Below are 72089 nucleotides of genomic sequence, written 5' to 3' on the forward strand. Positions count from 1 at the left end.
GCTCCCCCTGCTTCCTGGAGGAGGCGGGGACTCCTGCGCACACGTGACGCATCACGTGACTGGTATCGGATACAAATTGCCGGCCCAACCGCCCGAGCGGCGTGTTCTGAAATTATCTGAAGGAGCGCTTTGTGGACAGAACGTGTTGACGTTCCAACGTGCGGGCACTGTGTTTGTTTCCCTGCAGCACTGCGAGCTCTGCTCTTGCTGCTCCCCCTGCTTCCTGGAGGAGGCGGGGACTCCTGCGCACACGTGACGCATCACGTGACTGGTACTGGATACAAATTGCCGGCCCAACCGCCCGAGCGGCGTGTTCTGAAATTATGTGAAGGAGCGCTTTGTGGACAGAACGTGTTGACGTTCCAACGTGCGGGCACTGTGTTTGTTTCCCTGCAGCACTGCGAGCTCTGCTCTTGCTGCTCCCCCTGCTTCCTGGAGGAGGCGGGGACTCCTGCGCACACGTGACGCATCACGTGACTGGTACCGGATACAAATTGCCGGCCCAACCGCCCGAGCGGCGTGTTCTGAAATTATCTGAAGGAGCGCTTTGTGGACAGAACGTGTTGACGTTCCAACGTGCGGGCACTGTGTTTGTTTCCCTGCAGCACTGCGAGCTCTGCTCTTGCTGCTCCCCCTGCTTCCTGGAGGAGGCGGGGACTCCTGCGCACACGTGACGCATCACGTGACTGGTACCGGATACAAATTGCCGACCCAACCACCCTTGCGGCGTTAAGCCCTGGAGGCAGTAAGGGCTGGAGCCGCTGTTGTGCTGTTTGGCTGTGACCTGTGAGTAACCTGAACTTGGATCCCGTTGCACAGTACATAACACTTTATCAGCGCTAAGGGTCTGGGGTGGAGAGTCGGACTCTGGCAGCTCCACAAGCTGTCGGGCGTTCCCTACCCTGAGACTGAGCGCTCCTCTTGGCTCCTCTGATAATTGTGGCTTTCTGCTAAAATTATTATTTTTTTAATTACGTATGGAATAAGATCATCTCATCCCTAGCTCACAATACAGCTGTGTTTATAATTTTGCTTTGGGGTGGGGGGTTGCATAGATCCATTTCTTTCTGTATTTTTATCCAAAAGTGTTTTTTGGGAAAACTGGTTTCTTTTTTTATAATTTTTTTTTTTGGGGGCTGAGGTTGCCTTGGTTTTTATTGTAACAATTATTAGATTGCTGTGCTCACATTTTATTGACTGTGGTGTATAAAATAGGCATCATTGCAACTTCAGTCTACTTTTAGCCTAATCCTCTTCTGTTAGATTCTTAAGTCCTCTGTTTTTTATTACTGGGTTCTAGTTCTCTCTGAATGACACGCAAGGGACTGCGAAGTCAGACAGCTATGGAGGCCTCACTGGCCTCGATTCCGTCTGCTACTGGTAATTTACCCTCTGTTTCATCAGTTACTACTCTGTTAGAAGTTCCCTCCACAACTATAATGGGGAATTTGCAGCATGCTCCAGCAGCTGCCCCTTATAACCCTTTACTCTTAAAAACCCTAGCCCAGGCTCAAATTCATGTTAGCGATAGGTCTGAGGTACTCAATGCTATGGGTAGTCTACCCCGCAATGCAGTCTACAATAGCTGCATCTTTAATGGAACTCATGATATCTCGATAGACACACAGGAAGAACGCCTAGCAGCTACCTTAACCTCTAATCTTGCGAAAGGGGCTTCCCCTCAAAAGGATAGGGGCCATTTGGATTACTCCAATAACAATAGGGTCAATTCTGTTCTCTCAACATCTGCCAACTCCCACCCCACGATGCCTATCTTATCTGTTAGGGCAGCTGACTCTGTAGCTAATGCCTCTGCATTACCAATGACAACGGTTAATGGGAACACTGCTCTTCTTTCCACTGAACCTCCATTCGAGGTTAACTCGGCAACTAGGGTCATTAATCATACTTCGACTCTCCATGTTAATCTGTCTACTAATGTGGCTGGTACTCCATACACGCCTAAAGGGAAATCGATTCCTCCCTTGTTTAAAACTCCATTTAATAAATCCCAGAATCCCACCCTCAAAACAAAATCCAATCTGGGTACCCAAGGGAAACCAATTCAAGGGAAAAACATTTCATACTTTTTTGGAAAGAGGTCCACATCTAGCACCCTTGTTAAATCTTTACACTCACTTCCTACAGTGTCTTCATCAGATCATACTAACCTAGTTGATGTAGTTAAGAAATTGGAGATTGAAGATCCTTCAGCTCAGGATATTGACGACATCAGCATTATAGAATGTGCAGACAAGGCAATTGCTGATAGCCACCTGGGCCCCAACTATAATAATACAAATAATGTCACCCAGCAAATCTGTGATGATTCCTTTGCAGGCTCTCCTTCTGATCTCATCAATTTTATCGATGAATACACAGAGAAACATAATTGGCTGAAAGAAAGGGGTCTACTCCCAGACTCAAAAAGGGATCAGGGTAGTGAATCGATTTTACACCACACTCTCAAGGAGGCAGATGAAAGAATTAAACTTTCCCAACCCACTATTTCGGCTCTGAATATGGTTCTGAGTTCCTTTGTGAGTCTGTATGACAATATATGGTCTGAGGTCAGATCTCACTCTCTCCTCTTATCTGAAATTTATTCTAGGTTAGAGGGCCTTGACAGATTTGAAGAGCTAGTTAAAATTATAAAGGAAGAACATCCACTTCTGCCTACACACGGTCATGACCCTACTCCTCTTAATCAACTACCCTCTGAAGCCCATACCGTACATAAAGGATTTACCATGATCACGCCAAGTATGCAAGAGGTAGTTCTAGTTAAGGGCCAGAGTCCTACAGTCCCTAAAGGTCCAGCTTTGAATTCATGTAGCCTACCCGCTAAGATGCCAATAACTACCTCCGAGGGTCTGTGAAAGCTCACTGGATCGAAGCCAGTACTAACTACCCCTCACACTAAACTCACGATGGTATCAATGGAGGAGAAAGTCCAAGAGGAAGCGGCTGGTCCGCTTGCTAACCCTATTGTACAAGGCCTTCCCCTTATGGGAGGGTCTTTAGAATTGGCAGATCTCCCCAAGGGTCCCCAGACCGCCTCTTCTCTGGAGTTCATATCTATTTCATCTTCAGAGAATTCATCTATCTCCATTGAACCCATCAAAGAAATCATACAGCAAAAAGTTGCGCCGTGTATAGGAAGGAAAAGGAAAATCGCTCAGCAAATGAAGAAAACAAAAAATCAGAAAAACGTGAAACATTTAAATTCTTATACGAACCAATTTTTTAAAAATCTCTTCTTGGCGAATACTGTGGCTTCCTCATCTACTACTCTCGTACCGAAGGGGACTGGGAATCATGCTGATCCAGTGGCTTCTCGGACCCCTAACCCTATTACGGTGGTTACTGCAGCCACCGCTGACCTACTTCCCACTACAGCAGTTCCATCTCCCTTACCAGATGATGTGGTTGATGGTCTCTCGACTAACAACATTTCTTCACTAGTAAAGGGACCCAATATTGATGGGGTTGTGGACTCTGTGGCTTTTGGTACCCTGACAATTACTTCAACTTTACCAAAGCCTACCTCCGTTAATGCCTCGACTGTGTTTACTACTAATGCTATTGTCAAAGCAAAGGACTCCTCCTCTGATGCAGTATCCCCGACTGTCTTATCTAACTGTATAACAGGGTCAGTTCAGAGTCACTTAGAGACTTCTCGGCCAATGCCTACAGCAAATTTGGTTAACATTGATATGGTCAAACACCTTTTCCGAGAGATACTGGCTCCTAAAAGTGTATGTGGGGCAGTGCCTAAATCTAACTTATGCCTGCCCCTAGATGGGGCTTCTTCTACCTCGCCTCTACCTCTGGAGCCAACGTTCACTGTTGTCACTGAGGGTCTCCCAGTGAGTACTGAGCTTATAACAAGGGAAGGGGATTTGGGAGCCCTAGCAGAGAGGGGTTTTTCTGCCCCTCTCCCTTCTAATTCAGTTTTTCCTAGTCTGCCTATTGCCGCCCCGACTATGGACCGTGAAGGTGCCCCCTCTGGGCTCGATTCTGTTGGCTACAATACTTCTCTTAATTTCTGTGAAAGATTTCCTGTAGGTCCAAATGTTATTCAAAACAGGACTATACTAAGAGGGGCTAGGGGTCCCGACTTGGCGGTTGATTCTTTAGCTCAGTTTACTAAAAAGATCTCTGACTCCCTTCCTAATATGTCAGAACCAAAAGTTCCTCGGGATATTATACAATTTACCAGCCTCTGGGGCCAAGATACGCCAATCTGCTTAAACCGTGGTAATATTTTAAAGATCTTCCATCAACTTCCCTCGCTCTCACTTATCTCTAGCTATGACTTGGATAGCATTATCTTCCCCATTCATGACCGGGTAGATGTAAGTAATATCATTCTTAAATCAAGAGTGGTTTTGGATTTAATCATGGGACATAAGGAAGGGCTAAAGCAACTTGGCTTTGAAGCAAATTTACTGAAATCCACTCAGCTTTCCAGTAACAATGGAGGGGATGCAAAATATAGGGATAATCTCACTATGGTATATTATCCGGATAGAGCCCCACAGCCCCACGGGAGGCAATTTATGCCCAAATCAAATGGACGCTTTCGCAATTGGACACAGGTCACTGCAGGTCTGTGGAAATGAGTACCTCCTGACTAATCCAGAACTACCTCCAGATGCTCTTTCTGTGAATAGCTTTGGGTTTCTCTCCTGGAATTCTAGAGGTAACTCTCACCTCTTTACGAACTTAGACACTGTTACTTTGATCAGGGCTTCACACTGTTTCTTTCTTCAAGAAACCTGGATGCTCTCAACTCCCATTTTAGATGGGTTTAATATTTTTTCTCAAAATGCTAGACCCAGCCGGGGAGGTAGGCCATCGGGGGGTCTTCTCATTGGATTAAGAACTTCTTTGGGTTATAGGACTAAGATGTTTTTGGATACGCCTTTTGGTATCCAGGCCCTGGAGGTGTTCTCCGTTGATCATACGGTTATTCTACTTCTGGTAAATGTATATTGGCACAAGGGAATCTCTCCTCTTGAGCCGTTTTTGCAAAAGTTAACGGACATGCTTCTTTCCTGGAGATCTGTGCATCCCAGGGGTAAACTGATCCTGGCAGGTGATCTTAATTCGGATTGTTCTATTTCTTCCGAATCCAAATATGACGACTTGGGACTAGTGTTGGAGGACGACTCCCGCCTAGGTATGAAATTCGCACGTGGTCGTTGTTGGAACTTCGCCATGGATTCAGTGGGTCTTACTTGTCTTAATGGTTATTACGACGCTACCAATTTATCTCGACCCACATGGCGTAGATCTTCATCAATATCTACCTTAGACTACGTGTTTGTAGATCACTCTCTCATTCCTTTCTCGTCTAATGTCGAGGTCTCTTTCAACTCATGGAGTGACCATGGTATTCTCCGGGTCTCATTTCTCTGTCTCCTTCCAACTAAGTCTCTGCCCGCGGGGGGACCTACCCATCTCCAAACTGTGGGACAAGGGACAGGGGTTCGTTGGTCTCCTCTCAATATCAGCCTACTGAATCGTAAACTGATCTCTTCTTTTAACCATACCTCTTTCTGTTGGAAATTGGCAGTTTTCAATACAGTCCATTTCGATAGCTTTCTCACGGCTCTACAGCGCAGTATTCACGGTCAGCTTAGGAAAGGTGTTTTTAAAATATCTCACCTTCATAGATTTGACCAAGAATTGGCTAATGTAAAGAGTCTCACTAAGAAACTCATTAGAGATGTACAATCCCTAGATATGGAATGGGCCGATAAAATCATAAAAATTAAAACCATCCGCCAAAAATATAAAAACTATTGTAAGTCCAGAAAAGCTTCTATGCTACAAAATGATGCAGATCATATGCTTGCGGTGCTTATAAAACGAGACCTGAGGGCATTTTGGGTTACAGTATCTAGCTTAGATAATGCGGCGGTCACCGACCAGCTAAATCCCATCCCTGAGGTTCAATGGGTTGAGCACTACACTAAACTCTTTGACATTGGGGGTGAGAGATCAGTTTCCTGTCTACTGGGGAACGACCGCTCTAAGGACTTATGGAAGCCTCCGACTGACTCCGAGACAATACTAGGACTCATCTCCAAAGCCAAGAAATCTAGGGCTCCTGGGCCTAACGGCCTTACTAACAACACATTCAAAGCTGAGCCAGCTCTCTGGGCTAACCTCCTCTCTCTGCTCTTTGAAGATGTCGTCAATTCCAGGAAGGTACCCACTAGTTGGCAAACAGCTCACATTGTTCCAATCTTCAAAAGAGGCTTCGTAACGAGGTCAAAAATTATAGACCTATCTCGCTTATTGATGCGGATTGTAAGCTTTTTGCCTCTCTGTTGCTCTCGCACCTTAATGTTTGGATCAGGGAAAATAATATTCTCCCCAAACAACAAACAGGCTTTAGGGCAGGCCACTCAACTAATCTCAATGGTCTTATTCTCAGCGCCCTACAGACCTCTTCCTGGGGTAAACATGATGGTCCTCTCTATGTTGCATCTATCGACCTGTCAAACGCTTTTGACCTGGTTATCAGGTCAAGACTATGGTAAAAACTAACCAAATGGGGCATTCCGGCAGGGCTTCTATCTCTTATCATGGCCATGTATGAAAATTCAGGGGTTCACATCAGGCTCGACTTGGCAGGAACCCTCTCTAGAAGGATTAGGACACGTATTGGGGTGAGACAAGGTTGCTCGTTAGCTCCCTGTCTCTTTATCCTTTATATGGCTGATGTTGATGACTTCCTGAGAAATGCAGGCATGGTGAGTGCTAAACTAGGGGATCTGAGGCTCTCATGGTTGGCTTATGCCGACGACTTTCTTCTTTTTGATAAAACTAAAGTGGGCCTGCAGAGGCTCATATGCAAATTTGAAGAATACGGTAGTCTTAATGGCCTTAAGATTAACCCGAGCAAAACCCGTACTATGGTCTTTTCAAAGGGGGAAAATGGGGAATAACAAAGTATGGAAAATAGGTGGCGAAAATATAATTAGAGCAAATAAAATCGTCTATCTTGGTTATTTGATTTTGGCTAGACCCTCGGCGATCGAACTTAGACGATTCTTCAGAAACAAACTGCTCCCTCTCATCTCCCAATCCCTCAAACTTGACAATAAATATGGTATGTTCTCCCTTAAGCCTGTAGTAGACTTTTTTAAGGGTAAGGTTACTCCAAAACTTTTGTATGGAATGGAATTCCACTTCACGGCACTTTTGACTTTCTGGGACTCTCTCAAGGGTATCTATTGGAGGAAAATCTTAAAATTGCCAAATTCCATTCCAATAGTAGCTATCAGGTATGAATTAGGATTAGTCTCATTTCGAGCCAGGATTCTCTGGAGGATTCTCTCACTTTTCTCAGCCTTGTTTTCTCCAAAACCTGACACTCTCTATGCTGATGTGGGCCACATGATTTCTTCTCAGGGACATTTAGTCAAGAATTTATATCTCAATGCTTTTAGTGATCTCTGTGACAAGACCCTGTTGGATATTTCCTCCGAAAGGGACACCCTACTAAAGAATCCGAATATGGTCAAGGAGCGTCTCTTTTGTCACGACTGGAGTAATACTATTGAAAAATTACATTCGTACCCCTCTTTGAGAGATTTACAATTTGATCATAAGAAAAGAGGCCTGTTGTCTTTTATTTTGAACCAATTCCCCAACAGATATTATCGCTCCCTTCTCATTAAACTCAGATGGAATCTCCTCCCCACTCGGGAAGTCTTACATAAAAGGAAGGAGTTCTCTGATTTAGATCCTAGCTGCCGCTTCTGCAAAACTTTGGGGGTGATTGAAACTGCTCGGCATCTCTTTTTAGACTGCACTGCTTTGACAGCTCTAAGGGACAAATATCTAGGTCGTTTTAATGCAATGGGGCAAATGGGGGTGGCAGATTTGATCTGGTCTCAGTGTGTCACTATTACAAACATTAAGGATGGACTTGCTGTGGCTGGATTTATCAAAGCTTTAGATTTATACGCCCCGCTGTTATGATTATGATAATGATTATGCCTGTTATGACTATGCTTGACTCTATGAAATTTCTCTTATTCTCTGTAGGTTTATTTTCTTTTTTAGAATTTTGTAAATTTTAAATTTTACTGTCGGTATATCCTTTATTGCTGCAGGGTACTCTGCACTGTACTTTTTAAAATTTAAATCTAAATTTGTCCCACATTCTCTGGAAATTTTAACTGGAAATTGGATCTATGTTTTAACACTTGTTTGTATAATTTGAAATTTAAATGTAATGAATGTTTTTCTACCTTTTAAAGATACATTTTTTTTTGTAAAGGTTTCTTGTAAACCATATACAATAAAGTTAAAAAAAAAAAAAATTCCATTGTGAACACTGCTTACCATACGTGCATGGTAAGCAGTGTTCACACTTACATTTAAACCCTGCCTGACATGCAAGCATCGCACACAGTTCCACTGATGCACTGAATTAATCCAAAGTGAACCAATACAACCTGTTCCAATGCCCAAACATACACACACACACACAACCACAAAGTGCCACAAGGCGAAACAAACCCTTTTCCCCTACATGGAACAGAAACGACTAAAGCAGGACTCTGAAGTCCTAATGTCATTCCTGAGCAGCAGGCCACGTTCTGCTTCCATGCTGGGACTTGTAGTTCTAAATGTCTAATAGAAAAATGTCTAAGTAGACTTGCTTTAATGATTTTAAAGTTAACTGATCCTTTGCAGTTAGAGCTTATTGATTTGGCGTCCAGCATAGAGTCCTTGACCAGTGGTCGATTGGCCTACAGGGAAATTTTGAGATTGCCCAGTTGACCTTTGCACCATGGTCTTCTTTTCTGAGAGCACTGCGAATTTTTAAATTGCTGCATGCTACACTCACAATTGCGATGCGATGTTCGCTTGCACATTGTCATATGTGGCCATTTTGGAAAATATCCAGCACCTCTTTTGGTTCCCAGTCAACTCCTGGTCTTGCCTCTTGGCAACACCACATGTCTCTATGTGAATTCCATGGCTTGTGCTGCAGCATTAAGGATGGGCCACTCATACCTTCACACAAAGAAGCCAGTGGTGTTGCAAGTTACTTAAATCTTACAAAAACCACGTGAACAAAGGACACACATCACAGTGGAACACATATGACCCACGCCATTAGGCTTAACGAAGACTAGGCGCAGGAGCAGTATTCTATTATTCACATATATGTTTTCTTTGCCAGGGCACTTCCCCTGAAAAAGCACCGGATGGTGTGCCCTGTTGGGGAATGTTAATTATTGAACCATAGCATTACTAGAGCCTTAAAAACTGCTTTACCGTTTTTCAAGCACCAGAATACATGACTTGACTTACTCAGTTGTGCTAAACTGACAAACCGTGACTGGAGTACCTTCACTGTCATCATCCCAGAGACTGTGGTTCACAGTGACTGATCCCAACAAATCAACCTCAAGGCTGGTGGGAAGTATTCCAACCACTAGGATCAAGACTAAACTCGGACTACAACAACCACATTCACCAGGTGACCATGCCTCTGCCACAAGCTGCAAGTCTAGTGAACAGCAAGCGAGCACTACTGCTGTAATGTCATGTAATTTAATGTACGCGGTCTTGGGTTGATGCATCTCCAGCATCCAGGGGCACCCTCCACCAGGCCCCCCCACATGTCTCCCACCACCCCCACCCCCCAGCAGTGCAGGGGCAGCCTCCACCAGGCCCCCACTCATGTCTCCCATCGCCCCCACCCCCCAGCAGTGCAGGGCACCCTCCACCAGGCCCCCACTCATGTCTCCCATCACCCCCACCCCCCAGCAGTGCAGGGGCAGCCTCCACCAGGTCCCCACTCATGTCTCCTATCACCCCCACCCCCCAGCAGTGTAGGGGCAGCCTCCACCAGGCCCCCACTCATGTCTCCCACCACCCCCACCCCCCAGCATCCAGGGGCACCCTCCACAAGGCCCCCACTCATGTCCCCCTGCACCCCCACCCCCTAGCATCCAGGGGCACCCTCCACCAGGCCCCCACTCATGTCTCCCATCACCCCCACCACCCAGCAGTGCAGGGGCAGCCTCCACCAGGTCCCCACTCATGTCTCCCACCACCCCCACCCCCAACATCCAGGGGCACCCTCCACCAGGCCCCCACTCATGTCTCCCATCACCCCCACACCACAGCATCCAGGGGCAGCCTCCGCCAGGCCCCCACTCATGTCTCCCACCACCCCCACCCCCAAGCATCCAGGGTCACCCTCCACCATGCCCCCACTCATGTCCAACTCATGTCTCCCACCACCCCCACCCCCTAGCAGTGCAGGGCACCCTCCACCAGGCCCCCACACATGTCCAACTCATGTCTCCCATCACCCCCACCCCCCAGCAGTGCAGGGCACCCTCCACCAGGCCCCCACTCATGTCTCCCACCACCCCCACCCTCCAGCAATGCAGGGCACCCTCCACCAGGCCCCCACTCATGTCCCCTGACCCACACCCCAGCAGTGCAGGGGCAGCCTCCACCAGGCCCCCACTCATGTCTCCCATCACCCCCACCCCCAGCAGTGCAGGGCACCCTCCACCAGGCCCCCACACATGTCTCCCACCATCCCCACCCCCCAGCAGTGCAGGGGCAGCCTCCACCAGGCCCTCACTCATGTCTCCCATCACCCCGACCCCCCAGCAGTGCAGGGCACCCTCCACCAGGCCCCCACACATGTCTCCCACCACCCCCACCCACCAGCATCCAGGGGCAGCCTCCACCAGGCCCCCACTCATGTCTCCCATCACCCACAACCCCCAGCAGTGCAGGGGCAGCCACCACCAGGCCCCCACTCATGTCCAACTCATGTCTCCCACCACCCCCACCCCCCAGCAGTGCAGGGCACCCTCCACCAGGCCCCCACATATGTCTCCCACCACCCCCACCCCCCAGCATCCAGGGGCACCCTCCACCAGGCCCCCACTCATGTCTCCTATCACCCCCACCCCCCAGCAGTGCAGGGGCAGCCTCCACCAGGCCCCCACTCATGTCTCCCACCACCCCCACCCCCCAGCATCCAGGGGCACCCTCCACCAGGCCCCCACTCATGTCCCCCACCACCTCCACCCCCCAGCAGTGCAGGGCACCCTCCACCAGGCCCCCACTCATAGCCAACTCACGTCTCCCACCAACCCCCACCCCCAGCAGTGCAGGGCACCCTCCACCAGGCCCCCACTCATGTCCCCCTGCACCCCCACCCCCCAGCATCCAGGGGCACCCTCCACCAGTCCCCCACTCATGTCTCCCATCACCCCCACCCCCCAGCAGTGCAGGGGCAGCCTCCACCAGGCCCCCACTCATGTCTCCCATCACCCCCACCCCCCAGCAGTGCAGGGCACCCTCCACCAGGCCCCCGCACATGTCTCCCACCACCCCACCCCCCAGCATCCAGGGGCAGCCTCCACCAGGCCCCCACTCATGTCTCCCATCGCCCCCACCCCCAGGCAGTGCAGGGGCAGCCTCCATCAGGCCCCCACTCATGTCTCCCACCACCCCCGACCCCTAGCATCCAGGGGCACCCTCCACCAGGCCCCCACTCATGTCCAACTCATGTCTCCCACCACCCCCACCCCCCAGCAGTGCAGGGCACCCTCCACCAGGCCCCCACTCATGTCCCCCTGCACCCCCACCCCCCAGCATCCAGGGGCACCCTCCACAAGGCCCCCACTCATGTCTCCCATCACCCCACCCCCCAGCAGTGCAAGGGCAGCCTCCACCAGGCCCCAACTCATGACTCCATCACCCCCACCCCCAGCAGTGCAGGGGCAGCCTCCACCAGGCCCCCACTCATGTCTCCCATCACCCCCAACCCCCAGCAGTGCAGGGCTCCCTCCATCAGGCCCCCACTCATGTCCCCCTGCACCCCCACCCCCCAGCAGTGCAGGGCACCCTCCACCAGGCCCTCACACATGTCTCCCACCACCCCCACCCCCCAGCATCCAGGGGCACCCTCCACCAGGCCCCCACTCATGTAGCCAATCACCCCCACCCCACAGCATCCAGGGGCAGCCTCCACCAGGCCCCCACTCATGTCTCCCACCACCCCACCCCCAGCATCCAGGGGCACCCTCCACCAGGTCCCCACTCTTGTCCAACTCATGTTTCCCACCACCCCCACCCCGCAGCAGTGCAGGGCACCCTCCACCCGGCCCCCACACATGTCTCCCACCACCCCCACCCCCCAGCACCCAGGGGCACCCTCCACCAGGCCCCCACTCATGTCCAACACATGTCTCCCATCACCCCCACCCCCCAGCAGTGCAGGGCACCCTCCACCAGGCCCCCACTCATGTCTCCCACCACCCCCACCCCCCAGCAGTGCAGGGCACCCTCCACCAGGCCCCACTGATGTCCCCCTTCACCCCCACCCCCCAGCAGTGCAGGGGTGTTAGGGAGAATTCTCTGTTTAGGCTGAATTTCCTAACCTAGTGAGTCCCCCAGCAGCTTTGCTGGATTTCTGGAGTTTGTTTTTTTCCATCCTGCCAAGAGTGAGACTCTTTTTCTCCCACTCTTGGACATGAATGTGTGTAATTCCTTTGAATGTCAATGTGTTCTATGGGCTATGGGGTCTTTTACTCCATAGGGTCTCATATGTTTTGCTATGTGTGTTACAACGCACCCTCCGTGCCATAACACTGGGGCGTCCTAGCGGACCTCCAGCATAGACTCCATACCCGGGGACTGACTACTGTCTCCCCGGGCATGTAAAGTCACCATTGGCTTTACTAGACCTAAATTTACTAACAGAACTAGTACAAACCATCCTAGTGTGGACGTACTAGTAGGGGTAATTCGATTACTCCTAGGTCTGTTATTCGAGGGGGGCACTGTCCCGTCCCCCCTCGTCGAGTTTTGGCTGGTGGCAGTGGAAACTACTTGTTATGTTCGACCCCAAACATAACCCTATGGGATTCTTTCCATTGTTGGAGATTGATACTTTTCCTCATTAATCTCTAACATACCATTAGTTTACTTATCTTAAATAAGTTTACCGGATGGTATTTTCTGCCAGAACTCGGTTTTTAAAATGGCGTCTGTGTTCGTCTCTGTGACTCCTAAACCAAAGGTTGAGCCCTTTGTTCCACTTTTGGCGGGCTTCTGTACAGAGACCCTCCAAAGTGGTGCCATTCTGTCTGGGTTACCACAGGGGTGTGGGAGGGGGTTTAGGCACCCTGGACCGAGTTGCCTTGCCAACTCCGGTCGCACTCTGGTGTGATTGGCCCAAGTGGTGAGCCTCCCCGCTCACCACTTAGCATGTGTTGATTGACAGCTAGGCTGAATGAATGGGGGTTTTCTGCATAAAAGCAGGGCTTTTGGGACTGGATCTTCAGAAGTCGCCACAGGACCTAAGAATCCGACGAGGGTAACGCTGAGCCGACCTGCACGACGACACCTCCAGTGGAGCCCTGCGGAACCGACTCACCACTTCCCGACGACAGAGGAGATCTCCCTGCCGGAGGGTCTCTTCCCCTGACTGGTGGGAACAACCAGTCCCCTTTGCTTTTTCTTCGCTCCAGGATGCAGTGGTCGAATTGCCCGTGCAGAGCACCTCGGCAACCGGATAGCCACTACCCTTGTACTGCAAACAAAAGGTGGTGCCTTGTGACGGAGCACTCCGCGGCTGGACTCTTCCCTGGTGGTGCACCGGACTTCACTTTTCTTCGACGACGAGATCATCTCTACTCTTGGCAAAGACCCGACGTGCATCCACCACCAGGAACAACTGCCCCCGCCGGAGCTGTCTCTCCACAAACAAGGTACCGTGTCCGCCTGGCTTCCCTTCCTGCCGGATCGAGTGAGGTGTCTTAATCCTCGCCTTTCCTTTGGGTCGCCTCCAAGCTTTCTTTAGCGTGTTGTTCTGAACTGGTCCAATCTTCCGATAACAATTTGCTACAAAGACTCGAACGCATTTCCACTAAGAGACTTTTTGGGACATATCGCCTTGCCTCTCTCCGAGTGGGCCTGGCCTCTGAACTTTATGATCTATTGTGGTTCTTGTCTTCTTGCCTTGCATTTTTCCGTAAAGTATTGAACTGTGTTGATTTCGTAACCTGCTTATTTTTCTCTCCCGTCCTAACAAATACTAGAGTGCCATCTAGGTTGAAGCATACACCTCTGTCTGCAAATAAGTGATGCTGGTAGAACCTAGACTTGTCAAACTATTGTTAGGGGGATTGATCTGTTTCCTTCGTAGAGTAATTGTAATTGAAGTGTTTGCCGGGATAGTGCCAGAGTGTTTTCTATAGATGTGTCGTTATAAATAAATACCTTTATATCTTTACACCGAAGCCTTGTTGCGTGTTTGCTTGTCTTACTGTGTAGAATTGCCCTATATTGTATACTCCACATACTGCCTAACTCTTTTTGAGGGAAGTCTGACTGCTCAGCCACAGCTACCAAGTGAATCTGTGTGGTACAGACTGCTACCAAGTGGGTTTACTGCCAAACACCTGTAGTCCTAAATCTTTTGCAGTGGTCCCAGAGGGAACTGCACAGGTTTCCGTCTAACACTGGTGTACAGCGGTGGGATTTGTATCGAGTATACAGTTTAGAGTCCTTTTCGACACTTTAGGATAACTAACCACAAAGCTTAGCACTATAAAGCAACTTTCAAAAACATGTCTACTATGGAAGCTTACAGTCAAGAGTCCTTGTCCCGTGAAAATACTGACAGGGTAATTCATAGAATTTCGCAGAAAAGTGTCGCAAGCGGCTGGCGCAGAGTGTCCGCGTGCGATTGTCTGCGCCAGGCACGTGCGCTAAAACCGATTTCCGCGCACAGCGTATTCATGGATTTTAGGCTCCCAAACCAGCCGTGGCGCAGAGAATCGCAGCGACCCTGCAGCAGCGCCAGTAACGCCCCGAAGAACGCCCTCGCGCAAGGAAAAGCCATCAAAATCGCTAAATCATCGCAAAGGGCTGCGCTAACCCTGGACCAGTTCACCGGGCTGGCAAACAGCAAACGCCAAGCGGGGAACGTGTATTTCAGGGGTGCGCGGGAAGTTCCACACGCGATTGGCCCAGTGCGAGCAAGGTATGTGTATTTCAGGGGTGAGCGGGAAGTTCCACACGCGATCGGGCCTGGGGGATTGGGCTACGTGTATAACAGGGGTTCGTGTGAACTTCCTCACGCGATCGGGCCTGGGGGAGCGGGCTACGTGTATTTCAGGGGTTCGCGTGAAGTTCCTCACGCGATCGGGCCTGGGGGAGCGGGCTATGTGTATTTCAGGGGTTCTTGTGAAGTTTCTCACGCGATCGGGCCTGGGGGAGCGTTCTACGTGTATTACAGGGGTTCGCGTGAACTTACTCACGCGATCGGGCCTGGGGGAGCGGGCTACGTGTATTTCAGGGGTTCGCGTGAAGTCTCTCACGCGATTGGCCCCGTGCAAGCAGGGTACGTGTATTCCAGGGGTGCGCGGGAAGTTCCACACGCGATTGGCCCCGTGCAAGCAGGGTACGTGTATTCCAGGGGTGCGCGGGAAGTTCCACACGCGATTTCAGCAGGGTACGTGTATTCCAGGGGTGCGCGGGAAGTTCCACACGCGATTTCAGCAGGGTATGTGTATCCCAGGGGTGCGCGGGAAGTTCCACATGCGATTCCAGCAGGGTACGTGTATTTCAGGGGTGCGCGGGAAGTTCCACACGCGATTGACCCCGTGCAAGCAGGGTACGTGTATTCCAGGGGTGCGCGGGAAGTTCCACACGCAATTTCAGCAGGGTACGTGTCTTCCAGGGGTGCGCGGGAAGTTCCACACGCGATTTCAGCAGGGTATGTGTATTTCAGGGGTTCTGGGGAGTACTACACGTGAATTGGCCGTGTGGGTCCTCCCAGGTGTACGCTCCACAACCTCCACGGACCCTGCAGCCAGCCCACACCACGGGGGACTACCCTGCACCCCTGCTCATGTCCCGCAGGCAGCCCATCCACCATGGGCATGCCCCCCAGCCAACCCACATGTCACCTTGCACTACTGATCAACAATGCATGTCTCCCACCACCCCCACCCCCCAGCAGTGCGGGGCATCCTCCACCAGGCCCCCACTCATGTCTCCCACCACCCCCACCCCCCAGCCACCAGGGGCAGCCTCCACCAGGCCCCCACTCATGTCTCCCACCACCCCCACCCCCCAGCCATCATGGGCAGCCCCCACCAGGCCCCCACTCATGTCCCCCTGCACCCCCACCCCCCAGCAGTGCATGGGCACCCTCCACCAGGCCCCCCACTCATGTCTCCCACCACCCCCACCCCCAAGCAGTGCAGGTGCACCCTCCACCAGGCCCCCACTCATGTCTCCCACCACCCCCACCCCCAAGCAGTGCAGGGGCACCCTCCACCAGGCCCCCACTCATGTCCCCCTGCACCCCCACCCCCCAGCAGTGCAGGGGCACCCTCCACCAGGCCCCCACTCATGTCCCCCTGCACCCCCACCCCCCAGCAGTGCAGGGGCACCCTCCACCAGGCCCCCACTCATGTCCCCCTGCACCCCCACCCCCCAGCAGTGCATGGGCACCCTCCACCAGGCCCCCACTCATGTCTCCCACCACCCCCACCCCCAAGCAGTGCAGGGGCACCCTCCACCAGGCCCCCACTAATGTCTCCCACCACCCCCACCCCCCAGCCATCATGGGCAGCCCCCACCAGGCCCCCACTCATGTCCCCCTGCACCCCCACCCCCCAGCAGTGCATGGGCACCCTCCACCAGGCCCCCACTCATGTCTCCCACCACCCCCACCCCCAAGCAGTGCAGGGGCACCCTCCACCAGGCCCCCACTCATGTCCCCCTGCACCCCCACCCCCCAGCAGTGCAGGGGCACCCTCCACCAGGCCCCCACTCATGTCTCCCACCACCCCCACCCCCCAGCAGTGCATGGGCAGCCTCCACCAGGCCCCCACTCATGTCCCCCTGCACCCCCACCCCCCAGCAGTGCAGGGGCACCCTCCACCAGGCCCCCACTCATGTCTCCCACCACCCCCACCCCCCAGCCACCAGGGGCAGCCTCCACCAGGCCCCCACTCATGTCCCCCTGCACCCCCACCCCCCAGCAGTGCAGGGGCATCCTCCACCAGGCCCCCACTCATGTCTCCCACCACCCCCACCCCCAGCCACCAGGGGCAGCCTCCACCAGGCCCCCACTAATGTCTCCCACCACCCCCACCCCCCAGCCACCATGGGTAGCCCCCACCAGGCCCCCACTCATGTCCCCCTGCAGCCCCACCCCCCAGCAGTGCATGGGCACCCTCCACCAGGCCCCCACTCATGTCTCCCACCACCCCCACCCCCAAGCAGTGCAGGTGCACCCTCCTCCAGGCCCCCACTCATGTCTCCCACCACCCCCACCCCCAAGCAGTGCAGGGGCACCCTCCAACAGGCCCCCACTTATGTCCCCCTGCACCCCCACCCCCCAGCAGTGCAGGGGCACCCTCCACCAGGCCCCCACTCATGTCCCCCTGCACCCCCACCCCCCAGCAGTGCATGGGCACCCTCCACCAGGCCCCCACTCATGTCTCCCACCACCCCCACCCCCAAGCAGTGCAGGGACACCCTCCACCAGGCCCCCACTAATGTCTCCCACCACCCCCACCCCCCAGCCATCATGGGCAGCCCCCACCAGGCCCCCACTCATGTCCCCCTGCACCCCCACCCCCCAGCAGTGCATGGGCACCCTCCACCAGGCCCCCACTCATGTCTCCCACCACCCCCACCCCCAAGCAGTGCAGGGGCACCCTTCACCAGGCCCCCACTCATGTCCCCCTGCACCCCCACCCCCCAGCAGTGCAGGGGCACCCTCCACCATGCCCCCACTCATGTCTCCCACCACCCCCACCCCCCAGCCACCAGGGGCAGCCTCCACCAGGCCCCCACTCATGTCCCCCTGCACCCCCACCCCCCAGCCACCAGGGGCAGCCTCCACCAGGCCCCTACTCATGTCTCCCACCACCCCCCACACCCCTGCCACCATGGGCAGCCCCCACCAGGTCCTCACAATCCCCAATCATGTGCGTAATGGTCAGCCTCCACAGCCAAAAAGCCCTACCAAGTAACCCATTCACCCACATGGAAATGGAAATCACATGTTACACCAATGTACATGAAGCTAATGAAGCCATGTCCGTCACACACAATGGTTGCAATTGAATGGGAAAACACACAACATGACATGCATGAAACCAATGAGATGATACCACACAGTGAAGTATGCAAACAAAATTGTATTGAAAAAAAATAAGAATGCTAAAGAAAGAAAACAAACTACAATGTGAATGACAAAAAATAAGCTGCATGTCCGTATGAAAAAATAAAACTTGAAATCCAAATCGAAAAAAATTTAGTCCAAAGTCAAATGTAAAAAATTCTCCATTCAATAAAGAACTATGTACAAAAATAACAAGGGTCCTTGAGCCCAACTGAACAAAGGAAACCTACTAAAAAACCTACCTAAAAATCAACTATATACAAAAAGTGGAGCAGTGTCCGTCGACTCCAAATCATAATATGAAAGAAAGGAAACCTAAAACTAAAGAACTATATACAAAGGCGGCGGGCAAGTCCAGCGGCTCACTCTGTGGTGTCCCGGGCCAGGGCATCATCAAACTCCTGTTCGATGTCCCGGAGGCGGTCCAGTTCCATGGCCCCGAGGGTCTGCAGGGACGACGCTGTGTCCTCCTCCAACCCCCTGCGGATTGCCTCGAGGCACTCGGCCCGCCTCAGGGCCCTCCGCAGAGAGTTCTCCGCCCTGACCATTGTGAGCCACGCCTCTTCCGCCCGCCGCCGCTCCGCACCTATGGCGTGGCCCAACCGCTGCCACACGGAAGACACTCTCTGTCCTGGGTCCCCCTGCCCTCCGGCCGATGCCTGCCCCTCCGATGTCGAAAGCCCCGAGCCTTCATGGCTCCCACCATGTTGCTGCTGCTGCTGCTCTGCCTCTGCCCGTGCACTGCCTCCTGCTGCCTGCACATCCTCCGCCGGCTGGGGTGCACTTGTTGATGTGGCCACCCCTGCTGGACCACCGACTCCCGACTGTGGCAGGGATGCCTCCTCCACCAGCCTGGCCGCACCGTCAGAGGCAGCTCCACAGGGCACCCAGGTGACTGATGGGTGGGAAGATGGCACAGAGGATGACTGGCGCGTAGGGGGTCCAGTTGAGGAGGGGGTCGGAGCAAGCCCCATCAGACAGCGGAATCCGGCCTGGGTGACCTGTCCCAGCAGGCTGACGTGGTCAACGAGCCATTCGAGATGACGTGCAGTCTCTCCATGAAAAGACTGCAGGTCACCTCGCATGGCCCGTTGACGCAACGCCACACCAGCCAGGACAGGCTCAACCCGGACCTGGATGGCCACGTCCGCAGGCAGAGGAAGGCCAGTTGACGTCAGCTCATCCCCTGCCTGAAAACGGGTCTGGACGTAGGCATCCCTGCTGGTGCAAGATGATGCAGGGACAGGATCGGGGACAGGATTGCACACAGGCACCTCCGCGACCGCCTGTGCTGCCTCCTGTCCCTGGTCCTGCACTGCACCACTAGCACCAGTGGGATCCCCACCTCCAGACCCCGTCCCTGGTGCTTGCGCGGCCCCTTCTTCCACCAAACCCTCCACCAACCTGGATGACTCCGTGCCATCTTCCCCCGTTGGGCCCTGTGGGGTCCCAGCTGCCCCTTCTGCTGCCGAGGAGTCCAACTGCAACCTCCGCCTCTTGGACCTCCCCCCGGCAGCTGCGGCCTGGGACGCGGCACCGGACTCCTCACTCCCCGACGAGATGACAACACGGGAGGGGAGCCGGGCCTTGCGTCTCCGGCTGGCGGTCGGATCCCCGCCGCTGTGCTCCACAGCACCTTCTCCGCCCTCTTCATCAGTTGACGCTGCAGACAGGGAGAAACAAAACACAGGCATCAGGGCACTGTACAATGGACACATACACGCATGACAGTTGCACAGGAGTGGCATTGGCAAACCTCAGACATGTCATCACAATTCCCAACACACATGTCATTGCAACTGGCACACATGAGCCATACCACAGCCATATCGCAACTGCCACCACCATCCCTACACATACAACAGCATCAGCAGCCAAAGGGGAGCCAGACATCACATGCAACACAGTAAGTGCTCCACACATGTACACACACCACCACACTTGCATGCATGGTTACGCGTGGCCAGCTTGGTACGGAGTGATTTGGCACGTGAAAATCCTGCACGTCAGCGTGAAAACCGAGGAAAGGCCCTTAGCACGCATACGCGATTCTATTGGACCAAAGGCCCTCAGCGCGTAAGCGCGTCTGTGATGTGAGCCGCACGGGTGTTTCCCACACAGCACGTAATGACAGAGCACACGTGGAAAGACTGCACGTCAGAGTCTCATTGCGTGTGATTGGTGGAAATGGCCGCACACGGGCCGTACACGCAGAAGTGACAAAGCGTGTAATTGGTGGAAATGGCCGTATACCCATAAGTCACAAAGCGTGTAATTGGTGGAAATGGCCCTAGCGCGTAGACGCCGCGTAAGTGACGCTGGACGTGTGGGCCTGTATAAAAGGTACGCGTAGAACACCATTTCCTTGTACGTGCTCCTCAGACAGCGTACAAATCTTCTTTTGGCAGGGGTGTTGCCAACCAAACGCGCTCCTTTTACACGCTCGTTTACCAGGCAGACGGTGAGTCACGCACGTATCTAACATCTGTGCTTGCCCTGTGTGTAGCCTACCCCTTCAGAGGTCATTCTAGGCTGCGTGTGACACGCATACGTTCATTCTTGTGTTACTGGGTGCCACAGCGTAGTGCAGGTTTTTCTTTCTGCACACGTGGTCTAGGAGGGGTTGCGTGCACGTCATCTCCCTTTTTTGGGGCTCCTGTGCGTAGCGTGACCCGTCATCTTTCCCCAGGGGTTACAATCAGCCTTGCAAGAGCACTAGGGTACAATTACCATCTGGTACCCAACCCCTTTGACCCCCAATTGCCCAGGACTATATTTTACTGCCACTCCCATACGCACATTAACATCAGTGCCATGGCTGGGAGGTGAGGATTCCGTAAGGGTGGCAAAGGTGGAAGAGCCACAAGTGGTGGCCGTGGTGGATCCGGTAGGGGACGTGGTCATTACTTGCAGGGTGAGCCTGTCCCCCCATGTTTGGAGGACCAGTCAAGGGCACCCATAATCCCCCCCCCCTCCCATTGAGGCTGATGTGGCTGACACCATCCATGCTCAGCCCTTGTTGGACCAGCCCATTGTGGCACCAGACCTGGCTGACTCCATGGCTGACTTCCAGGTCAGCAGGCCTATGACACGTGCGCTGGTGCACGTTGATGTCACCATGCCACGTGCATCTGGGGCAGCAAGGTCATCTGCTGCACCAAGTAGGCAGGGCGGAGAGGCTGCAGGGGCAGCTGCGGCTACATCCACCCCAGCCCTCACACACCCAGCCCGGACAGTGTCGGTCCTAGTCCATGCTGCTGATATACCCCCTGACACCATCACACTAGAGCCAATGCCTGCACCAACTCCCATGCTGAGTGTGCAATCCCACACTCCTGATACAGAGTCCACCAGGGCTCCTGCCCCTAGTGTCCAGAGCGGCGCAGGACACTCAGGATCACCACCACCTTCCAAGCGGAAGAGGAAGAGTGCTCGTCCGGCACAGGCTGATGCCCCAGACATGGCTACACAGTCCGGCCCGTCCAGGAAGCCCAGCTTCACGGATGACGAACTGAATGCACTTGTCGAGTATGTGTCCGCACATGACAACGAGATGGTCATTGTTGCAGGATCCAAGACCACACCTGCACAACGCCAGGCACACTGGCAGACCGTTGCGGACATCGTAAGTGCCCTTGGAATCGTGAGGCGCACAGCCAATGATTGCGATAAGCGCTGGAATGACCTAAAGCGCAGGGCAAAGAGTAAGCTGGCCTCAAGTCATGCCGCAACTCTAGTGACTGGAGGTGGGTCTCCAGTAGCAGACATGGAACTCACTCCACATGAGTCAGTCGCTAGGACCTACGTCACGGAGGAACAGATCCAAGGCGTGGGAGATTTGGCTGATTACGAGGCATTGTCCGGTGAGTGCACATGCATGTGTGTGTCATCCATGTGCATGGTGAGTGTGAGGTCTTCTGTTTGTGTGCCAGGTGAGAGTGTGTGCACCTGAGTCGTATGGGTCACCCATGTGCTTCATGCAATACATCCAGCGCATCTGCATTTGCCCATAGCTGTATCCCTTCTGCCAACAGTAGACATCTAGCCCAACTGCACGCCAGTTGCCCTTGAAGTGTCACCTTGCCACAACATAGTTGCTAAATTTTCCACTGTTCATTTAGTCAGATTTCTTACATTCCACCACTTTTACTAGGCATGTCGCAGTCCTCTAGTCACATGTCTGACATGGCTATGGTAAAGTGGAGTGACTTTGTTACCTGGATATCATTTGTTCAAACATGTCCCTGTGCAATTGGACCATTTCGGACTGGCAGCTCCAGGTGAGGAATCCGACCTGTTTGAATTAGAAAAGCTATTACATGCGGGAACTGGACAGAATGAATAGGTGCTGGCCTCCTCTCCATCTTCACTCAATAGCAATGGTACATGCCATCTGTGTGATGGCATGTGTGTTTCACCTGCCAATCACAGGCCAATGTGTGATGCCACTGCCAGGCAGCATGCAGAAAATGTGTTCATCTTCAATCTTGGTGCCATCAGTGTGTGCCATTTGCATGCCCTTCATACGCAGTGAGGGTGCATGCATGGGAGGGTTTTAGTCATGTGGGACATGTGTCAAACAAGTACTGGTTCTCTTGCTTCTCAGCCCTCATTGTGTGCCATGGTGCTAATGCCTGTTTCCATTTCTTTGTTTTTATGTCTTTGCAGGGGAAGACGCACCTGATACTGCTGGGGTTGTGGAGATGGTGCAGACCCAGGAGGGGTCCGAGGGCCGACCAACCACCAGTGAGGGACGTGTTGTGGTGGTGGGTGAGAACCCACAAGTGCTGCAGGTCGTGCTCTCAAGGGGTGTCTCTGGCTGCACCTCCCCCGAGCTGTACTCAGGTGTTGATTCGGATGAGACCTACGTGCCGTCGCAGGTGAGTGTTCCAGGGAGGGATTCTGTTCTGTCTCACCCACCTGCACCAGGGTCAGAACCCTCAATGGGGATGTCAGTGTTGGCAGCTACGCCTTTGGTGGTTACGGATGCAGGGTCACACTCCTCGACATCTGATCCTGTTCCTGGGCCAGCAGATCAGAGGGGGAATGCAGTCCTGCAGCCTCAGGCAGTGCCGGCACAGCAAGGCGCAGTTCGCCTTGCCCCAGACAGGTGTGGTGCCCGCCGACGTGGTGGCCGTACGCCACCTGGCAATACCGCATGGGAGCAATCCATTTATGGTATGGCAACCCAACAGGCAGCATCATCCGAGATGATGGCTCAGGCTATGGATAGGGTGGCCACTTCCATTGTCCCCCCTGAAAGGCTGATGGAGCGACTAGAGCAGGCAACCGACTCCATCTGCCAGTCACACAGGGAGGACATGTTGGGGTCCAACAGGGACAGGCGGGCGGCACTGGCGACTCTGCAGGAGGCCATCTCCATTGAGTCCCAGGGCCACAGGGAAGCCCTGAGGCAGGAGCTCCTTCACCTCAGGACGACTCTTGTTGAGCTTGAGGCTTCTACACACCAAAGGACAGAACAGCAGCTGGAGCGTCTCACCCGTACGCTCTCAGCTGAGATGCAGGCAACGAGGGCGGAGGTCCGGGCATCCCATGAGTTGTTGCATGGGGACCTCCGCACACTCATCCTCCAGAACCAGACCTACCACACCCGCATGCTTGCAGCCATGGAGGAGCAGACTAGGGCCTTGCGTGGGCTGCCTCCCATAGTGCAACCACCTCCCGATGCAGCTGCACAGGGTGATAATAGCGACAGCAGTGATACTCCCACAATAGGGTAGCCGTCTGGGCCATGAGCCCATGGAGGTGTTTTTTTTTCCCAGGATCCACGCAGGTGGGTTCTGGTGTGCATCCTGTCCTCGGACCTCCTGGGTGGCCTCCCCAACCCCCCCGGGCCCTTCAATGGCCATTTTTATTTATTTATTTTTTTGTTTTTATTTTTATTTTTATTTCTTTTATTCCCAATTTTTTTGGGACGATTTGTTGGCTTCCGTGGTTCCTGTGGGCATACGCTGCATTGTGGCTGGGCACATGCAGGCTTGTAATGTATTTGGTTCAGATGCTTGGGTTTGAGTCACACACACCCCTCCTGCATCCCGTTTCCATGGGCTTGCAAAGGGTGTGCCCAAGTGACAGTGAATTACACAGTGACGTTGGACTCCCATGCTCTGTGTGCAGTCTGTAGTCAATACTGTGTATACATTCCTAGTGCATATTGCTGTTGTGTTGTACACTGCATGTTGCATTGATGTGTAACTCATCTTCTGTGTCTACCTCCCAATTTGCAGGTACCTTCCTCATGTCTACACAAGGACCTCTAGTCTGGAGATGTGGTCCATGTTGGCAGCAGTGCACCTACAACTCTACAGGCGCCAACACTGCACAGTTGGTAGTGGTGGGAGTGCAGGCATTTCCAGGTGGTGAGACTACTAATATTAAACATTAGTGATGTCAAGTCAATGGTAGTACGTGCTCAAGTTTGTTGTTGGTCCGCCATTACTGTGAGCATTTCACGTGTTGCAAGTTTCTAATAGGGACACTGTACATTGTGACAGTAGTGTCATGTTGTGGGGATTACTTTGTTTAGCTGAAAATAGCATGGCATGGCACGGTGTGTCGTGTGGCGGTGCTGGGGTTGGGTTGGCTGACATGGCACTGTCCTCTTGTTGCATTTTGCAAGTGGGTATTAATTTGAGCTGCTTGAATGTGTAACTTCACAAAACTGCATTGGTGGTGTCAGTGTGGGTAGGGATGCACACATTGTGACACTTCCAGGTGAACAATCTCAGGCTGATATGGTTTTCACGGTTCTTTCTCCAGACATTCAGGATCAGTGTCAGGTTGAGTCATCATTGATTGTCAGATGGAATGTGCCAGGGCAGTATGCACTCCACAGGGGTGTGATTTCTATGTGAAGTAATTAGCCACTAGCTGTGTACAGGCTGTCTCCACCCGTGCCCTTTCACCTCACATGCGCAGCGGCTGTGCATGTGGTTGGGGATGGGGGGGCACCACCATGTCCACGGCCAGGCCCCGGCGTGTTGCAACGTTGTGCAGGACACATGCTGCCACTATGATCCTGCACACTACTGGGGGAGCGTACAACAACTGCCCGCCAGAACGGTCAAGGGAGCGAAAGCGTGACTTCAGCACTCCGAATGTGCGCTCCACTATGCCCCGGGTTGTAATGTGGGCAGCGTTATATCTTACCTGGGGTGGCGTGGTGGGGTTCCGAATTGGCGTCATCATGTGGGGGCTGAGAGGGTAGGCACTGTCCCCTGTGGAGGTGGTGATTGGTATCATTGGTGGGGTTGTGACTTAGCTCAGTATCCGACATGCATGCATGTGCAGTGGCATTCATACTCACCAAGCAGCCATGTGTCGCCATGCCGGCCAGCTTCTAGGTCCCGGCTTAGGGTGGACATTCGGTAAATGAAGCTGTCGTGGGTTGACCCGGGATAGTTGGCATATACTGAGGTGATGATTCCCTTGGCAATACATACTACCTGCACGTTGATGGAATGCCAGTGCTTGCGGTTCCTATAGATGTGCTCAGATGCCCTGGGGGGACGTAGAGCCACATGGGTGCAGTCGATGGCACCTAGCACTTTGGGGAATCGTGCCACAGCGTAAAAATCCAGGGCGGCAGCATGCCTTTCTGCAGGGGTTCTGGGCAGGTATATGTGCCTGCGGACTGATGGGCGTGCAGTGATGATGTTCAAGACCTGGTGTAGGCAGCATGACTGGGTGGCCTGTGATACACCACCCACAATGGCACTTGTCCGCTGAAATGATCCAGTGGCTAAGAAGTGCAGTACATTGAGGACCTTCTCCAGGGGGCTGAGTGCTTGGGAGCACAGGGTGGGTGATGTGAGGTCGTCCTCCCACTCACTCACCAGGTCCAGTATGATGTGTGGTGGAAACCTGTACCTCCCATGCACCTGGTCATCAGGCATCCCGAAAAGGCTGGTTCTGGGTGTGAATATTCTGGCCCTGACTATCCTCCTCCTCCTCCTTTGGTAGGCCACGGCCACTGATGCTAGGAACGGTATGTTCATCCTGGGTCTGAGCTAGTTATTTTGTTAGCGCGCAAATTAATGCATTGCGCGTGTTGTAGGCGAGCGTGTGACCCGCACACCCCAGAAATCCAGTGCAGAGTCCAATAGCGTGTGGAAATTGCCCGCACACCGGGATACAGGTGCGCTGACGTACTTGCGTGTGTAAGTGTCCGCGCACACCTGATATACACGTACATAGGCCAATCGCATGTACGTGCACTTTTGTCCAATTACACGCGATGAGACTCTGACGTGCTGTCCAATTACACGCGATGAGACTCTGACGTGCTGTCCAATTACACGCGATGAGACTCTGACGTGCTGTCCAATTACACGCGATGAGACTCTGACGTGCAGTCTTTCCACGTGTGCTCTGTCATCACGTGCTGTGTGGGAAACACCCGTGCGGCTCACGTCACAGACGCACTTACGCGCTGAGGGCCTTTGGTCCAATAGAATCGCGTATGCGTGCTGACGCGCTTAAGCGCTAAGGGCCTTTCCTCGGTTTTCACGCTGACGTGCAGGATTTTCACGTGCCAAATCACTCCGTACCAAGCTGGCCACGCGTAAGCACACGGAAGACCACGCTCCTGCCCAGAAGGCCGAACTACTGCCCCCCAGAGCCCCGAGCACGCTCCCACCTGCCATCTGCTGCTGCCTGACTGCCTGCTGCCCACGTGCACTGTCATTTGCTGCCTGCACATCAGCCAGGGGTGCTGTTGCTGTGACCACCCCTGCTGGAACCGAAGACTCCCGACTGGAATTCCATCGCTCCACAGCCCAGCCCCAGGACCCAGTTGCACACCCACTCCTGCCTCTGGGGTTGTCATGTCGGGGCAAACACCATCTGTGACCACTGACAACCCCCGGCCAGAGAGGCAGAGGGGCACCAGCTTCAGTGCCACCGAAGTTGGTGTCCTGGTGGAGCAAGTCCTGGGGCAGTATGATGCCCTCTTCGGAAGTTCCCGCGCCGACAAGGAAGGACGGACTCGGATCTGGACTGACATCGTGACTGCCATCAACGCGGAGGGGGTGGCAGTCCGGGACTTACAACATGTCAGGAAGCGCTGGGAGGACTTCAGGTCCAGGACCCTGAACAAGGCCCGGCGCCTCTTGAAGGCAGCGGATGCCAAGGGGCGCCGGGGCCACTTGTCGGAAGAACAGATGGGGGTCCTGGAACGCATATCCCCAGCGCTCCACATCCAGGTCCTAGAGAAGCAGACCCGTCTGGAGTCGAGCGGTGAGTGTACATGCATCCTGATTGTGAGCAGTGCGTGTGGTGATTATTCGGTATTGTGCAGGTTGCACATCTGTTTGTATGGGGTCGAGTATGGGTGGGGGTGTACAGGGCCGTGGGGCTGACACATGCGAGGGCTGTAATGTGTGAGACATGGATGGTGCTTGTGTGTGTGGGCTTGCATGGCAAATGCAGTTGTGCGTGCACACATGTTTGGATGAATGTGTATGTAAGTAGACATGTCCGTGATGTCAGGCATGTATGTTGTTTTCGGCTGCATGTATGAGCACTGTGTACATGTGCATGTGTGTGTATTTGACAAGGGTGCAAAAGTGATGCAACATGGATGCATGTGACAGCGGTATGTGGAAGCCTGATTGGCAGATGTGACATGGATGCCCGTCTGAACAGTGCGACACTTGGCAGAGGTGTGGACATGCATGCAAGTGTGGTGGTGTGTGTACATGTGTGGTGCACTTCCTGTGTTGCATGTGATGTCTGGCTCCCCTTTGGCTGCTGATGCTGTTGTATGTGTAGGGATGGTGGTGGCAGTTGCGATATGGCTGTGGTATGGCTCATGTGTGCCAGTTGCAATGACATGTGTGTTGGGGATTGTGATGACATGTCTGAGGTTTGCCAATGCCACTCCTGTGCAACTGTCATGCGTGTATGTGTCCATTGTACAGTGCCCTGATGCCTGTGTTTTGTTTCTTCCTGTCTGCAGCGTCAACTGATGAAGAGGGCGGAGAAGGTGCTGTGGAGCACAGCGGCGGGGATCCGACCGCCAGCCGGAGACGCAAGGCCCGGCTCCCCTCCCGTGTTGTCATCTCGTCGGGGAGTGAGGAGTCCGGTGCCGCGTCCCAGGCCGCAGCTGCCGGGGGGAGGTCCAAGAGGCGGAGGTTGCAGTTGGACTCCTCGGCAGCAGAAGGGGCAGCTGGGACCCCACAGGGCCCAACGGGGGAAGATGGCACGGAGTCATCCAGGTTGGTGGGGGGTTTGGTGGAGGAGGGGGCCGTGCAAGCACCAGAGACGGGGTCTGGAGGTGGGGATCCCACTGGTGCTAGTGGTGCAGTGCAGGACCAGGGACAGGAGGCAGCACAGGCGGCCGCGGAGGTGGCTGTGTGCAATCCTGTCCCCGATCCTGTCCCTGCATCATCTTGCACCAGCAGGGATGCCTACGTCCAGACCCGTTTTCAGGCAGGGGATGAGCTGACGTCAACTGGCCTTCCTCTGCCTGCGGACGTGGCCATCCAGGTCCGGGTTGAGCCTGTCCTGGCTAGTGTGGCGTTGCGTCAACGGGCCATGCGAGGTGACCTGCAGTCTTTTCATGGGGAGACTGCACGTCATCTCGAATGGCTCATTGACCACGTCAGCCTGCTGGGACAGGTCACCCAGGCCGGATTCCTCCGTCTGATGGGGCTTGCTCCGACCCCCTCCTCAACTGGACCCCCTACGCGCCAGTCGTCCTCTGTGCCATCTTCCCACCCATCAGTCACCTGGGTGCCCTGTGGAGCTGCCTCTGACGGTGCGGCCAGGCTGGTGGAGGAGGCATCCCTGCCACAGTCGGGAGTCGGTGGTCCAGCAGGGGTGGCCACATCAACAAGTGCACCCCAGCCGGCGGAGGATGTGCAGGCAGCAGGTGGCAGTGCACGGGCAGAGGCAGAGCAGCAGCAGCAGCAACATGGTGGGAGCCATGAAGGCTCGGGGCTTTCGACATCGGAGGGGCAGGCATCGGCCGGAGGGCAGGGGGACCCAGGACAGAGAGTGTCTTCCGTGTGGCAGCGGCTGGGCCACGCCATAGGTGCGGAGCGGCGGCGGGCGGAAGAGGCGCGGCTCACAATGGTCAGGGCGGAGAACTCCATGCGGAGGGCCCTGAGGCGGGCCGAGTGCCTCGAGGCAATCCGCAGGGGGTTGGAGGAGGACACAGCGTCGTCCCTGCGGACCCTCGGGGCCATGGAACTGGACCGCCTCCGGGACATCGAACAGGAGTTTGATGATGCCCTGGCCCAGGACACCACAGAGTGAGCCGCTGGACTTGCCCGCCGCCTTTGTATATAGTTCTTTAGTTTTAGGTTTCCTTTCTTTCGTATTATGATTTGGAGTCGACGGACACTGCTCCACTTTTTGTATATAGTTGATTTTTAGGTAGGTTTTTTAGTAGGTTTCCTTTGTTCAGTTGGGCTCATGGACCCTTGTTATTTTTGTACATAGTTCTTTATTGCATGGAGATTTTTTTACATTTGACTTTGGACTAAATTTTTTTCCATTTGGATTTCAAGTTTTATTTTTTCATACGGACATGCAGCTTATTTTTTTTCATTCACATTGTAGTTTGTTTTCTTTCTTTAGCATTCTTATTTTTTTTCAATACAATTTTGTTTGCATACTTCACTGTGTGGTATCATCTCATTGTTTTCATGCATGTCATGTTGTGTGTTTTCACATTCAATTGCAACCATTGTGTGTGACGGACATGGCTTCATTAGCTTCATGAACATTGGGGGTGTAACATGTGATTTCCATTTCCATGTGGGTGAATGGGTTACTTGGTAGGGCTTTTTGGCTGTGGAGGCTGACCATTACGCACATGATTGGGGATTGTGAGGACCTGGTGGGGGCTGCCCATGGTGGCAGGGGGGTGGGGGTGGTGGGAGACATGTGTGGGGGCCTGGTGGAGGGTGCCCCTGCACTGCTTGGGGGTGGGGGTGCTGGGAGACATGAGTAGGGGCCTGGTGGAGGCTGCCCCTGGTGGCTGGGGGGTGGGGGTGGTGGGAGACATGAGTGGGGGCCTGGTGGAGGGTGCCCCTGCACTGCTTGGGGGTGGGGTGGTGGGAGACATGTGTGGGGGCCTGGTGGAGGGTGCCCCTGCACTGCTTGGGGGTGGGGGTGGTGGGAGACATGAGTGGGGGCCTGGTGGAGGCTGGCCCTGGTGGCTGGGGGGTGGGGGTGGTGGGAGACATGAGTAGGGGCCTGGTGGAGGCTGCCCCTGGTGGCTGGGGGGTGGGGGTGGTGGGAGACATGAGTGGGGGCCTGGTGGAGGCTGGCCCTGGTGGCTGGGGGGTAAGGGTGGTGGGAGACATGAGTGGGGGCCTGGTGGAGGCTGGCCCTGGTGGCTGGGGGGTGGGGGTGGTGGGAGACATGAGTAGGGGCCTAGTGGAGGCTGCCCCTGGTGGCTGGGGGGTGGGGGTGGTGGGAGACATGAGTGGGGGCCTGGTGGAGGCTGGCCCTGGTGGCTAGGGGGTGGGGGTGGTGGGAGACATGTGTGGGGGCCTGGTGGAGGGTGCCCCTGCACTGCTCGGGGGTGGGGGTGGTGGGAGACATGAGTAGGGGCCTGGTGGAGGCTGCTCCTGGTGGCTGGGGGGTGGGGGTGGTGGGAGACATGAGTGGGGGCCTGGTGGAGGGTGCCCCTGCACTGATTGGGGGTGGGGTGGTGGGAGACATGTGTGGGGGCCTGGTGGAGGGTGCCCCTGCACTGCTTGGGGGTGGGGGTGGTGGGAGACATGAGTAGGGGCCTGGTGGAGGCTGCCCCTGGTGGCTGGGGGGTGGGGGTGGTGGGAGACATGAGTGGGGGCCTGGTGGAGGCTGCCCCTGGTGGCTGGGGGGTGGGGGTGGTGGGAGACATGAGTGGGAGCCTGGTGGAGGCTGCCCCTGCACTGCTTGGGGGTGGGGGTGGTGGGAGACATGAGTGGGGGCCTGGTGGAGGCTGGCCCTGCACTGCTCGGGGGTGGGGGTGGCGGGAGACATGAGTAGGAGCCTGGTGGAGGCTGCCCCTGGTGGCTGGGGGGTGGGGGTTGTGGGAGACATGAGTGGGGGCCTGGTGGAGGCTTGCCCTGGTGGCTGGGGGGTGGGGGTGGTGGGAGACACGAGTAGGGGCCTGGTGGAGGCTGCCCCTGGTGGCTGGGGGGTGGGGGTGGTGGGAGACATGAGTGGGAGCCTGGTGGAGGCTGGCCCTGGTGGCTGGGGGGTGGGGGTGGTGGGAGACATGAGTGGGGGCCTGGTGGAGGCTGGCCCTGGTGGCTGGGGGGTGGGGGTGGTGGGAGACATGAGTAGGGGCCTGGTGGAGGCTGCCCCTGGTGGCTGGGGGGTGGGGGTGGTGGGAGACATGAGTGGGGGCCTGGTGGAGGCTGGCCCTGGTGGCTGGGGGGTGGTGGTGGTGGGAGACATGAGTGGGGGCCTGGTGGAGGCTGGCCCTGGTGGCTGGGGGGTGGGGGTGGTGGGAGACATGAGTAGGGGCCTGGTGGAGGCTGCCCCTGGTGACTGGGGGGTGGGGGTGGTGGGAGACATGAGTGGGGGCCTGGTGGAGGCTGGCCCTGGTGGCTGGGGGGTGGGGGTGGTGGGAGACATGTGTGTGGGCCTGGTGGAGGGTGCCCCTGCACTGCTTGGGGGTGGGGGTGGTGGGAGACATGAGTAGGGGCCTGGTGGAGGCTGCCCCTGGTGGCTGGGGGGTGAGGGTGGTGGGAGACATGAGTGGGGGCCTGGTGGAGGGTGCCCCTGCACTGCTTGGGGGTGGGGTGGTGGGAGACATGTGTGGGGGCCTGGTGGAGGGTGCCCCTGCACTGCTTGGGGGTGGGGGTGGTGGCAGACATGAGTAGGAGCCTGGTGGAGGCTGCCCCTGGTGGCTGGGGGGTGGGGGTGGTGGGAGACATGAGTGGGGGCCTGGTGGAGGGTGCCCCTGCACTGCTTGGGGGTGGGGTGGTGGGAGACATGTGTGGGGGCCTGGTGGAGGGTGCCCCTGCACTGCTTGGGGGTGGGGGTGCAGGGGGACATGAGTGGGGGCCTGGTGGAGGCTGCCCATGGTGGCAGGGGGGTGGGGGTGGTGGGAGACATGAGTGGGGGCCTGGTGGAGGGTGCCCCTGCACTGCTTGGGGGTGGGGTGGTGGGAGACATGTGTGGGGGCCTGGTGGAGGGTGCCCCTGCACTGCTTGGGGGTGGGGGTGCAGGGGGACATGAGTGGGGGCCTGGTGGAGGCTGGCCCTGGTGGCTGGGGGGTGGGGGTGGTGGGAGACATGAGTAGGGGCCTGGTGGAGGCTGCCCCTGGTGGCTGGGGGGTGGGGGTGGTGGGAGACATGAGTGGGGGCCTGGTGGAGGCTGGCCCTGGTGGCTGGGGGGTGGGGGTGGTGGGAGACATGAGTGGGGGCCTGGTGGAGGCTGGCCCTGGTGGCTGGGGGGTGGGGGTGGTGGGAGACATGAGTAGGGGCCTGGTGGAGGCTGCCCCTGGTGACTGGGGGGTGGGGGTGGTGGGAGACATGAGTGGGGGCCTGGTGGAGGCTGGCCCTGGTGGCTGGGGGGTGGGGGTGGTGGGAGACATGTGTGTGGGCCTGGTGGAGGGTGCCCCTGCACTGCTTGGGGGTGGGGGTGGTGGGAGACATGAGTAGGGGCCTGGTGGAGGCTGCCCCTGGTGGCTGGGGGGTGGGGGTGGTGGGAGACATGAGTGGGGGCCTGGTGGAGGGTGCCCCTGCACTGCTTGGGGGTGGGGTGGTGGGAGACATGTGTGGGGGCCTGGTGGAGGGTGCCCCTGCACTGCTTGGGGGTGGGGGTGGTGGCAGACATGAGTAGGAGCCTGGTGGAGGCTGCCCCTGCACTGCTTGGGGGTGGGGGTGGTGGGAGACATGAGTAGGGGCCTGGTGGAGGCTGCCCCTGGTGGCTGGGGGGTGGGGGTGGTGGGAGACATGAGTGGGGGCCTGGTGGAGGGTGCCCCTGCACTGCTTGGGGGTGGGGTGGTGGGAGACATGTGTGGGGGCCTGGTGGAGGGTGCCCCTGCACTGCTTGGGGGTGGGGGTGCAGGGGGACATGAGTGGGGGCCTGGTGGAGGCTGCCCATGGTGGCAGGGGGGTGGGGGTGGTGGGAGACATGAGTGGGGGCCTGGTGGAGGGTGCCCCTGCACTGCTTGGGGGTGGGGTGGTGGGAGACATGTGTGGGGGCCTGGTGGAGGGTGCCCCTGCACTGCTTGGGGGTGGGGGTGCAGGGGGACATGAGTGGGGGCCTGGTGGAGGCTGCCCATGGTGGCAGGGGGGTGGGGGTGGTGGGAGACATGAGTGGGGGCCTGGTGGAGGGTGCCCCTGCACTGCTGGGGGGTGGGGGTGGTGGTAGACATGCATTGTTGATCAGTAGTGCAAGGTGACATGTGGGTTGGCTGGGGGGCATGCCCATGGTGAATGGGCTGCCTGCGGGACATGGGCAGGGGTGCAGGGTAGTCCCCCGTGGTGTGGGCTGGCTGCAGGGTCCGTGGAGCTTGTGGAGCGTACACCTGGGAGGGCCCACACGGCCAATTCACGTGTGGTACTCCCCAGAACCCCTGAAATACACGTACCCTGCTCGCACTGGGCCAATCGTGTGTGGAACTGCCCGCGCACCCCTGAAATACACGTACCCTGCTGAAATCGCGTGTGTGACTTCCCGCGCACCCCTGAAATACACATACCTTGCTTGAATCGTGTGTGTAACTTCCCGCGCACCCCTGAAATACACGTACCCTGCTCGCACTGGGCCAATCGTGTGTGGAACTGCGCGCGCACCCCTGAAATACACGTACCCTGCTGAAATCGCGTGTGTGACTCCCCGCGCACCCCTGAAATACACATACCTTGCTGGAATCGCATGTGTAACTTCCCGCGCACCCCTGAAATACACGTACCCTGCTCGCACTGGGCCAATCGTGTGTGGAACTGCGCGCGCACACCTGAAATACACGTACCCTGCTGGAATCGCGTGTGTGACTTCCCGCGCACCCCTGAAATACACATACCTTGCTGGAATCGCGTGTGTAACTTCCCGCGCACCCCTGAAATACACGTACCTTGCTCGCACTGGGCCAATCGTGTGTGGAACTGCGCGCGCACCCCTGAAATACACGTACCCTGCTGAAATCGCGTGTGTGACTTCCCGCGCACCCCTGAAATACACATACCTTGCTGGAATCGCGTGTGTAACTTCCCGCGCACCCCTGAAATACACGTATCCTGCTCGCACTGGGCCAATCGTGTGTGGAACTGCACGCGCACACCTGAAATACACGTACCCTGCTGAAATCGCGTGTGTGACTTCCCGCGCACCCCTGAAGTACACATACCTTGCTGGAATCGCGTGTGTAACTTCCCGCGCACCCCTGAAATACACGTACCCTGCTCGCACTGGGCCAATCGTGTGTGTGACTTCCCGCGCACCCCTGAAATACACATACCCTGCTGAAATCGCGTGTGAGACTTCCCGCGCACCCAGGTATACACGCACACATATTTTTTGTCAGCGGGTGTCCGTGTTTGTGGGTACCCCTTTGCACGTCATTTGTCCTGGAGGGCCACAGTATAGGACATTCATCATGGCAGTATATAGGAGCTATTTGTTGGCGCACCTTTTAGCGCACATTTCTTACAGCCGCAGAGACGCTACCACCTGCTTTCTTGTGGCGGTCGTGTTTGTGCCTGTGCGCTGGTTTGAGCGTGCGCTTTTTTCCCCTATTCTATTCCATGAATACGTGTTGTAGGCGAGCGTGTGGGCGTTCCGCGCACTTGTGCCCTGTACTTCCCCAGTGACGCCCACGTTTTGGCAAGTTGTTACCCATTCCGAGTGTTACGCCCGTGTTCCGCCTACTTTTGTTGCGTGCGCCGCGCTATGTGCGAATTTCGCTGTGGCCTGTGCGATTTTCGCTGTGACCTGGCGCACGCTGTTAGATGGCCTGTGCTCCAACGTGCGCCGCGCACTGTTTTATCGCACATCCACTGGTTTTTTCGCGCACGGCCTTCCATGAATCGATGTGCGCTGCTTTTGGTGCGATTTTCGCACTTGCACTGCGATTTTCGCTATTCCACTGCGATTCGCACGTTTTTGCCCACTTGCGCCACGCTAATTATTCCATGAATCGGCCTCTGAGAGTTTACGAGCTCTCTGTAGGCAAGAGAATCTTTCTGTAAGAGGCAAGAAGTTAGAATTTATAGCGAGATTGCTGGAAAACCAAAGTCTGGGTACTGGTTCAGAGGAACCAATTTCTCCAGCAAATGTAGATAACAGTGATGGTGTAGATCAAAATCGTAATTGTTATGATAGTGATGAAGAGGCTGAAGAGGAAGGAGAGGCTAACGAAACTGTCTCCCCTGCTCTTCTACCTGCCTTACCAGCTGTACCTACGGGGCCCATACCAGGTCCCACATGTAACCCTGCTTATTTTGAACTTGAAAAAATGAAGCTCGAATTAGAATACAAATGGTTCTTGGCTAAATCTGAACGAAACCAAGAGCTCGAGTTCAGACGGATGAATGCCCAGGCTGAGCAGAAGCAAGCTGAGTTAAGACTCAGGGAAATAGAACTTAATCACGAGTTAGAGATGAAAAAGTTGTCTGTGGAAAATGCTTCTCTCTCCTCTGGTTCCTCTGGGAGCTCCAGTCCCAAAAGACCCCTGATGCCGAAGGAATTAGTGGGTATGTATGAACCGAGATTGGATGTGTTGGATTGGTTAAAACTGTTTGAGTACAATCATGGGCTCCAGGACATCACCGGGAATGAGTTACTTCCCTGGTTGTTCTCTAGGCTCCCCCCTGTTGCGACTGATGTGGTAATGGAGTTGGGGGAGGCGGATAAGACGGATTACGAAAGTGTGAAACTAGCTTTAATAGCTAGATTCGGGAAGACCCCTTCCCAGTATCTTAAGAGTTTTAGAACCCTCAAAAAGCATGATGGTACCCCTTGGGCTACCTGGGTGAGTGAAGGGTTGAAAAACTTAGAGGGATGGATTAAGGGTTACAAAGTGAACACTTATGAGGGTATGAAGAATCTTTTTATGTTGGAGTCGATTTATGATGCCTGTTCTCCTGAGCTCAGACAGCACTTGGCTGATTCGAATGAATTGGATTCCCGGAAGCTGGCTAAGGCTGCTGACTTATGGGTTGCCAACAGGGCTACTCATAACGATTCTGGGGCAACTCAGAAGAAGGATGAGGGAAAACAGCCTAAAAAAGACTCAAAAGAGAATTCGAATAACTCAAATTCCAAAGAGGGCCCCAAACAAAACCAGAAGGGTAAGCCACAAGGAAAACCGCAGCAGAATAGTGTGTCTTCTGGTGTCGAACCGGAAGGGGGCCAGAACAAGCCACAATTCCAAAAAGCATTCGGTAAATGCTTTGTTTGTGGCTCGACTGACCACGTGAAAGGAGATCCCAGATGTAAGGGTAAATCTTCAGGGGTCCAGCTTGTCTCCTTAGCCTTCGCTCCAGAGGAGGAAGTCCAAATGGCAAGTGGAAACTTTCTACTGCTAGCTGACGAACCCATTGGAGTCTCAGCCAGCGTTTCTTTAGTATCTCTGGGGTTGTGGGAACAACAGAATTTAGATGTCTATAATTCTATCCCCGATAATACTAAAGAGTATTATAAGGACAGTGTCCAGGTGAATGGTCAGGAGACTCCTGCCATTAGGGACACTGGGGCCAGCATAACTGTGGTGGATACATCATTTTTTCAGGCTGAGGATGTTGCTAAGGCACCCAAACGCCTCACCAAGTTAGCTGGAGGGCCTGTGCAGATGCTTCCCCAATTACCAGTTCTCATCCAGTGTAACAACATGACTGTGAAGATACCTGTCAGCATACAGAGTGAGGTACCAGGACGCGTACTGTTGGGTAACGATTTGAAAACTCTTGGAGTTGTATCGCATACTCCCAGACCTCCTAGTAAACGGTTACAGGAGCTAACCAGACCCGCAAGAGAGAGGACCGTGCGCAGTACTCTCGAGGAGATGATGAAGAAAGAGATCACTCCTGCTCCACTGGAATTGTCAGCCGCGGTCTCGAAGAAATCAGAAGCGAAAGGGAAACCTAAGACTTCGACCCCGAAACCCGCAGCCAGCATTCCAGTGCAGCCAACACGGACTTCCCCGCGGTTGTCCCAAGTTACACCCGTAACTCCACCTCCAGCTGAGGCTGAGAGGGAGGTACAACCCTGTGTGGTAGAATTAGACTCTGAGGAAGAGCTAATGGAAGGCCAGGAACTCATTGGAGATCTGGATCCTGTTGACCATCCTGAGCTGCAGTCTTTACTGGCAGAAGGTGGACCCAGTAGGGCACACTTCAGTAAGGGACAGAGAGAATGTCCAACTCTGGAAGATCTTCGCCACCAGGCAGAAGCTCAGGCTGAAGGGCAAGAGCCTGGGAAATACAGGTTGCACTGGGAAGATGGCCTCTTCTACAGTGAACCGACCGAGTCTGCACCTGGAGACTACAGGCGACTTGTAGTACCCCAAGAGAACAGACCACAGTCCTTGCAGTTAGCTCACGAGATTCCTTTGGCTGGTCACTTGAGTTTCAAGAAGACTAAGGAAAGGCTGTCCCTCTACTTCTATTGGCCAAAGATCTGGGCCGAAGTAGAAAAACACTGCAGGAGCTGCCACACCTGCCAGACCTCTGGTAAGGTTGGCTCCAAGAATGTGGCACCTTTAATGCCTCTCCCGTTGTGGGAGTCCCGTTTGAGAGAGAAGGGATTGACATTGTTGGTCCCCTTGATCCTCCCACCTCCTGAGGCAACAGGTTTATACTTGTTGTAGTAGACCATGCTACTAGGTATCCTGAGGCAATTCCTATGAGGACTGTTACAGCTCCGGCAGTGGCTAAGGCCCTCCTTGGTATTTTTACCAGGGTCGGGTTTCATAAGGAAGTAATCTCTGACAGGGGGTCAAACTTTATGTCCCACTACATGAAAGCCATGTGGAAAACCTGTTACTTACAAGTTCTCAACAGCTTACCACCCACAAACCAATGGATTGGTAGAAAGGTTCAACCGAACCATGAAGAGCATGATAGGTGCTTTAGAGAAACCTCTTAAGCGTAATTGGGACCTTCTACTGCCATGCCTTCTCTTTGCTTATAGAGAAGTCCCTCAGGAGGGAGTAGGTTATTCTCCCTTCGAACTTCTCTATGGTCATCCCGTCCGAGGTCCATTGGCCCTGATTAAGGAGGGGTTGGAGAGTGCTCCTTCCCCCAAGCCAGTCAGAGTGACTGACTACGTGATAGGTCTCCGGAGGAGAATGTCGCACATGATGACAGAAGCAAGCGATAACTTGAAAGCTGGACAAGCATTGATCAAGCACTGGCACGATCAAAAGGCTAACATGGTTGAGTTCGCTCAAGACCAGCTCGTTCTCGTTATGATCCCAACAAGGTAGAGGGCCTTGCAAGACAAATGGATGGGACCCTTCAGAGTTGTGGGTAAACTCGGAGAGGTTAACTATCTGGTGGACTTGGGCAATCCCAAGGAGGCTCCGACAGTCTTCCACACCAACCGACTCAAAGCGTATGTCTCACGACCTGATGTAGGAGCGTTGCTTCTAGCATCATCCGAGGAAGAAGAAGAGAGTGAAGCTCTTCCGGATCTCCTCAGAGGCTTGCCTTTGGACGAAAAAAGTGAAGGAGTACATCTCTCTTCCAATCTGACACCCGAGCAACAAGAAGAGTGCAAATCCATGTTGAATCAGTTTGCCTCTCTGTTCTCGCTTTCACCAGGCTTGACCCCTTGGGGCCAGCATGACATACTCACTGGTGACTGTCTGCCAGTCAAAAGCAGAGGATACCGAATGTCAGAGCACGTACGAACCCATATCAAAGGTGAGGTCAGCAAGATGCTTGATCTCGGGGTAATAGAGCCCTCTACTAGTCCATGGTCTAGCCCAGTTGTGTTAGTACCAAAGGCCGGATCTAAAGAGCTTAGATTCTGTGTGGATTATAGAGCTCTTAATGCAGTCACCAAGACTGATGCCCACCCTTTGCCAAGAACAGATGAGTTGGTGGATAAACTTGGCGCCGCCAAGTTCCTCAGCACATTTGACTTGACGTCAGGCTATTGGCAAATCGCCCTGACAGACCATGCCAAGGAGAAAACTGCATTTTCTACCCCCGTTGGCTTATACCAGTTTAAGGTAATGCCTTTCGGATTGAAGAATGCACCTGCTACGTTTCAACGGATGGTAAACCAGGTTCTGAACGGGATGGAGGACTTCTGCATGGCATACTTGGATGACATCCCAGTGTTCAGCAATTCCTGGGAAGAACATGTAACCCACCTGAGAGATGTTTTGCAGGCTCTTGGACGAGCCAATCTGACCATAAAGGCGAGTAAATGCCAAATTGGACAGAGTAAGTTAGTCTATCTTGGACATGAGGTAGGACGTGGAGAAATAAGGCCTTTGCTCAGTAAGATTGAAGCTGTGCAAAATTGGACAACACCGACTACTCAAACCCAGGTGAGAGCCTTCCTAGGCCTCACTGGGTATTACAGGAATTTCATAGAGAACTATGGGACCATAGCTTCTCCACTGAATGTCATCTCCTCGCCCAAATTTCCTAAAAAGGTTAGATGGAACGAGGAGTGCAATCAGGCTTTTGAAAACCTGAAAAAGGCTCTTTGCCAAGCCCCAGTACTCAGAGCTCCTGATTACCGCCAACACTTCATTGTGCAGACAGATGCTTCAAATGTAGGGATAGGTGCCGTACTCAGTCAACTGGATGGGAACGGTAGGGAGCACCCCGTTTGCTTCATCAGCCGCAAGCTGAAGGATCCTGAAACAAGGTGGGCAACAATCGAAAGAGAGTGCTTTGCTATCGTGTGGGCTCTGAAGAAGTTTAGGCCGTACTTGTATGGTTCTACTTTTGTCATTCAGACTGACCACCAACCCTTGAGATGGTTAATGCAAATGAAAGGGGAAAACCCAAAACTATTGAGATGGTCGATCTGCCTGCAAGGGTTTGATTTCACCATTGAGCACAGGTCAGGATGTCACCACCAAAATGTTGATGGTCTCTCTAGGATGTATGTCATCGACTAGAGGTATGAGATTCATGCAGGAGTGGATTAAATCCTCCTGTCCCTTAGTCTGGGGGGTGGGGGCGAGTGTTAGGGAAAATTTTCTGTTTAGGCTGAATTTCCTAACCTAGTGAGTCCCCCAGCAGCTTTGCTGGATTTCTGTAGTTTGTTTTTTTCCATCCTGCCAAGAGTGAGACTCTTTTTCTCCCACTCTTGGACATGAATGTGTGTAATTCCTTTGAATGTCAATGTGTTCTATGGGCTATGGGGTCTTTTACTCCATAGGGTCTCATATGTTTTGCTATGTGTGTTACACCGCACCCTACGTGCCGTAACACTGGGGCGTCCTAGCGGACCTCCACCATAGACTCCATACCCGGGGACCGACTACTGTCTCCCCGGGCATGTAAAGTCACCATTGGCTTTACTAGACCTAAATTTACTAACAGAACTAGTACAAACCATCCTATTGTGGACGTACTAGTAGGGGTAATTCGATTACTCCTAGGTCTGTTATTCGAGGGGGGAACTGTCCCGTCCCCCCTCGTCAAGTTTTGGCTGGTGGCAGTGGAAAGTACTTGTCATGTTCGACCCCGAACATAACCCTATGGGATTCTTCCCATTGTTGGAGATTGATACTTTTCCTTGTTAATCTCTAACATACCATCAGTTTACTTATCTTAAATAAGTTTACCGGATGGTATTTTCTGCCAGAACTCGGTTTTTAAAATGGCGTCTGTGTTCGTCTCTGTGACTCCTAAACCAAAGGTTGAGCCCTTTGTTCCACTTTTGGCGGGCTTCTGTACAGAGACACTCCAAAGTGGTGCCATTCTGTCTGGGTTACCACAGGAGTGTGGGAGGGGGTTTAGGCACCCTGGACCAAGTTGCCTTGCCAACTCCGGTCGCACTCTGGTATGATTGGCCCAAGTGGTGAGCCTCCCCGCTCACCACTTAGCATGTGTTGATTGACAGCTAGGCTGAATGAATGGGGGTTTTCTGCATAAAAGCAGGGCTTTTGGGACTGGATCTTCAGAAGTCGCCACAGGACCTAAGAATCCGACGAGGGTAACGCTGAGCCGACCTGCACGACGACACCTCCGGTGGAGCCCTGCGGAACCGAATCACCTCTTCCCGATGACAGAGGGAGTCTCTTCCCCTGACTGGTGGGAACAACCAGTCCCCTTTGCTTTTTCTTCGCTCCAGGACACAGTGGTCGAATTGCCCGTGCAGAGCACCTCGGCAACCGGATAGCCACTACCCCTGTACCGTGACCAAAAGGTGGTGCCTTGTGACGGAGCACTCCGCGGCTGGTCTCTTCCCTGGTGGTGCACTGGACTTCACTTTTCTTCGACGACGAGATCATCTCTACTCTTGGCAAAGACCCGACGTGCATCCACCACCAGGAACAACTGCCCCACCGGAGCTGTCTCTCCACAAACAAGGTACCGTGTCCGCCTGGCTTCCCTTTCTGCCGGATCGAGTGAGGTGTCTTAATCCTCGCCTTTCCTTTGGGTCGCCTCCAAGCTTTCTTTAGCGTGTTGTTCTGAACTGGTCCAATCTTCCGATAACAATTTGCTACAAAGACTCAAACGCATTTCCACTAAGAGACTTTTTGGGACATATCGCCTTGCCTCTCTCCGAGTGGGCCTGGCCTCTGAACTTTATGATCTATCGTGGTTCTTGTCTTCTTGCCTTGCATTTTTCCGTAAAGTATTGAACTGTGTTTAAACAAAATATATTTTGGTTGGGATTTCAAACTCACGCGAAAGGGTGTTTTGGTAAACACAAATGGGGAGCAAATCGGTTACCAGTCATTGTAACTGAAAAAGTAATTCCTAGTGACCGCTAGAGTAACAGAATGCATGAGACCAAGGATATGTAATGCGATTGGAGGATTGTAAATATGAATAGCACTTTTTACACAAATGCAATGAGAAAGATGTTACTAGTCATGCTTACTAGAGTTTAAAATGTGTCTAAGTATATGCTAGGGAATCATGCATAAAGAATCAATCCGATAGAAGGTTAAAAGGCTAATGTTAGCATAACAGAACAACCAAATTTGTTCTAGGTGGGATTTAACCCTGGAACTACCGTGATACACTTCAACTAAAAACTAATTCCCGGAAATAAGGAAAGGGAGATTCGCATTACATTCAATAAGGGTAAGAAAACAAATTCACATGCTTTTCTGACAGCCAAAAATTGTTAGGTCCATGCCATCCCATACTTACTTCTTTTTCGGATTGCACAAATTTAATTTTAAAAAATTAACATAGTCACTGTAATGGATTTATTTTTAACCATTTGAGGTAACTAAGAGGTGCTGCACTTTTAGGTGTTCATGCAATTTGAGAATGCTAAAAGGATATACTACACAGCCTAAGTCACTATTCTAACTACTAAATGTGTTATAAAATATGCTAAAATGCTATTTCATATGTTATATTTTGTGTTTTGTTTTATTACATGTTACGCTTGCATTCAGCCCGGATTTGAAAAAGGCGCCAATGGAACGCCGAAACACGTGTCATCCATATGGGCAGAACATATATCAAATAAATTAAGAAAATATACTTGAAGAAACTTGACTACGTACTTTTATTCATTTACATCAGAAATTTGGCGCAAAGAGGTGTAGGCACAAACAAACTACTGCGTGTTTATTTCTTAACCTGCTTATTTTTCTCTCCCGTCCTAACAAATACTAGAGTGCCATCTAGGTTGAAGCATACACCTCTGTCTGCAAATAAGTGATGCTGGTAGAACCTAGACTTGTCGAACTATTGTTAGGGGGATTGATCTGTTTCCTTCGTAGAGTAATTGTAATTGAAGTGTTTGATGGGATAGTGCCAGAGTGTTTTCTATAGATGTGTCGTTATAAATAAATACCTTTATATCTTTACACCGAAGCCTTGTTGCGTGTTTGCTTGTCTTATTGTGTAGAATTGCCCTATATTGTATACTCCACATACTGCCTAACTCTTCTTGAGGGAAGTCTGACTGCTCAGCCACAGCTACCAAGTGAATCTGTGTGGTACAGACTGCTACCAAGTGGGTTTACTGCCAAACACCTGTAGTCCTAAATCTTTTGCAGTGGTCCCAGAGGGAACTGCACAGGTTTCCGCCTAACTAGGGGCAGCCTCCACCAGGCCCCCACTCATGTCTCCCATCACCCCCACCCCCCGCAGTGCAGGGTCAGCCTCCACTAGGACCCCACTCATGTCTCCCACCACCCCCACCCCCCAGCAGTGAAGGGCATCCTCCACCGGGCCCCCATACATGTCTCCCACCACTCCCACCCCCCAGCAGTGCAGGGGCAGCCTCCACCAGGCCCCCACTCATGTCCCCCATCAACCCCACCCCCCAGCAGTGCAGGGCACCCTCCACCAGGCCCCCACACATGTCTCCCATCACCCCCACCCCCCAGCATCCAGGGGCAGCCTCCACCAGGCCCCCACTCATGTCTCCCATCACCCCCATTCCCCAGCAGTGCAGGGGCAGCCTCCACCAGGCCCCCACTCATGTCCAACTCATGTCTCCCACCACCCCCACCCCCCAGCAGTGCAGGGCACCCTCCACCAGGCCCCCACACATGTCTCCCACCACCCCCACCCCCCAGCATCCAGCGGCACCCTCCACCAGGCCCCCACTCATGTCTCCCACCACCCCCACCCCCCAGCAGTGCAGGGCACCCTCCACCAGGCCCCCACTCATGTCCAACTCATGTCTCCCACCACCCCCACCCCCCAGCAGTGCAGGGTACCCTCCACCAGGCCCCCACTCATGCCCCCCTGCACCCCCGCCCCCCAGCATCCAGGGGCACCCTCCACCAGGCCCCCACTCATGTCTTCGTTCACCCCCACCCCCAGCAGTGCAGGGGCAGCCTCCACCAGGCCCCCACTCATGTCTCCCATCACCCCACCCCCCAGACGTGCAGGGCACCCTCCACCAGGCCCCCACACATGTCTCCCAAAACCCCCACCCACCAGCATCCAGGGGCAGCCTCCACCAGGCCCCCACTCATGTCTCCCATCACCCCCACCCCCAGCAGTGCAGGGGCAGCCTCCACCAGGCCCCCACTCATGTCTCCCACCACCTCCACCTCCCAGCATCCAGGGACACCCTCCACCAGGCCCCCACTCATGTCCAACTCATGTCTCCCATCACCCCCACCCCGCAGCAGTGCAGGGCACCCTCCACCAGGCCCCCACACATGTCTTCCACCACCCCCACCCCCCAGCATCCAGGGGCAGCCTCCACCAGGCCCCCACTCATGTCTCCCATCATTCCCAACCCCCAGCAGTGCAGGGGCAGCCTCCACCAGGCCCCCACTCATGTCGCCCACCCCCCCACCCCCCAGCATCCAGGGGCACCCTCCACCAGGCCCCCACTCATGTCCAACTCATGTCTCCCACCCCCTCCCAGCCCCCAGCAGTGCAGGGCACCCTCCACCAGGCCCCCACTCATGTCCCCCTGAACCCCCACCCCCCAGCATCCAGGGGCACTCTCCACCAGGCCCCCACTCATGTCTCCCATCACCCCCACCCCCTAGCAGTGCAGGGGCAGCCTCCACCAGGCCCCAACTCATGTCTCCCATCACCCCCACCCCCCAGCAGTGCAGGGCACCCTCCACCAGGCCCCCACTCATGTCCCCCTGCACCCCCAGCCCCCAGCAGTGCAGGACACCCTCCACCAGGCCCCCGCACATATCTCCCACCACCCCCACCCCCCAGCATCCAGGGACAGCCTCCAGCAGGCCCCCACTCATGTCTCCCATCACCCCCACCCCCAGCATCCAGGGGCACCCTCCACCAGGCCCCCACTCATGTCCCCCTGCACCCCCTCGCCCCCAGCATCCAGTGGCACCCTCCACCAGGCCCCCACTCATGTCTCCCAGCATCCAGGGGCACCCTCCACCAGGCCCCCACTCATGTCTCCCATCACCCCCACCCCATAGCATCCAGGGGCAGCCTCCACCAGGCCCCCACTCATGTCTCCCACCACCCCCACCCCCCCAGCATCCAGGGGCACCCTCCACAAGGCCCCCACTCATGTCCAACTCATGTATCCCATCACCCCCACCCCCCAGCAGTGCAGGGCACCCACCAGCAGGCCCCCACACATGTCTCCCACCACCCCCACCCCCCAGTATCCAGGGGCACCCTCCACCAGGCCCCCACTCATGTCCAATTCATGTCTCCCATCACCCCCACTCCCCAGCAGTGCAGGGCACCCTCCACCAGGCCCCCACTCATGTCTCCCACCACCCCCACCCCCCAGCAGTGCAGGGCACCCTCCACCAGGCCCCCACTCATGTCCCCCTACACCCCCACACCCCAGCAGTGCAGGGGCTGCCTCCACCAGGCCCCCACTCATGTCTCCCATCACCCCCACCCCCAGCAGTGCAGGGGCAGCTGCCACCAGGCCCCCACTCTTGTCTCCCACCCCCCCACCCCCTAGCAGTGTAGGATACCCTCCACCAGGCCCCCACACATGTCTCCCACCACCCCCACCACCCAGCATCCAGGGGCAGCCTCCACCAGGCCCCCACTCATGTCTCCCATCACCCCACCCCCCAGCAGTGCAGGGGCAGCCTCCACCAGGCCCACATTCATGTCCAACTCATGTCTCCCACCACCCCCACCCCCCAGCAGTGCAGGGCACCCTCCACCAGGCCCCCACACATGTCTCCCACTACCCCCAAACCCCAGCATCCAGGGACACCCTCCACCAGGCCCCCACTCATGTCTCCCATCACCCCCACCCCCCAGCAGTGCAGGGGCAGCCTCCACCAGGCCCCCGCACATATCTCCCACCACCCCCACCCCCCAGCATCCAGGGACAGCCTCCAGCAGGCCCCCACTCATGTCTCCCATCACCCCCACCCCCAGCATCCAGGGGCACCCTCCACCAGGCCCCCACTCATGTCCCCCTGCACCCCCTCGCCCCCAGCATCCAGTGGCACCCTCCACCAGGCCCCCACTCATGTCTCCCAGCATCCAGGGGCACCCTCCACCAGGCCCCCACTCATGTCTCCCATCACCCCCACCCCATAGCATCCAGGGGCAGCCTCCACCAGGCCCCCACTCATGTCTCCCACCACCCCCACCCCCCCAGCATCCAGGGGCACCCTCCACAAGGCCCCCACTCATGTCCAACTCATGTATCCCATCACCCCCACCCCCCAGCAGTGCAGGGCACCCACCAGCAGGCCCCCACACATGTCTCCCACCACCCCCACCCCCCAGTATCCAGGGGCACCCTCCACCAGGCCCCCACTCATGTCCAATTCATGTCTCCCATCACCCCCACTCCCCAGCAGTGCAGGGCACCCTCCACCAGGCCCCCACTCATGTCTCCCACCACCCCCACCCCCCAGCAGTGCAGGGCACCCTCCACCAGGCCCCCACTCATGTCCCCCTACACCCCCACACCCCAGCAGTGCAGGGGCTGCCTCCACCAGGCCCCCACTCATGTCTCCCATCACCCCCACCCCCAGCAGTGCAGGGGCAGCTGCCACCAGGCCCCCACTCTTGTCTCCCACCCCCCCACCCCCTAGCAGTGTAGGATACCCTCCACCAGGCCCCCACACATGTCTCCCACCACCCCCACCACCCAGCATCCAGGGGCAGCCTCCACCAGGCCCCCACTCATGTCTCCCATCACCCCACCCCCCAGCAGTGCAGGGGCAGCCTCCACCAGGCCCACATTCATGTCCAACTCATGTCTCCCACCACCCCCACCCCCCAGCAGTGCAGGGCACCCTCCACCAGGCCCCCACACATGTCTCCCACTACCCCCAAACCCCAGCATCCAGGGACACCCTCCACCAGGCCCCCACTCATGTCTCCCATCACCCCCACCCCCCAGCAGTGCAGGGGCAGCCTCCACCAGGCCCCCACTAATGTCTCCCACCACCCCCACACCCCAGCATCCAGGGGCACCCTCCACCAGGCCCCCACTCATGTCTCCCACCACCCCCACCCCCCAGCAGTGCAGAGCGCACTCCACCAGGCCCCCACTCATGTCCAACTCATGTCTCCCACCCGCCCCCCCCCAGCAGTGCAGAGCGCACTCCACCAGGCCCCCACTCATGTCCCCCTGCACCCCCACCCCCCAGCATCCAGGGGCACCCTCCACCAGGCCCCCACTCATGTCTCCCATCACCCCCACCCCCCAGCAGTGCAGGGGCAGCCTCCACCAGGCCCCCACTCATGTCTCCCATCACCCCAACCCCCCAGCAGTGCAGGGGCAGCCTCCACCAGGCCCCCACTCATGTCTCCCACCACCCCCACCCCCCAGCATCCAGGGGCACCCTCCACCAGGCCCCCACTCATGTCCCCCTGCACCCCCACCCCCCAGCATCCAGGGGCACCCTTCACCAGGCCCCCACTCATGTCTCCCATCACCCCACCCCCCAGCAGTGCAGGGGCAGCCTCCACCAGGCCCCCACTCATGTTTCCCACCACCCCCACCCCCCAGCATCCAGGGGCACCCTCCACCAGGCCCCTACTCATGTCTCCCATCACCCCCACCCCACAGCATCCAGGGGCAGCCTCCACCAGGCCCCCACTCATGTCTCCCACCACCCCCACCCCCAGCATCCAGGGGCACCCTCCACCAGGCCCCTACTCATGTCCAAACATGTCTCCCACCACCCCCACCCCCCAGCAGTGCAAGGCACCCTCCACCAGGCCCCCACACATGTCTCCCACCAACCCCACCCCCCAGCATCCAGGGGCACCCTCCACCAGGCACCCACTCATGTCCAACTCATGTCTCCCACCACCCCCACCCCCAGCAGTGCAGGTCACCCTCCACCAGGCCCCCACTCATGTCCCCCTACACCCCCACCCCCCAGCATCCAGGGGCACCCTCCACCAGGCCCCCACTCATGTCTCCCATCACCCCCACCCCCCAGCAGTGCAGGGGCAGCCTCCACCAGGCCCCCACTCATGTCTCCCATCACCCCACCCCCCAGCATCCAGGGGCACCCTTCACCAGGCCCCCACTCATGTCTCCCATCACCCCCACCCCCCAGCAGTGCAGGGGCAGCCTCCACCAGGCCCCCATTCATGTTTCCCACCACCCCCACCCCCCAGCATCCAGGGGCACCCTCCACCAGGCCCCTACTCATGTCTCCCATCACCCCCACCCCACAGCATCCAGGGGCAGCCTCCACCAGGCCCCCACTCATGTCTCCCACCACCCCCACCCCCCAGCATCCAGGGGCACCCTCCACCAGGCCCCTACTCATGTCCAAACATGTCTCCCACCACCCCCACCCCCAGCAGTGCAAGGCACCCTCCACCAGGCCCCCACACATGTCTCCCACCAACCCCACCACCCAGCATCCAGGGGCACCCTCCACCAGGCCCCCACTCATGTCCAACTCATGTCTCCCACCCACCCCCCACCCCCCAGCAGTGCAGGTCACCCTCCACCAGGCCCCCACTCATGTCCCCCTACACCCCCACCCCCCAGCATCCAGGGGCACCCTCCACCAGGCCCCCACTCATGTCTCCCATCACCCCCACCCCCCAGCAGTGCAGGGGCAGCCTCCACCAGGCCCCCACTCATGTCTCCCATCACCCCACCCCGCAGCAGTGCAGGGCACCCTCCACCAGGCCCCCACACATGTCTCCCACCACCCTCACCCCCCAGCATCCAGGGGCAGCCTCCACCAGGCCCCCACTCATGTCTCCCATCATTCCCAACCCCCAGCAGTGCAGGGGCAGCCTCCACTAGGCCCCCACTCATGTCTCCCACCCCCCCACCCCCCAGCATCCAGGGGCACCCTCCAACAGCCCCCCACTCATGTATAACTCATGTCTCCCACCACCCCCACCCTCAGCAGTGCAGGGCACCCTCCACCAGGCCCCCACTCATGTCCCCCTGCACCCCCACCCCCCAGCATCCAGGGGCACCCTCCACCAGGCCCCCACTCATGTCTCCCATCACCCCCACCCCCTAGCAGTGCAGGGGCAGCCTCCACCAGGCCCAAACCCATGCCTCCCATCACCCCCACCCCCCAGCAGTGCAGGGCACCCTCCACCAGGCCCCCACTCATGTCCCCCTGCACCCCCACCCCCCAGCAGTGCAGGGCACCCTCCACCAGGCCCCCACACATGTCTCCCACCACCCCCACCCCCCAGCATCCAGGGGCACCCTCCACCAGGCCCCCACTCATGTCCCCCTGCACCCCCTCCCCCCCAGCATCCAGGGGCACCCTCCACCAGGCCCCCACTCATGTCTCCCATCACCCCCACATCCAAGCAGTGCAGGGGCAGACATCACCAGGCCTCCACTCATGTCTCCCAGCATCCAGGGGCACCCTCCACCAGGCCTCACTCATGTCTCCCATCACCCCCACCCCACAGCATCCAGGGGCAGCCTCCACCAGGCCCCCACTCATGTCTCCCACCACCCCCACCCCCCAGCATCCAGGGGCACCCTCCACCAGCCCCCACTCATGTCCAACTCATGTATCCCACCACCCCCACCCCCCAGCAGTGCAGGGCACCCTCCACCAGGCCCCCACACATGTCTCCCACCACCCCCACCCCCCAGCATCCAGGGGCACCCTCCACCAGGCCCCCACTCATGTCCAATTCATGTTTCCCATCACCCCCACCCCCCAGCAGTGCAGGGCACCCTCCACCAGGCCCCCACTCATGTCTCCCACCACCCCCACCCCCCAGCAGTGCAGGGCACCCTCCACCAGGCCCCCACTCATGTCCCCCTACACCCCCACCCCCCAGCAGTGCAGGGGCAGCCGCCACCAGGCCCCCACTCATGTCTCCCACCACCCCCACCCCCCAGCAGTGCAGGGCACCCTCCACCAGGCCCCCACTCATGTCCCCCTGCACCCCCACCCCACAGCATCCAGGGGCACCCTCCACCAGGCCCCCACTCATGTCTCACATCACCCCCACCCCCTAGCAGTGCAGGGGCAGCCTCCACCAGGCCCCAACTCATGTCTCCCATCACCCCCACCCCCCAGCAGTGCAGGGCACCCTGCACCAGGCCCCCACTCATGTCCCCCTGCACCCCCACCCCCCAGCAGTGCAGGGCACCCTCCACCAGGCCCCCACTCATGTCCCCCTGCACCCCCTCCCCCCCAGCATCCAGGGGCACCCTCCACCAGGCCCCCACTCATGTCTCCCATCACCCCCACCCCCCAGCATCCAGGGGCACCCTCCACCAGGCCCCCACTCATGTCTCCCATCACCCCCACCCCACAGCATCCAGGGGCAGCCTCCACCAGGCCCCCACTCATGTCTCCCACCACCCCCACCCCCCAGCATCCAGGGGCACCCTCCACCAGGCCCCCACTCATGTCCAACTCATGTATCCCACAACCCCCACCCCCCAGCAGTGCAGGGCACCCTCCACCAGGCCCCCACACATGTCTCCCACCACCCCCACCCCCCAGCATCCAGGGGCACCCTCCACCAGGCCCCCACTCATGTCCAATTCATGTCTCCCATCACCCCCACCCCCCAGCAGTGCAGGGCACCCTCCACCAGGCCCCCACTCATGTCTCCCACCACCCCCACCCCCCAGCAGTGCAGGGCACCCTCCACCAGGCCCCCACTCATGTCCCCCTACACCCCCACCCACCAGCAGTGCAGGGGCAGCCGCCACCAGGCCCCCACTCATGTCTCCCACCACCCCACCCCCCAGCATCCAGGGGCACCCTCCACCAGGCCCCCACTCATGTCTCACATCACCCCCACCCCCTAGCAGTGCAGGGGCAGCCTCCACCAGGCCCCAACTCATGTCTCCCATCACCCCCACCCCCCAGCAGTGCAGGGCACCCTCCACCAGGCCCCCACTCATGTCCCTCTGCACCCCCACCCCCCAGCAGTGCAGGGCACCCTCCACCAGGCCCCCACACAAGTCTCCCACCACCCCCACCCCCAGCATCCAGGGGCAGCCTCCACCAGTCCCCCACTCATGTCTCCCATCACCCCCACCCCCAGCAGTGCAGGGGCAGCCTCCACCAGGCCCCCACTCATGTCTCCCACCACCCCCACCCCCCAGCATCCAGGGGCACCCTCCACCAGGCCCCCACTCATGTCCCCCTGCACCCCCTCCCCCCCAGCATCCAGGGGCACCCTCCACCAGGCCCCCACTCATGTCTCCCATCACCCCCACCCCCCAGCAGTGCAGGGGCAGCCATCACCAGGACCCCACTCATGTCTCCCAGCATCCAGTGGCACCCTCCACCAGGCCCCCACTCATGTCTCCCATCACCCCCACCCCACAGCATCCAGGGGCAGCCTCCACCAGGCCCCCACTCATGTCTCCCACCACCCCCACCCCCCAGCATGCAGGGGCATCCTCCACCAGGCCCCCACTCAGGTCCAACTCATGTATCCCACCACCCCCACCCCCCAGCAGTGCAGGGCACCCTCCACCAGGCCCCCACACATGTCTCCCACCACCCCCACCCCCCAGCATCCAGGGGCACCCTCCACCAGGCCCCCACTCATGTCCACTTCATGTTTCCCATCACCCCCACCCCCCAGCAGTGCAGGGCACCCTCCACCAGGCCCCCACTCATGTCCCCCTACACCCCCACCACCCAGCAGTGCAGGGGCAGCCTCCACCAGGCCCCCACTCATGTCTCCCATCACCCCCACCCCCAGCAGTGCAGGGGCAGCCGAAACCAGGCCCCCACTCATTTCTCCCACCACCCCCACCCCCCAGTAGTGCAGGGCACCCTCCACCAGGCCCCCACACATGTCTCCCACCACCCCCACCCCCCAGCAGTGCAGGGGCAGCATCCACCAGGGCCCCTCTCATGTCTCCCATCACCCCCACCCCCCAGCAGTGTAGGGCACCCTCCACCAGGCCCCCACACATGTCTCCCACCACCCCCACCCCCAGCATCCAGGGGCACCCTCCACCAGGCCCCCACTCATGTCTCCCATCACCCCCACCCCCTAGCAGTGCAGGGGCAGCCTCCACCAGGCCCCAACTCATGTCTCAAATCACCCCCACCCCCCAGCAGTGCAGGGCACCCTCCACCAGGCCCCCACTCATGTCCCCCTGCACCCCCACCCCCCAGCAGTGCAGGGCACCCTCCACCAGGCCCCCACACATGTCTCCGACCACCCCCACCCCCCAGCATCCAGGGGCAGCCTCCACCAGGCCCCCACTCATGTCTCCCATCACCCCCACCCCCCAGCAGTGCAGGGCACGCTCCACCAGCCCCCCACTCATGTCCCCCTATACCCCCACCCCCCAGCATCCAGGGGCACCCTCCACCAGGCCCCCACTCATGTCTCCCATCACCCCCACCCCCTAGCAGTGCAGGGGCAGCCTCCACCAGGCCCCAACTCATGTCTCCCATCACCCCCACCCCCCAGCAGTGCAGGGCACCCTCCACCAGGCCCCCACTCATGTCCCCCTGCAACCCCTCCCCCCAGCAGTGCAGGGCACCCTCCACCAGGCCCCCACACATGTCTCCCACCACCCCCACCCCCCAGCATCCAGGGGCAGCCTCCACCAGGCCCCCACTCATGTCTCCCACCACCCCAACCTCCCAGCATCCAGGGGCACCCTCCACCAGGCCCCCACTCATGTCCCCCTGCACCCCCTCCCCCCAGCATCCAGGGGCACCCTCCACCATGCCCCCACTCATGTCTCCCATCACCCCCACCCCCCAGCAGTGCAGGGGTAGCCATCACCAGGCCCCCACTCATGTCTCCCAGCATCCAGGGGCACCCTCCACCAGGCCCCCACTCATGTCTCCCATCACCCCCACCCCACAGCATCCAGGGGCAGCCTCCACCAGGCCCCCAATCATGTCTTCCACCACCCCCACCCCCAGCATCCAGAGCACCCTCCAACAGGCCCCCACTCATGTCCAACTCATGTATCCCACCACCCCCCAGCAGTGCAGGGCACCCTCCACCAGGCCCCCACACATGTCTCCCACCATCCCCACCCCCCAGCATCCAGGGGCACCCTCCACCAGGCCCCCACTCATGTCCAATTCATGTCTCCCATCAGCCCCACCCCCAGCAGTGCAGGACACCCTCCACCAGGCCCCAACTCATGTCTCCCACCACCCCCACCCCCCAGCAGTGCAGGGCACCCTCCACCAGGCCCCCACTTATGTCCCCCTACACCCCCACCCCCCAGCAGTGCAGGGGCAGCCTCCACCAGGCCCCCACTCATGTCTCCCATCACCCCCACCCCCAGCAGTGCAGGGGCAGCCGAAACCAGGCCCCCACTCATGTCTCCCACCACCCCCACCCCCCAGCAGTGCAGGGCACCCTCCACCAGGCCCTCACACATGTCTCCCACCACCCCCACCCCCCAGCATCCAGGGGCAGCCTACCACCAGGCCCCCACTCATGTCTCCCATCACCCCCACCCCCCAGCAGTGCAGGGCACCCTCCACCAGGCCCCCACTCATGTCCCCCTACACCCCCACCCCCCAGCATCCAGGGGCACCCTCCACCAGGCCCCCACTCATGTCTCCCATCACCCCCACCCCCTAGCAGTGCAGGGGCAGCCTCCACCAGGCCCCAACTCATGTCTCCCATCACCCCCACCCCCCAGCAGTGCAGGGCACCCTCCACCAGGCCCCCACTCATGTCCCCCTGCACCCCCACCCCCCAGCAGTGCAGGGCACCCTCCACCAGGCCCCCACACATGTCTCCCACCACCCAGCATCCAGGGGCAGCCTCCACCAGGCCCCCACTAATGTCTCCCATCACCCCCGCCCCCAGCAGTGCAGGGGCAGCCTCCACCAGGCCCCCACTCATGTCTCCCACCACCCCCACCCCCCAGCATCCAGGGGCACCCTCCACCAGGCCCCCACTCATGTCCCCCTGCACCCCCTCCCCCCCAGCATCCAGGGGCACCCTCCACCAGGCCCCCACTCATGTCTCCCATCAGCCCCACCCCCCAGCAGTGCAGGGGCAGCCATCACCAGGCCCCCACTCATGTCTCTCAGCAGCCAGGGGCACCCTCCACCAGGCCCCCACTCATGTCTCCCATCACCCCCACCCCACAGCATCCAGGGGCACCCTCCACCAGGCCCCCACTCATGTCTCCCATCACCCCCACCCCCCAGCATCCAGGGGCACCCTCCACCAGGCCCCCACTCATGTCCAACTCATGTATCCCACCAACCCCACCCCCCAGCAGTGCAGGGCACCCTCCACCAGGCCCCCACTCATGTCTCCCACCACCCCCACCCCCCAGCAGTGCAGGGCACCCTCCACCAGGCCCCCACTCATGTCCCCCTACACCCCCACCACCCAGCAGTGCAGGGGCAGCCTCCACCAGGCCCCCACTCATGTCTCCCATCATCCCCACCCCCAGCAGTGCAGGGGCAGCCGAAACCAGGCCCCCACTCATGTCTCCCACCACCCCCACCCCCCAGCAGTGCAGGGCACCCTCCACCAGGCCCCCACACATGTCTCCCACCACCCCCACCCCCCAGAAGTGCAGGGGCAGCATCCACCAGGGCCCCTCTCATGTCTCCCATCACCCCCACCCCCCAGCAGTGTAGGGCACCCTCCACCAGGCCCCCACACATGTCTCCCACCACCCCCACCCCCCAGCCTCCAGGGGCAGCCTCCACCAGCCAGGCCCCCACTCATGTCTCCCATCACCCCACCCCCCAGCAGTGCAGGAGCAGCCTCCACCAGGCCCCCACTCATGTCTCCCATCACCCCCACCCCCCAGCAGTGCAGGGCACGCTCCACCAGGCCCCCACTCATGTCCCCCTACACCCCCACTCCCCAGCATCCAGGGGCACCCTCCACCAGGCCCCCACTCATGTCTCCCATCACCCCCACCCCCTAGCAGTGCAGGGGCAGCCTCCACCAGGCCCCAACTCATGTCTCCCATCACCCCCACCCCCCAGCAGTGCAGGGCACCGTCCACCAGGCCCCCACTCATGTCCCCCTGCACCCCCACCCCCCAGCAGTGCAGGGCACCCTCCACCAGGCCCCCATACATGTCTCCCACCACCCCCACCCCCCAGCATCCAGGGGCAGCCTCCACCAGGCCCCCACTCATGTCTCCCATCACCCCCGCCCCCAGCAGTGCAGGGGCAGCCTCCACAAGGCCCCCACTCATGTCTCCCACCACCCCAACCTCCCAGCATCCAGGGGCACCCTCCACCAGGCCCCCACTCATGTCCCCCTGCACCCCCTCCCCCCCAGCATCCAGGGGCACCCTCCACCAGGCCCCCACTCATGTCTCCCATCACCCCCACCCCCCAGCAGTGCAGGGGTAGCCATCACCAGGCCCCCACTCATGTCTCCCAGCATCCAGGGGCACCCTCCACCAGGCCCCCACTCATGTCTCCCATCACCCCCACCCCACAGCATCCAGGGGCAGCCTCCACCAGGCCCCCACTCATGTCTCCCACCACCCCCACCCCCCAGCATCCAGGGGCACCCTCCACCAGGCCCCCACTCATGTCCAACTCATGTATCCCACCACCCCCCAGCAGTGCAGGGCACCCTCCACCAGGCCCCCACACATGTCTCCCACCACCCCCACCCCCCAGCATCCAGGGGCACCCTCCACCAGGCCCCCACTCATGTCCAATTCATGTCTCCCATCACCCCCACCCCCAGCAGTGCAGGGCACCCTCCACCAGGCCCCCACTCATGTCTCCCACCACCCCCACCCCCCAGCAGTGCAGGGCACCCTCCACCAGGCCCCTACTCATGTCCCCCTACACCCCCACCCCCCAGCAGTGCAGGGGCAGCCTCCACCAGGCCCCCACTCATGTCTCCCATCACCCCCACCCCCAGCAGTGCAGGGGCAGCCGAAACCAGGCCCCCACTCATGTCTCCCACCACCCCCACCCCCCAGCAGTGCAGGGCACCCTCCACCAGGCCCTCACACATGTCTCCCATCACCCCCACCCCCCAGCATCCAGGGGCAGCCTCCACCAGGCCCCCACTCATGTCTCCCATCACCCCCACCCCCCAGCAGTGCAGGGCACCCTCCACCAGGCCCCCACTCATGTCCCCCTACACCCCACCCCCCAGCATCCAGGGGCACCCTCCACCAGGCCCCCACTCATGTCTCCCATCACCCCCACCCCCTAGCAGTGCAGGGGCAGCCTCCACCAGGCCCCAACTCATGTCTCCCATCACCCCACCCCCCAGCAGTGCAGGGCACCCTCCACCAGGCCCCCACTCATGTCCCCCTGCACCCCAACCCCCCAGCAGTGCAGGGCACCCTCCACCAGGCCCCCACACATGTCTCCCACCACCCCCACCACCCAGCATCCAGGGGCAGCCTCCACCAGGCCCCCACTAATGTCTCCCATCACCCCCGCCCCCAGCAGTGCAGGGGCAGCCTCCACCAGGCCCCCACTCATGTCTCCCACCACCCCCACCCCCCAGCATCCAGGGGCACCCTCCACCAGGCCCCCACTCATGTCCCCCTGCACCCCCTCCCCCCCAGCATCCAGGGGCACCCTCCACCAGGCCCCCACTCATGTCTCCCATCACCCCCACCCCCAGCAGTGCAGGGCACCCTCCACCAGGCCCCCACTCATGTCTCCCATCACCCCCACCCCCCAGCAGTGCAGGGCACCCTCCACCAGGCCCCCACTCATGTCCCCCTACACCCCCACCCCCCAGCATCCAGGGGCACCCTCCACCAGGCCCCCACTCATGTCTCCCATCACCCCCACCCCCTAGCAGTGCAGGGGCAGCCTCCACCAGGCCCCAACTCATGTCTCCCATCACCCCACCCCCCAGCAGTGCAGGGCACCCTCCACCAGGCCCCCACTCATGTCCCCCTGCACCCCAACCCCCCAGCAGTGCAGGGCACCCTCCACCAGGCCCCCACACATGTCTCCCACCACCCCCACCACCCAGCATCCAGGGGCAGCCTCCACCAGGCCCCCACTAATGTCTCCCATCACCCCCGCCCCCAGCAGTGCAGGGGCAGCCTCCACCAGGCCCCCACTCATGTCTCCCACCACCCCCACCCCCCAGCATCCAGGGGCACCCTCCACCAGGCCCCCACTCATGTCCCCCTGCACCCCCTCCCCCCCAGCATCCAGGGGCACCCTCCACCAGGCCCCCACTCATGTCTCCCATCACCCCCACCCCCAGCAGTGCAGGGCACCCTCCACCAGGCCCCCACTCATGTCTCCCACCACCCCCACCCCCCAGCAGTGCAGGGCACCCTCCACCAGGCCCCTACTCATGTCCCCCTACACCCCCACCCCCCAGCAGTGCAGGGGCAGCCTCCACCAGGCCCCCACTCATGTCTCCCATCACCCCCACCCCCAGCAGTGCAGGGGCAGCCGAAACCTGGCCCCCACTCATGTCTCCCACCACCCCCACCCCCCAGCAGTGCAGGGCACCCTCCACCAGGCCCCTCACACATGTCTCCCACCACCCCCACCCCCCAGCATCCAGGGGCAGCCTCCATCAGGCCCCCACTCATGTCTCCCATCACCCCCACCCCCCAGCAGTGCAGGGCACCCTCCACCAGGCCCCCACTCATGTCCCCCTACACCCCCACCCCCCAGCATCCAGGGGCACCCTCCACCAGGGCCCCACTCATGTCTCCCATCACCCCCACCCCCTAGCAGTGCAGGGGCAGCCTCCACCAGGCCCCAACTCATGTCTCCCATCACCCCCACCCCCCAGCAGTGCAGGGCACCCTCCACCAGGCCCCCACTCATGTCCCCTTGCACCCCCACCCCCCAGCAGTGCAGGGCACCCTCCACCAGGCCCCCACACATGTCTCCCACCACCCCCACCACCCAGCATCCAGGGGCAGCCTCCACCAGCCCCCCACTAATGTCTCCCATCACCCCCGCCCCCAGCAGTGCAGGGGCAGCCTCCACCAGGCCCCCACTCATGTCTCCCACCACCCCCACCCCCCAGCATCCAGGGGCACCCTCCACCAGGCCCCCACTCATGTCCCCCTGCACCCCCTCCCCCCCAGCATCCAGGGGCACCCTCCACCAGGCCCCCACTCATGTCTCCCATCACCCCCACCCCCCCAGCAGTGCAGGGGCAGCCATCACCAGGCCCCCACTCATGTCTCTCAGCATCCAGGGGCACCCTCCACCAGGCCCCCACTCATGTCTCCCATCACCCCCACCCCACAGCATCCAGGGGCAGCCTCCACCAGGCCCCCACTCATGTCTCCCACCACCCCCACCCCCCAGCATCCAGGGGCACCCTCCACCAGGCCCCCACTCATGTCCAACTCATGTATCCCACCACCCCCACTCCCCAGCAGTGCAGGGCACCCTCCACCAGGCCCCCACTCATGTCCCCCTACACCCCCACCCCCCAGCAGTGCAGGGGCAGCCTCCACCAGGCCCCCACTCATGTCTCCCATCATCCCCACCCCCAGCAGTGCATGGGGCAGCCGAAACCAGGCCCCCACTCATGTCTCCCACCACCCCCACCCCCCAGCAGTGCAGGGCACCCTCCACCAGGCCCCCACACATGTCTCCCACCACCCCCACCCCCCAGAAGTGCAGGGGCAGCATCCACCAGGGCCCCTCTCATGTCTCCCATCACCCCCACCCCCAGCAGTGTAGGGCACCCTCCACCAGGCCCCCACACATGTCTCCCACCACCCCCACCCCCCAGCCTCCAGGGGCAGCCTCCACCAGCCAGGCCCCCACTCATGTCTCCCATCACCCCACCCCCCAGCAGTGCAGGAGCAGCCTCCACCAGGCCCACACTCATGTCCAACTCATGTCTCCCACCACCCCCACCCCCCAGCAGTGCAGGGCACCCTCCGCCAGGCCCCCACACATGTCTCCCACTACCCCCAAACCCCAGCATCCAGGGACACCCTCCGCCAGGCCCCCACTCATGTCTCCCATCACCCCACCCCCCAGCAGTGCAGGGGCAGCCTCCACCAGACCCCCCACTCATGTCTCCCACCACCCCCACCCCCCAGCATCCAGGGGCACCCTCCACCAGGCCCCCACTCATGTCTTGTCTCCCACCACCCCCACCCCCCAGCAGTGCAGGGCACCCTCCACCAGGCCCCCACTCATGTCCAACTCTTGTGTCCCACCCCCCCCACCCCCCAGCAGTGCAGGGCACCCTCACCAGACCCTCACTCATGTCCCACTGCACCCCACCCCCAGCATCCAGGGGCACCCTCCACCAGGCCCCCACTCATGTCTCCCATCACCCCCACCCCCTTGCAGTGCAGGGGCAGCCTCTACCAGGCCCCTACTCATGTCTCCCATCACCCCCACCCCCCAGCAGTGCAGGGCACCCTCCACCAGGCCCCCACACATGTCTCCCACCACCCCCACCCCCAGCATCCAGGGGCAGCCTCCAACAGGCCCCCACTCATGTCTCCCATCACCCCCACCCCCCAGCAGTGCAGGGACAGCCTCCACCAGGACCCCACTCATGTCTCCCACCACCCCCACCCCCCAGCATCCAGGGGCACCCTCCACCAGGCCCCCACTCATGTCCAACTCATGTCTCCCACCACCCCCAACCCCAGCAGTGCAGGGCACCCTCCACCAGGCCCCCACTCATGTCCCCCTGCACCCCCACCCCCCAGCATCCAGGGGCACCCTCCACCAGGCCCCCACTCATGCCTCCCATCACCCCCACCCCCAGCAGTGCAGGGGCAGCCTCCACCAGGCCCCACTCATGCCTCCTATCACCCCCACCCCCAGCAGTGCAGGGGCAGCCTCCACCAGGCCCCCACTCATGTCTCCCATCACCCCCACCCCACAGCAGTGCAGGGGCAGCCATCACCAGGCCCCCACTCATGTCTCCCAGCATCCAGGGGCACCCTCCACCAGGCCCCCACTCATGTCTCCCATCACCCCCACCCCACAGCATCCAGGGGCAGCCTCCACCAGGCCCCCACACATGTCTCCCACCACCCCCACCCCCCAGCATCCAGGGGCAGCCTCCAACAGGCCCCCACTCATGTCTCCCATCACCCCCACCCCCCAGCAGTGCAGGGACAGCCTCCACCAGGACCCCACTCATGTCTCCCACCACCCCCACCCCCCAGCATCCAGGGGCACCCTCCACCAGGCCCCCACTCATGTCCAACTCATGTCTCCCACCACCCCCAACCCCAGCAGTGCAGGGCACCCTCCACCAGGCCCCCACTCATGTCCCCCTGCACCCCCACCCCCCAGCATCCAGGGGCACCCTCCACCAGGCCCCCACTCATGCCTCCTATCACCCCCACCCCCAGCAGTGCAAGGGCAGCCTCCACCAGGCCCCCACTCATGCCTCCTATCACCCCCACCCCCAGCAGTGCAGGGGCAGCCTCCACCAGGCCCCCACTCATGTCTCCCATCACCCCCACCCCACAGCAGTGCAGGGGCAGCCATCACCAGGCCCCCACTCATGTCTCCCAGCATCCAGGGGCACCCTCCACCAGGCCCCCACTCATGTCTCCCATCACCCCCACCCCACAGCATCCAGGGGCAGCCTCCACCAGGCCCCCACTCATGTCTCCCACCACCCCCACCCCCTAGCATCCAGGGGCACCCTCCACCAGGTCCCCACTCATGTCCAACTCATGTATCCCACCACCCCCAACCCCCAGCAGTGCAGGGCACCCTCCACCAGGCCCCCACACATGTCTCCCACCACCCCCACCCCCCAGCAGTGCAGGACACCCTCTACCAGGCCCCCACTCATGTCTCCCACCACCCCCACCCCCCAGCAGTGCAGGGCACCCTCCACCAGACCCCCACTCATGCCCCCCTACACCCCCACCCCCCAGCAGTGCAGGGGCAGCCTCCACCAGGCCCCCACTCATGTCTCCCATCGCCCCACCCCCAGCAGTGCAGGGGCAGCTGCCACCAGGCCCCCACTCATGTCTCCCACCCCCCCACCCCCCAGCAGTGCAGGGCACCCTCCACCAGGCCCCCACTCATGTCCCCCTGCACCCCCACCCCCCAGCATCCAGGGGCACCCTCCACCAGGCCCCCACTCATGTCTCCCATCACCCCCACCCCCCAGCAGTGCAGGGCACCCTCCACCAGGCCCCCACACATGTCTCCCACCACCCCACCCCCCAGCATCCAGGGGCAGCCTCCAACAGGCCCCCACTCATGTCTCCCATCACCCCCACCCCCCAGCAGTGCAGGGACAGCCTCCACCAGGCCCCCACTCATGTCCCCCTGCACCCCCACCCCCCAGCATCCAGGGGCACCCTCCACCAGGCCCCCACTCATGTCTCCCATCACCCCCACCCCCCAGCAGTGCAGGGCACCCTCCACCAGGCCCCCACACATGTCTCCCACCACCCCCACCCCCCAGCATCCAGGGGCAGCCTCCAACAGGCCCCCACTCATGTCTCCCATCACCCCCACCCCCCAGCAGTGCAGGGACAGCCTCCACCAGGCCCCCACTCATGTCTCCCAGCATCCAGGGGCACCCTCCACCAGGCCCCCACTCATGTCTCCCATCACCCCCACCCCACAGCATCCAGGGGCAGCCTCCACCAGGCCCCGACTCATGTCTCCCACCACCCCCCACCCCCTAGCATCCAGGGGCACCCTCCACCAGGCCCCACTCATGTCCAACTCATGTATCCCACCACCCCCACCCCCCAGCAGTGCAGGGCACCCTCCACCAGGCCCCCACACAGGTCTCCCACCACCCCCACCCCCCAGCATCCAGGGGCACCCTCCATCAGGCCCCCACTCATGTCCAATTCATGTCTCCCATCACCCCCACCCCCCAGCAGTGCAGGGCACCCTCCACCAGGCCCCCACTCATGTCTCCCACCACCCCCACCCCCCAGCAGTGCAGGGCACCCTCCACCAGACCCCCACTCATGCCCCCCTACACCCCCACCCCCCAGCAGTGCAGGGGCAGCCTCCACCAGGCCCCCACTCATGTCTCCCATCGCCCCACCCCCAGTGTCAGACCTTGCTCCTTCCAGGCGTAGAGGCAGCACAAACGTAGCTAGAACGCCTCCCTCCCCGTTAGGTCGCAGCACCTGGAGATGGACAGCACAGGAAACCTTGACCTTTCGGGGAAAGAGGGTTAGGGTCCGTTGGTTGGATAGGTAAGGTAGTTAGGAACACCGGGAAAAGCTTTAGGTAGAGGTTCTGGATGGGAAGGGGGATGTCGGGTTACATGCTCCTTGACTCCTTTGAAACTCCGCCCATGCACTCCTGCTCTCACCTCTCACTCTTTACTGAATGCTTAAGTTCACCTCGGGCCTTTGTACTGGAGCCCCTAACCAGGATATCACAAGTACACATTGGCTGCGGATTTACCCCACATTACAGCATGCGGAATTCCAAGACTGCATTACTTCATACAGTCTCTGTAGCAATGGCCCACCTGCCCTCCCACACCTGCATTCACTTCATGCAGTGCCAATAAGGTTTTGCCCAAAACTATAAGGTACTTAGCTTCGTTTTTCAGCATGAGTTTTCTGGCCTTTTCGTGTTGATTGGCCACAAACTTCTCCCAGATCTCCTGTCTCTCTGCAAGAGCAAAACTAAAGTCAATAACTGTGCGCGCTGTGCGCGTGATTGATTAGTTTCAGAACACCCTGCACGGCGAGAAGCGCCGGTCCGGAGTCATGCGACTCTACTGTTAATCGTATTAAACATGCGGGCGTTGTTAGTTCGAGTCTCATGCGTGATTAGGGACTTTTGAACTGCTAGCGTTCCCTGCAGGAGTTTTGGCGCTCCGGCTCGCGGTGGGCTGGTGAGCCTCTGCGCCGTTTTGCTGCGTGACCCCCCCTCGGGTAAGTAAAGCAAGGTAAGGCTTGGTACTTATCTCTGCCTTGTACGCGGGGCCTGGGGTTTTGCAGGCATCGGGCGGAATCGCCCCGCGTACGCTTGCCTCCGGAGCTCCTGAAAACACGTCCTTCCAGGACGCCGGTCAGGATTGCGAGCGGCTCCCCACGGGCGCGGCTCGCGCATGCGCGCTGATGCGGGCGCGGTCAGGGGCGTGGCAGTCCTCCCTTGAGCAGGCCCAAGCAGCGAGCGGCCTGCTGGGAAATGAAGTCCTCGGGCTGTTCTCCATCCCTGGACCACGGTCCTACAGAAAGGGTGGAGAACACGCCTGGAGTACTTGGTGGGGTGCTTTCTGGTTGCTTGCCCGCCCCCCATGCCAACCATAAGGGCGTTTACCCCCAGACCTGCCCCAGCCCTGACAGTACTCCCCCTCCCTCCAGCAGGCCCCGGTTTACTAGGGTGTCGAAGATGAAACTGGCGGAGGAGTCGAGGAGCATGGATATTCTCAGCGGGTTCCCAAGATCTTTCTTCGGGACCATACCCCACCCAGTCTACTAGATAACATAGCTTCCTGTGTCGAACACTTGAGTCCAGGATAGCACTGACCTCAAATTCGGGGTGGCCGTCTACCATAATGGGTGGTGGCTTCCTAGTTCTCACTAAGGCAGGAGCCGGTTTCACCAAGGCAATATGGAACACCGGGTGTATTTTCATGTGCGGGGGAAGTGTCAACTTAACAGCCACTGAACCAACCAGTGACTCGATTGAAAATGGTCCTATGAAGCGGGGGATGAATTTGCGTGAGCCTTGCAGATGAATGTTTCGTGTAGAGAGCCATACCTTGTCCCCGACGTGGTACTTGGGACTGATTCGTCTTTTCTTGTCCGCGTGATGCTTGTAGGCTTGCTTGGCTGCGACCAGATTGCGTTGGATAACTTGCCAAATCTCTTTTAATTTTTTCTGCTTTTCCACTACTGCAGGTACTTCGGGTATGTTTTCTTGGGGTACTGGTTGAAAACGCGGGTGGTAACCATACAGGCTGTAGAACGGTGTTGTTTTAGTAGAGGAATGCACTGAATTATTGTATGCGAGTTCGGCGAGCCAGATGACCTCCGCCCAGTCTTTTTCTTTTCCTTGGGTGAGACATCTAAGGTATTGTTCTAGAGTCTGGTTTAGTCTTTCCGTCTGACCATCAGTTTCCGGGTGATAGCTTGTAGACAAACGTACATCAATTCCAACTGATTTGCAGAACGCTTTCTTGAGTGCCTCAAACCCCTCGGCAGCTTTCGCGTCCCATGAGAACGGAACACCTTTCCGTAGAAGTCTGGTAATGGGTTGCACCTTTTTCGCAAAGCCATCTATGAAGCGGCGATAGAAGTTAGCAAAGCCTAGAACTGATTGGATGTCCTTGACTGATTTCGGGGGTGGCCAGTCTATGATAGATTGCACTTTTTTCCTGTCCATAGTGACCCCCTGTGGTGACAGAATGAACCCAAGGAACTCGATGGTAGTCTGATGAAAGTCACATTTCTCGAGCTTAGCGTATTGGTGATGTTCACGTAGCCTTTGGAGTACTGCCCGGACGTGTTTTCGATCTTCTTCCAAGTTCTGAGAATAAATCAAGATGTCATCGATGTAGACTATAGCGAACACATCCAGATACCCACGCAAAACTTCGTCCAGGAAATGCTGAAAAGCTGCTGGTGCATTGCACAACCCAAACGGCATAACCTGATATTCATAGAGACCAAACTTGGTCCGAAAGGCCGTCTTCCATTCATCCCCTTTTCGGACTCTCACTAGATGGTAGGCCCCCCTGAGGTCCAATTTGGTATAGACGGTAGATCCATGTACCTGGTCCAACAGCACAGGTATCAGGGGCAAGGGGTAACGATTCTTGGTAGTTATTTTGTTTATTGCCCTGTAGTCTATACAAGTTCTTAGGTCTCCGGTCTTTTTGGGGACGAAGAATAAGGGGGAAGAAACCGGAGATGTGGAGTGCCTGATGAAACCGTTGGCCAAGTTGGATTCTATGTATTCTTTCAAATACTTGTTTTCGGCTTCAGTGAGGGCGTATATCCGACTGCAGGGTAGCACTGCACCTGCTTCTAGGTCAATTCGGCAATCAAAAGGCCGGTGCGGGGGCAAGGTTTCGGCTGCTGTCTTGTTAAAAACATCCCCGTACTCTTCGTACTCTGCTGGCAAACCTGCTACCTCACTGCTTCCTACGTAATGGGTCAAAGGCTTTGGTGGGGTTATTTGACAGCGTGTCTGACAATAACCGGAGTTGAACTGGACTGTGCCGGTATTCCAGTCGACGGATGGGTTGTGGAGCCTCAACCAAGTGAGCCCTAGTATGAAGCCAAACTGTGGGGCTGCGATGACATCAAAACTGAGCGTTTCCTGATGCATTGTGCTGCATTCCAACAACAAAGGTATTGTCTGCTGAGTAACCGGCCCAGAGACTAAAGGTGAACCGTCTACTGATTTCACTTCTTCAGGAACTGTCTTTGCGTTTACCGGGAGACCCAAACTCTTGGCCATCTGCACATCCACGAAGTTTCCCGTGGCTCCGGAATCTACCATCAAGGTCACCGATACACGCTTTCCCTGCCATTGCAGACATCCTTCTAGAGTCACATGGGCTATCTGATTTGTGCGTACGTTTGCCAGCACGTGTGGGGTGTTTTTCGTGTTGCTCGCTCCTGCCACCCTCATGGGCGAGCTGGCGCGTTTCCCGACGCCCCTCCCTTGTATGGTTTGTTGGGACAATCTCGTACAAAATGGCCAGCTTTTCCGCAATATAAGCATAATTTGTCCTTTCTCCTCTTCTCCCTTTCTTCCTTGGAGAGAGGTCCCCGAATGGAACCTATTTGCATTGGTTCATCAGCCCCCTTGTCTGACACCCGAATGGGCTTCTGTTGATCCAATCTCACCATTGGTTTGTTTTCCCAACGGCGTCGATCCTGTCTCCGGTCATTTTGTCTCTGATCTAAACGAAGAACGAGGTCAATCATAGTCGAGCAATCTTCAGGCTGGGGGTCCACCTGTGCTACCAAATCCTTTAGCTCCTCCCTAAGCCCCTGATAGAACAAAGCCATCCTTTTCTCCTGTGGCCAATCCGTTTCCATAGCCAGTCGATTAAATGTAGTAACATAAGTGACTAGATCTTTGTTTCCTTGTCGTAGAGTTATCAACTCCTTATCCTTGAACAATGAAGCGGCCCTACGATTGAATATTCTGCCAAACGCCTCCAAGAAATGTTCCCAGCTGTAGAGCAAGGCGTCATCCTTGCGAACTAGAGGCGTGGCCCATGAAGCGGCATCCCCGGTGAGATAGGAAATCACGAATGCCGTACGAGCCTGAGCTGTCCTGAACACAACAGGTTTTGTTAAAAAATGCAACTGACACTGCATAATAAACTGATTAAAGTTCTGAGGGTCTCCATGGTATCGTTCCGGAGCTGCCAAGGGTAGAGATGGTTCAGTAGCTACCTGTACCTGTACCGGGACTGGTGGAGGGGCTCTGGGTAAGGGAGTGGCCTGGGCCTGATTTTGCACCGTTAAGGTATGTACCTGCCCCGCCAGGGTCTGATAATCCTGCCTTGTTGCCGCCAGCTCCGCCTTCAGTTCTTGGAGTAGCGCTACTACGTCCGCCATGGTTGTGCTGCCTGGGCGCCTTTACAATACTTGGGCTCGCAATTCTGTCAGACCTTGCTCCTTCCAGGCGTAGAGGCAGCACAAACGTAGCTAGAACGCCTCCCTCCCCGTTAGGTCGCAGCACCTGGAGATGGACAGCACAGGAAACCTTGACCCTTCGGGGAAAGAGGGTTAGGGTCCGTTGGTTGGATAGGTAAGGTAGTTAGGAACACCGGGAAAAGGTTTAGGTAGATGTTCTGGATGGGAAGGGGGATGTCGGGTTACATGCTCCTTGACTCCTTTGAAACTCCGCCCATGCACTCCTGCTCTCACCTCTCACTCTTTACTGAATGCTTAAGTTCACCTCGGGCCTTTGTACTGGAGCCCCTAACCAGGATATCACAAGTACACATTGGCTGCGGATTTACCCCACATTACAGCATGCGGAATTCCAAGACTGCATTACTTCATACAGTCTCTGTAGCAATGGCCCACCTGCCCTCCCACACCTGCATTCACTTCATGCAGTGCCAATAAGGTTTTGCCCAAAACTATAAGGTACTTAGCTTTGTTTTTCAGCATGAGTTTTCTGGCCTTTTCGTGTTGATTGGCCACGAACTTCTCCCAGATCTCCTGTCTCTCTGCAAGAGCAAAACTAAAGTCAATAACTGTGCGCGCTGTGCGCGTGATTGATTAGTTTCAGAACACCCTGCACGGCGAGAAGCGCCGGTCCGGAGTCATGCGACTCTACTGTTAATCGTATTAAACATGCGGGCGTTGTTAGTTCGAGTCTCATGCGTGATTAGGGACTTTTGAACTGCTAGCGTTCCCTGCAGGAGTTTTGGCGCTCCGGCTCGCGGTGGGCTGGTGAGCCTCTGCGCCGTTTCGCTGCGTGACCCCCCCTCGGGTAAGTAAAGCAAGGTAAGGCTTGGTACTTATCTCTGCCTTGTACGCAGGGCCTGGGGTTTTGCAGGCATCGGGCGGAATCGCCCCGCGTACGCTTGCCTCCGGAGCTCCTGAAAACACGTCCTTCCAGGATGCCGGTCAGGATTGCGAGCGGCTCCCCACGGGCGCGGCTCGCGCATGTGCGCTGATGCGGGCGCGGTCAGGGGCGTGGCAGTCCTCCCTTGAGCAGGCCCAAGCAGCGAGCGGCCTGCTGGGAAATGAAGTCCTCGGGCTGTTCTCCATCCCTGGACCACGGTCCTACAGAAAGGGTGGAGAACACGCCTGGAGTACTTGGTGGGGTGCTTTCTGGTTGCTTGCCCGCCCCCCAGGCCAACCATAAGGGCGTTTACCCCCAGACCTGCCCCAGCCCTGACACCCAGCAATGCAGGGGCAGCCGCCACCAGGCCCCCACTCATGTCTCCCACCACCCCCACCCCCCAGCAGTGCAGGGCACCCTCCACCAGGCCCCCACTCATGTCCCCCTGCACCCCCACCCCCCAGCATCCAGGGGCACCCTCCACCAGGCCCCCACTCATGTCTCACATCACCCCCACCCCCTAGCAGTGCAGGGGCAGCCTCCACCAGGCCCCAACTCATGTCTCCCATCAACCCCACCCCCCAGCAGTGCAGGGCACCCTCCACCAGGCCCCCACTCATGTCCCCCTGCACCCCCGCCCCCCAGCAGTGCAGGGCACCCTCCACCAGGCCCCCAAACATGTCTCCCACCACCCCCACCCCCCAGCACCCAGGGGCAGCCTCCACCAGTCCCCCACTCATGTCTCCCATCACCCCCACCCCCAGCAGTGCAGGGGCAGCCTCCACCAGGCCCCCACTCATGTCTCCCACCACCCCCACCCCCCAGCATCCAGGGGCACCCTCCACCAGGCCCCCACTCATGTCCCCCTGCACCCCCTCCCCCCCAACATCCAGGGGCACCCTCCACCAGGCCCCCACTCATGTCACCCATCACCCCCACCCCCAGCAGTGCAGGGGCAGCCATCACCAGGCCCCCACTCATGTCTCCCAGCATCCAGGGGCACCCTCCATCAGGCCCCCACTCATGTCTCCAATCACCCCCACCCCACAGCATCCAGGGGCAGCCTCCACCAGGCCCCCACTCATGTCTCCCACCACCCCCACCCCCCCAGCATCCAGGGGCACCCTCCACCAGGCCCCCACTCATGTCCAACTCATGTATCCCACCACCCCCACCCCCCAGCAGTGCAGGGCACCCTCCACCAGGCCCCCACACATGTCTCCCACCACCCCCACCCCCCAGCATCCAGGGGCACCCTCCACCAGGCCCCCACTCATGTCCAATTCATGTCTCCCACCACCCCTACCCCCCAGCAGTGCAGGGCGCCCTCCACCAGAACCCCACTCATGCCCCCCTACACCCCCACCCCCCAGCAGTGCAGGGGCAGCCTCCACCAGGCCCCCACTCATGTCTCCCATCGCCCCACCCCCAGCAGTGTAGGGGCAGCCGCCACCAGGCCCCCACTCATGTCTCCCACCACCCCCACCCCCCAGCAGTGCAGGGCACCCTCCACCAGGCCCCCACTCATGTCCCCCTGCACCCCCACCCCCCAGCATCCAGGGGCACCCTCCACCAGGCCCCCACTCATGTCTCACATCACCCCCACCCCCTAGCAGTGCAGGGGCAGCCTCCACCAGGCCCCAACTCATGTCTCCCATCAACCCCACCCCCCAGCAGTGCAGGGCACCCTCCACCAGGCCCCCACTCATGTCCCCCTGCACCCCCACCCCCCAGCATCCAGGGGCACCCTCCACCAGGCCCCCACTCATGTCTCACATCACCCCCACCCCCTAGCAGTGCAGGGGCAGCCTCCACCAGGCCCCAACTCATGTCTCCCAACAACCCCACCCCCCAGCAGTGCAGGGCACCCTCCACCAGGCCCCCACTCATGTCCCCCTGCACCCCCGCCCCCCAGCAGTGCAGGGCACCCTCCACCAGGCCCCCAAACATGTCTCCCACCACCCCCACCCCCCAGCACCCAGGGGCAGCCTCCACCAGTCCCCCACTCATGTCTCCCATCACCCCCACCCCCAGCAGTGCAGTGGCAGCCTCCACCAGGCCCCCACTCATGTCTCCCACCACCCCCACCCCCCAGCATCCAGGGGCACCCTCCACCAGGCCCCCACTCATGTCCCCCTGCACCCCCTCCCCCCCAACATCCAGGGGCACCCTCCACCAGGCCCCCACTCATGTCACCCATCACCCCCACCCCCAGCAGTGCAGGGGCAGCCATCACCAGGCCCCCACTCATGTCTCCCAGCATCCAGGGGCACCCTCCATCAGGCCCCCACTCATGTCTCCAATCACCCCCACCCCACAGCATCCAGGGGCAGCCTCCACCAGGCCCCCACTCATGTCTCCCACCACCCCCACCCCCCCAGCATCCAGGGGCACCCTCCACCAGGCCCCCACTCATGTCCAACTCATGTATCCCACCACCCCCACCCCCCAGCAGTGCAGGGCACCCTCCACCAGGCCCCCACACATGTCTCCCACCACCCCCACCCCCCAGCATCCAGGGGCACCCTCCACCAGGCCCCCACTCATGTCCAATTCATGTCTCCCACCACCCCCACCCCCCAGCAGTGCAGGGCACCCTCCACCAGAACCCCACTCATGCCCCCCTACACCCCCACCCCCCAGCAGTGCAGGGGCAGCCTCCACCAGGCCCCCACTCATGTCTCCCATCGCCCCACCCCCAGCAGTGCAGGGGCAGCCGCCACCAGGCCCCCACTCATGTCTCCCACCACCCCCACCCCCCAGCAGTGCAGGGCACCCTCCACCAGGCCCCCACTCATGTCCCCCTGCACCCCCACCCCCCAGCATCCAGGGGCACCCTCCACCAGGCCCCCACTCATGTCTCACATCACCCCCACCCCCTAGCAGTGCAGGGGCAGCCTCCACCAGGCCCCAACTCATGTCTCCCATCAACCCCACCCCCCAGCAGTGCAGGGCACCCTCCACCAGGCCCCCACTCATGTCCCCCTGCACCCCCGCCCCCCAGCAGTGCAGGGCACCCTCCATCAGGCCCCCAAACATGTCTCCCACCACCCCCACCCCCCGGCATCCAGGGGCAGCCTCCACCAGTCCCCCACTCATGTCTCCCATCACCCCCACCCCCAGCAGTGCAGGGGCAGCCTCCACCAGGCCCCCACTCATGTCTCCCACCACCCCCACCCCCCAGCATCCAGGGGCACCCTCCACCAGGCCCCCACTCATGTCCCCCTGCACACCCTCCCCCCAGCATCCAGGGGCACCCTCCACCAGGCCCCCACTCATGTCACCCATCACCCCCACCCCCAGCAGTGCAGGGGCAGCCATCACCAGGCCCCCACTCATGTCTCCCAGCATCCAGGGGCACCCTCCACCAGGCCCCCACTCACGTCTCCAATCACCCCCACCCCACAGCATCCAGGGGCAGCCTCCACCAGGCCCCCACTCATGTCTCCTACCACCCCCACCCCCCAGCATCCAGGGGCACCCTCCACCAGGCCCCCACTCATGTCCAACTCATGTATCCCACCACCCCCACCCCCCAGCAGTGCAGGGCACCCTCCACCAGGCCCCCACACATGTCTCCCACCACCCCCACCCCCCAGCATCCAGGGGCACCCTCCACCAGGCCCCCACTCATGTCCAATTCATGTCTCCCATCACCCCCCAGCAGTGCAGGGCACCCTTCACCAGGCCCCCACTCATGTCCCCCTACACCCCCACCGCCCAGCAGTGCAGGGCACCCTCCACCAGGCCCCCACACATGTCTCCCACCACCCCCACCCCCCAGCAGTGCAGGGGCAGCATCCACCAGGGCCCCTCTCATGTCTCCCATCACCCCCACCCCCCAGCAGTGTAGTGCACCCTCCACCAGGCCCCCACACATGTCTCCCACCACCCCCACCCCCCAGCATCCAGGGGCAGCCTCCACCAGGCCCCCACTCATGTCTCCCACCACCCCCACCCCCCAGCAGTGCAGGGCACCCTCCACCAGGCCCCCACTCAATTCACCCATCACCCCCACCCCCAGCAGTGCAGGGGCAGCCATCACCAGGCCCCCACTCATGTCTCCCAGCATCCAGGGGCACCCTCCACCAGGCCCCCACTCACGTCTCCAATCACCCCCACCCCACAGCATCCAGGGGCAGCCTCCACCAGGCCCCCACTCATGTCTCCTACCACCCCCACCCCCCAGCATCCAGGGGCACCCTCCACCAGGCCCCCACTCATGTCCAACTCATGTATCCCACCACCCCCACCCCCAGCAGTGCAGGGCACCCTCCACCAGGCCCCCACACATGTCTCCCACCACCCCCACCCCCCAGCATCCAGGGGCACCCTCCACCAGGCCCCCACTCATGTCCAATTCATGTCTCCCATCACCCCCACCCCCCAGCAGTGCAGGGCACCCTTCACCAGGCCCCCACTCATGTCTCCCACCACCCCCACCCCCCAGCAGTGCAGGGCACCCTCCACCAGGCCCCCACTCAT

This window comes from Ambystoma mexicanum, chromosome 10 (genome assembly GCF_040938575.1).
Source record: "Ambystoma mexicanum isolate Mex_15411 chromosome 10, UKY_AmexF1_1, whole genome shotgun sequence".
NCBI classification, from domain to species: domain Eukaryota; kingdom Metazoa; phylum Chordata; class Amphibia; order Caudata; family Ambystomatidae; genus Ambystoma; species Ambystoma mexicanum.